This window comes from Rhamphochromis longiceps, linkage group LG6, assembly GCF_057381845.1.
Source record: "Rhamphochromis longiceps isolate RC_006_pf linkage group LG6, R_longiceps_female_GT1.1, whole genome shotgun sequence".
In the NCBI taxonomy this organism is placed as follows: domain Eukaryota; kingdom Metazoa; phylum Chordata; class Actinopteri; order Cichliformes; family Cichlidae; genus Rhamphochromis; species Rhamphochromis longiceps.
In genome coordinates, this window is record NC_140562.1 from 37,696,197 (window position 1) to 37,768,285 (window position 72,089).

At 41.9% G+C, this 72,089-nt stretch overlaps 1 protein-coding gene across 1 annotated transcript; it reads left to right on the forward strand.

The window, feature by feature from the left end:
- The first annotated feature begins 731 nt into the window (after positions 1 to 731).
- bcl11ab (BCL11 transcription factor A b) lies at positions 732 to 33,847 on the forward strand. The gene is made up of 3 exons (XM_085410598.1): positions 732 to 1,022; positions 3,641 to 4,033; positions 28,521 to 33,847. Exons 1-3 carry the CDS (start codon positions 968 to 970, stop codon positions 30,506 to 30,508), a joined length of 2,436 nt encoding a protein of 811 aa, XP_085266724.1. The 5' UTR covers positions 732 to 967; the 3' UTR covers positions 30,509 to 33,847.
- The last annotated feature ends 38,242 nt before the right edge of the window (positions 33,848 to 72,089 follow it).

Sequence of the window (72,089 nt, forward strand, 5' to 3'; positions counted from 1 at the left end):
GAAACAAAACGAGTACATTATATCTAAATATATTCTTATATTTAAGTATATTATATAAAACTATTTATGAATCTCATTTCACATTATTTTAATTGCAGGTAGTTAACTTTAGGTTTCCCTGTATACAAGGCAAAAGCCCAGAGAGAATGGCCGGTCTATCACCACTTCTCAAGAAAGCAAACAACAAATTCAGCAACAACAACAAAAAACAGAGTTTAGTTCATCCTGTCGGAGAATAACATTTCAATTAGTTTAGCTCAAGAAGGCCGACTGAAATAAAAACACTTTATTCAGTGTTAATGACATTTCCAGTCTGCACTGTAAATTTGCATAAAGACTGCATATTCATAGTGGCTTGAAAAAAACCCCCCAACAACAACTAATAAACACGAGTGCAAGAGCTGGGTTTATCCACCACTACATCCTTGTTACATACGCTCTTTGGTTCACGCGCTTTTTACTGCTTTCCTTGTAAAACAGTGTCTCTCTTTCTCTCCCTCGCTCTCCCTCTTAGCCCAGCCCCCTTGATCCCCTTCGTCCATTGGTGTCTTCGGGGTCTCCCTTTTTTCTCTTCTCTTCCATAGGTAGTCCATAATGAGTGTCCATTGGCTTTTATTATGACTTGTCCCCCTCCCACTGGCCGCCTTCGCCCTGCCCATGTTTTGTATGTCTCAGTTCGTCCAGCGCCTGACGTTCAAGTTCGCAGAACGTCACGTCCGCACTTGAACTTGCAGCGCAGGGGGCTTCACTATACCCCCATCACTCTCTCTTTGCAAAAAAGTCATGAAGAGCTCCGCACAGCCCGCACCGCACTACTCCTCACCCTCTGTATGATCAGCAGCTCATTGCTTTTTTTTTTCCCTTGTTGGCTGTCAGACGCATCAATGAAGATATTTCATTTGGAGTTTACCTTGTAGGAAAGGATTTCCCAATGTGAACTCAGCTGAAAATCCGTCACTAAACCAACATGTCTCGCCGCAAGCAAGGCAAACCCCAGCACTTGAGCAAACGGGAGTTTTCGCGTAAGTGGAGATACATTGCATTTCGACTTAATTTCATTGGTTTTTCCTCTCGGTGACCCATCTTTTTCTGTATACGGCAACTTTCTTTTAATACTTAGGATACGTCCACCGCTGTCCTGACTAAAATTACAAATCGCAAACATATCCAAGACTACAGGTTATCTTTATAATCATCACGAGGTCTTCTATAGGAAGTTTTGGAGCAGCGTGACAGGGAAGCTCAACTTGTGTTGGTTAACGCGTTGTATAACACAGCCTTCAAGGTTTCTTTCGCCATTAAAGGGCATGCATGAGCTTTATGGCCAGAGACCTTTGCCTATATGAAGGCGGCACAGAGTTACAACTGCTGCCATTCACTTAAGTTTCCATGTGCACCTTTTGAAGCCACAGCACTACTACAGTGCAGGTCCTTTTTAACTGTAAAAATGCATTTACAAAGGTCCTAGTTGGTTTGGACACAGGGAAGTGGTGTTTACACACACACACACACACACACACACAGACACACACACACACACTTGTCCGAAGCGCAAAGACCTCGTGTGCGTTACCTACAAGGAATGCAGTTTCTTTGCAACAATTTTTTCACCGCTGGCGTTTAAACACGGCATATCCAATCCATTTGTATCCATAAATTGCATAAATACGCAGAAATCTCCGTGCGCGACACTGTTTTGAGATGAAGGAAGAGAAAAGAAGTACAGTCGTTTTACGCGCGTGTAAAACTGCAGGGCATTGATTTTGATTGAATGTCACATTCTTCGCACAGTTTAGACCAATTGTTGTTTGCCGAAGAATTATTTCGCTCCATTCGTCGGTTAAGAGCTTTATCAGTATATTGCTTTATCAATGCACTCTTCGCGCGTCAGTAAATGCGGAGACGTTTCCAGACTAGATAGGCTGTTTAAGTGTAAGTTAGAGATCGAAATGAACAACCTGTGCTTTTCTTTTATCTTTATTCTTGTATATATTTCTGCATGCTCTTCTTATTGCCGCTGAAACAAATTATGCTCTGGCAACATTTATTCTATGATTTGTCGGAAAGCTGTCAGATGGGTTGCCAGTGGGGGGCGCAATTTGATTGTAGTCCTACAGGCCACTCGTGAACTTGAACTTGATCCACTTTATCCTGTCCTGCTTGACCAAGCTCATGCACAGGATCGGTTCAGCAGCAGTAGGTTATTACATATTTTATGTTCTCTTGAATGTATTCATATTTTTTCTAAAGGTACACTAAAGGTACAATATTCCCCACATTCAAAGAGGATCCAGAAATAAAGTGTTTACAAAGAAACAGTTACAGACCTTAAATTATGAAGAAAAAATGACCAAAGAGTATAAATATGCTTTTGTTTAATGACATGAAGATTTGGCTTTTGACCAGTATAATTCTGTTATTGGTTATGACCCAAATCTGTTTAATTTACTTTGGAATATTAATTGTTTTTTTTTAATTATTGCAAAATAAATAAGACTGCATGAAAACACTGCAAAATTCTGTTCTAGTGCTAATTGTCAGCTTTTGTGTTGCAAAAAGGCACCATTAGAAATTTAAGTAGGCACTTCCTTTTAATTTTTGCATTTATTTTAAAATGAAAATAATCCCTTTGGTGTTTTCAACGAGGGACTGTAGAATACAATGAATGATCTGCCGGTATTACAGGGAGTCATAATACTCTAAAACAGTAAAAAAAGACCTAATGATTTTTCTGATAGTGGAAGAGACCTGCTGCTGTAACCCAGTGGGAAACCTTCGCCTAAACTACTTTAAATTCTAGCACAGTGTGATATCAGAAAAAAAAAACACATTATATTTTAGCTTTCAAAGTTATTCACATCACTCTTGCTTGACATCAGAATGAGATTATTTGGTTTGAAGAAAATCTTTCCACCTAAACCAATCTCATACACCTTGTATGTGTCCATGGCATAAGCTGGTTAAGATAAGTAAAATAGGGGTGAATTCCCTCATCTTTAATGCAACTCAACATACAAGTAACAGGGCCTATCTTGCATAGTCCCTCACCACCTTCTCATCTGACCTGATATAGAATTAAAGCTTGAACCGGCGGCAAGAATTCATCACATCTTATCTCAACATCCCAGTCGGGGCGCCAAGTGTCGTTTACCATGTGGCTAGATGACTTCTTTTAAAATGCTCTCTCTGCTCACTCTCTCTCTCTCTCTCTTTCTCTCGCTCTACTTCAGGGACCTACTCCACATCCAACCCCTCAATGTCTAACCTTGGTTCACGAGATCCCAGCACTTTTAACGAAATGGGGTCCAATCATCTTGAACTCAAATTAGAATCTATTTTTTGATTCTCAGAGGTGTTAGGTTCATTAAAAAAGCGAGATTGGCAGCACAATAAAGAGGGTCAAGCAACTTAATCGTTTGACTGCTGCCTGCGAGCTGAACATGTCAGTCCTTATCGAAGCTGTCTGTGTGCTCTTTCTTCCTTTCTGCCTTCTTTCTTTCCTAAAAATCCCATCTGCACATATACTCCTCGGCCTTATTCCTTTACAAGAAAATATAATAACAGTGTATGTAAACTCAGAAAAATATCAATTCTCGCTTCACTACATGTCACAACTGTCTTTCTTCTTTTCCTTATCCAGCTGAGCCGCTCTCAGGTGTTTTACCAGAAGAAGACTCTCAGGACTCCCCCAGCCTGGGAGTGGCTCAGGGCGAGCCCCTAAAAGGGGACCAGGACCTGCTGACCTGCGGCCAGTGCCACTCTCGCTTCCCCTTAGCTGACATCCTGCTTTTCATTGAACACAAACGGAGGCAGTGCCACGGTAGCCTCTGTGTGGACAAACCTCTGGACAGGCCACCATCCTCCCCACTCGCCTCTCCTCTTTCCACATCCTCATCACACTCGCGGACCCAACATCAGCACCAAAGGAGGGTGCGTCAACCTGTCGAGGTGGCTGTTCAGGTGTCACCGCAGGATGAGGATTGTTTATCTGCACCCTTGCAAGGAATAATCCCTAAGCAGGAGAATATGACAGGTAAACACACTGGAAGCTTAACATGGCTGCCATGCAAGAGTAAACAGATGAGCAGGAGAAATTTGCATTCAAGTGTGAATAGAGTCTTGAAGCTCTAGATTGTGTGGAGTGGGTCACACTTTTAAGGTTCATAGGCAGTTTATCACAGAAGACAACAAATACTCGCTGAAATTTCCCTTCTAGTAGTGAGGATGTGTCCAATCAACGTAACCTGACGGCGAAATGTCTGCTGCTACATTTAGGAGTTGCGAATTTCCCTCAGTAGAGTCATGAATACACATGAAGATTAATAAGGATATTGATAAAAGGCACCGAAAAAGACGCATGGAGACAGACAAAGAAACAGATTATAAAAAGACAGAGAAAGAAGAGATCAGTTTCTTTTGGTTTGTTGCTGCATCACAGATGTGCTCAGATCCTTTGGACTTCACATTCTCTCTCATGTGGTCGCGAGAGATGTATCTCTATCCCTGCCTGGCTTATTACACTGCCATATCTCTTGTACCCTCAAATATGCGCCTGCTGAAGCTCACTGTGATTCTAAAATTAAAGAGATAGGAAAGAATGTAATTACGTTGATCTGTCAAGGAAGAACTGTTTATTTGAGGAACACTACAGCCACTAATTGTCAGTGTTTTTCTTGATTTGAGTAATTAAGGACTTCTTAAGGCAGCTAGTTGGTTTGTTGGTTGTCCACTGGGGCTAAATGAGGCTGTTGTGAAAACATGAGTTGCTGTGCAAACAAGCATGGGTCCCTTATGACTGGTTTTATAGAGTGGAGTTTGATTTTGACCAGCCCATTTTGATGTTTATTCATTTCCTTTAACAGATCTGATAGCATGTGCCAGACTGTGCTGATTGCCTGGGCAGTTGTGATTGAATTTGAAGCCAATTCAGGCTGAATGCATAGAGGGTAGTTTTCAATAATGAGCACTACTGTGCTGTATTAGTCAGCGCTTCAGCTTTGCAGATGGCATTGTAAAGGGCTACTGTTACTTGTTGTCAATGTTTTAGCACTCTGCCATACAGAATAACCACTGTTCATTAGTGTGCGGTTTGTTGAAAATCTTTCTCACAAACTGGGATGGACGCACACATGCTCAAAAAACACACATTCTTCTGACATGCCTCTTGGCCTTGTCAGCTGTTCGAACACGCCTTTCCTTGCTCACTTGGATCATCGTGCAATGGAGTTCACATGATATCATGAGGTCACTAACACTGTGCGAAGAGCTTTATTTATAGGTCTCATTTCTTTGGACATTGTGTAACAGTCAGGATTTCCTTGGGTTAATAATGAATAGGTTAAATTGACTGTATGTGGTGCAAGATTGCATCCTGTTGTGACGCCTCACCTCACCTTTTGTTATCATCCTGTTATAAAATCTGAGGTCAAAATTAACAGTCTGTGCTGCAGAGTCTGTGCAGGACATCATATCAGTTATATATGCATTGCATATAAGATGGCCTCGTCCCACCGCTTTTTTTTTTTGTCCAAGATTGATGGATACAGACTGGCAGTGCCAGCGCGCCACCCCATACGCCATATGCTAGCTGCCATGTTCTCTTACCCTGCTCAGTTAGAGGCTGACACTGAGCTGAGGCATCTCAATATATACTGTTCCTATGCCTCAAGCCCAGTCCAATCCAGGCGAGTGTATGATGAATTACACCCTTAAAGATTTCCCTGCATCTTGCTCCCCTGCATCATTCAAATGAAAGTGACCCTTCCAATCTCCACCCCACTCCTGAAATATCACTTGACACGGACGGATTTCCATATGGACAGCAGTTTGCGAAGGCAGCGGCTCTGGCTAGGTTAAGGAAAGTTGCTGCTTGACTAAAGGGAGCTGACACCCAGAATGGCTGAACTTGTAGGTGGGGGGATATGAGAAGGGTGAGGGCTGAGGAATTAGGGGCAGTACGTAATAGACCGATAGCTCGAGATGAAGCTGTGCCCCTCAGTCTGTCTCTACAGGACAGCTGAGGCCGTCTGGGAGTCTCATGACTGCAGCTGGGGTTTGGGTCTGCAGTCTGGGGCTCTGAGCTGTTAGACGAGGGCAGAGCAGCCTGCGTACCGTCATTTGCATGATAAACAATTAAAGATATGCATAGAGACATCGTAGCTTGTCTACAGACCACGGTTGTCCCAGAAATAGAGCAGATGATGGCTTCTCAAGCAAATGTGATTGCAGCGTATAAAGCTTCTTTTATTTCCCAGCATAAAATTGCTATTAAAGAGACAAACTGGTAAAGTGGATTCAAAGTTTTCATTTACATTAATTATTTCATGGAGTAAACGCAATTGTTATTAGCACAATAAATAAATTAGAGTCTAGTCTTTATAAATTAGATACACAACCACAGTGCATATTGTCTTCTTCTTGACCTATTTACAAGAAATTACAAGAAAAGATTGCATGAATTTTGTACCACATTTTTTGAGGTATTATTACTACATTGTTCTGCCCTGTATTTATCCATCCCAGCATTAGCACCCTTTTGAATTCTCACCAGTGTAGCCACGTGTGTTAATGAGGCCACTGCAACTGTGGAAATCGACCACCATCTCACACTTCAGCTTCTTTCCAGCGCCCTGCCTCCATTGTAACCTGGACTCTGAATCGATACTGAGTCAATTACGGCAGCCACCTTTCACCCTTTTTTCTCTATGAGGAAGAAAACATTCAAACAACAGAGAAGCATTTCTTGCAACACCTCTGTGGCTGTGGAGCATTTTCTTGCAGCAGCTTGCCTGTCCTGTTTCTCCCCGTGTGTTGTGGAGACAAAGGTATTTAGCAGGCTCCATATTGGCATTGTGCCACCTTTCTCCAATATCCCCTCCTTCACCAAGCAAATACATATACACACAGGGTGCCTGTCATGCAGAACTGGGGGGCTGGGCAGTGCGTGGAGATTGTGCATTAGTGGCGGCGGTGGGGGGTGGGGGTGGGGGGCTCCTTGGTAGCGATATCTTTTCCTGTGTCCAGTGTGCATATGCGTCAGCAGACATATGGGTCACTGTGCAAGTTTATATCCGGTGCTTTTGTTTGGGTGATCACTTTAATTGATACTGAAAAGGCAAAGATGCGTGCTGCTGCAATGATTGGACAGCAGCTAATATTTTAACATAAGGACTCCATTGTCTGTAAAAAGTGACTCTAATTTGATCCTACAGTCGCTTTGGGCTGTGATAAAATCAGTCCTATTTTTGGCAGTGGGCTCCACTACGTTTTAATGAAGGTGAACAGGAGTGGTTTTTAGGATGAATTTTTCATGGAGGACATTTTTGTATGCTGAAGCCAAGCTCTAAACACCCACAAATGTTGTCAGTGGAAATTCGTCAGCCTTTGTTGTTGGATTAAATGTTAGTGGTTCTGGCTGTATTCAAGTCTACTGAGTGTTTACATCTTGAGTGCGGATGCTGTGAAACTAATGTACGTGTAAATGTGTACATTTATGTGTGTATAAGTGTGGTTTTGACCACTTAAAATGTTTATAGGTTTCCGTGTGTGTGTAAAAGTGTGTGTGTCTTGCTGTTTGTAGCTTTACTACCCTGGGCGTGCAGGCTGAACATGAAAGAGTCTTTGACTTGGCAAGCCTTGCCTGAGGACACCCCTCTGAGGACTATGCCAGGCCAGACTTGGCACACAGCAGTGGGCCTGAGGGACAGGCCGGGCCTAAATGTGTGTGTCTAAGAGGGAGTTAGAGGAGGTGTGTCTGTTTTGTGGGTTTAGGAGGCAAAACGTATGGTGAGGTGGTGGCTATGACTGACAGTGGGAGTGTGTGAAGTTAAGAGCAGGTATGCAGTAGATTGTGCGTGCTGTCCTCAGGGCCTCCTGGCTTGGACTTCCTGTGCCTCTGTTTGTCTTCTAACAACTCCGGCATCACAGCCTCGGGCCATTCAGGTGGAGGCTAGCTGAAATATGCACACACACACACACACCTACACACACAAACATGCATGTGAACATTCAAAAATAGGCTCCCACAAATGCATGCACGCACCCACAGATGCACACACACCTGTTCTATGAACACAACAGTGCACACGCCTCCTTTAAAGATGCACACATATGCTACAGTGCACACATACAGTGTAAACCCCCTCCTGTGAACCTGTGTTTTGTCTGTAATAAATGTGTTACGGTAGAGGCCCCATGATGTGTTGTGAGTTGATGAGATCTGTCAGAAACATATGATCCTTATTTTACCCCCCTCCCCTCTGTCCCTCCCACTCTCTTCCGCTTAGCCTTTCCTCTCTGTCCCTATCTCTTTCTCTCCCTCCCTCGCTCACAGCCTCTCTCCACACATCGCTCCAGTAGTTTGTCTTGGGGGAGTGGAAACTGAAAGTTTTGGCTACATTAGTGTGTCTGCACCTCTTAAAGCCTTCCAACGTCCACTCTAGAGCTCATTCTCACTCTCGCAGATTTGGCTGCAGAGTGAGGCAGACATAAACACTCACACATACACTGCCTCCATCCATCCCCTTTACCCACTGTCAAACAAAGCTATACAACAGAAACATTCTTGTTTGTCTACAGCCACGTCATGCTGGATGAGAAAGTATCCTCAGAAATAAGCATGTCTTGCTGCTGTCCTGTCAATACTGTGGCAGGCAGTCACATCACGGGGTCAGAGGGCATCTGACAGCATCAGGGCCTGTCATGCCAGCCGCCGGCTTCACCACCTGCAGGTTAATGACTTTATTTTTAGACAGAACAGAAACAGAGAAGAAAAAGTGTCTTTGATACAGCTGTTGCTCAGGAAGTGGCAGATGAGAGCAGAGAGGAGAGAAGTAGTATTTTAGGAAGTAGGCAGGTTAGTTTGAGGTGAGAATGGGAGCAGATTTGACAAAGTAATTTTCCCTTTGATATTTTCCTAAAAAAATACCCATTTTGTCATAATCCTGTAAGTCTTTATTTAGGTCACTGAAACCGAACCAGATTTGGAAATTTTGTATCTCTAAGAGTAACACACTATCACAGCTTCTATCTCTATGCAGAATGTCATCTCAACCTCTGATATTCCTTTTGTGACTGTAGCATTTAAGGGTGTAGTGCTGTTGGATGGTTGCTTTGTCTTTCTCCAACTGAAGGTGATAATTCTGAGGCCATGGGAGAGCCACAGTGACAAGGACATTGTGTTAGTCTGATCCCACTGATCCTGGTCACTATCTAGTTTCTTCCTCCACAGTCTGGCTCACTACAGGTTTCAGTGACAGTACTGACTTGTCAGAACTGTGAGTCTGTTGGTGTGTGTGTATCTATTTGTACATTTGAACTTGGTTGGATGGTTGCGGACACCTCAGTCTTGCCCACCTCATCTCAACCACAAAGTTACAGGACACAGGGCCTTTCTGTCTGATGCTGCACTCGTGAAAATTCCCAACCTTTATTCTTGGTATATTCCTTGGTGGGTGCTCAGAAATGCATTGCCTCCTAATAGCTCAAATTAACCATACATTTCATCTTAGATTCAAATCCCAGATCTTTTAAACATTCAGAAGATAGTTAATTCATTTACTTTTGAGAGTATCTTGATTTAGTCATTAGATTAAATTTAGGCTGTAAGGTGGTATCGGCACACTGCAGTTTGCTTTGCACACAAGCATACGAGCACAAGCTTGCACACAAATGAGAGTGATGCACACAAGGTGATCACTTATGCACGGATGCATGCATGCACACACATACTTCCACAACTGACCCGCAGCCATCATTCCACACAGACACACGCATGTACGCACACTCATAAATGCACACTCCTGTCCCAGGCACCCTTTACTTTTGCAGGCTGAATCTCACTGATAACATGCTGGCGCCCTCATTTAAATTTGAAGCGCTTCTTTAATCTTCAAAGGCCTGATTGCTTTATGAATATGCATGGACTGAGCTGACTCTCAGTTCATTACCTTGTTGTAAATTCTAATGACCATTAGGGCCCTGCACGGTAATTGCCAATTGTTTTGCATTTTTGATTAGCCCATTACCGAAGCACATTCTGAACATGTCTGCCCTGCCTGCCTGCCAGGCCACAGCAAGAATCGGAGGGAGGGGGAGAGAGAGATGAGAAAATATACGGTAAGAAGAGAGTGCAAGGGAACCTAGTGCGAAGGGTGGTGAAACACGGTTTAGGCAGCGTAAATTTTGAGGCTTGGCTCAAAGTGTTGTTTCGGGGGGAAAGTGGGGTGAGCTAGAAGGGGGCAAAAAAAAAAAGAAAAAGAAATGTAAAAGCTGTAGAATTGGATGTTCCCTAAGCAAGCTCCATTGTGCTTGTTTCTGCAGAGCTTGAGTGCAAGAGTGTGTACCTCACTGCATTTATGTCAGCATGCGTATTTGTTGACTCTGTGTGTGGATGTCAACTTTACTATGTGTATGTACCCAAGTTTGCGTGCAGCTGGATAGGGAGGGGTGCTGTGTTGGGAGCGGAGAGATTCTGATAGTGCATCCCAATGCACGTTGTGTCTGGGACTCATGAAAGATTGATGGTTCCTAGCAGAATGGCATCAGCCTGCTACAACTTGATAACATCTAATGGATAATTTAGCACTCTAAAACCTTCAGGCCAGTCCACCTCTCTAGAAGGCTAAAGAGGACAGCAGCTGCTGGGCTTTCGGGGCCGCTGCTGTGACTGTTTGTTGGAAAAATAAATGAGAACAAACAGAAAGATGTGTAAGAGAGGGAGTAAACGAGGCAGGAAGACAGAAATAAAATGCAGAAGTGTTTCTGTGACCACGATTTGAATATCTCAACTGTGTTGATTGCCCAGCTCCGGTCACAGCAGCTTAAAAAAATAAAATAAAATAAAATAATGCATCTTAACTTGAAAATATTTCTAACACAGTCCTCACTAGCACTTCAGGAGCTAAACTAATCCAAATATCTAATTTAGAGCTTGTAGAGGTGGTTTACTGGACATGAAGCAAAAAAAAAAAAAAAAAATCAAATTAAAGTAATTATAACCTTATTTTCCTTTTTCGCTCCTTGCTGCTACAGTTTCACAATTGTTGCTTCCAACTGTATTTATAGCAAAAAAAGCAGAGAATATAATTACAAATGGAAAAGTCATGTCACTGCATTTTTCTGTATGACAGACCACCCAGATATTTTGATCCATAAAATATTGCTTGTGTGAAGAGGGATACTTTCATTCAGTTATGATTCTTCTTCTCTCTCCCCTCGCTCTCTTTTTCTCCCTCTCATGTACCATTCATAATCTCCATAGTGTTTACACAGAGCTTCGAGGCCTACTGTCAGTCTCTTATTCCCAGACTATTAAGCTGTTGACAGTTTGGTTAATCGTCCCACAGTTTGACTTAAGGGGAATCAGAGAGAGGTCAGCAATGTCTGTCTCCAAGGTGTGTTGAGAAAGTGGCTTACATGTGTGCGCTCTGTGGCATGCCTTTTATTGGGAGTTTGTCTCATTTTGGATGGGTGGGTGAGCAAGCTGTCAGTTTGTCTTTGCCGTGGTTGTGGAGGAGCCCCAAACACATTACAGAAATGATCAAGATCTGGATCAGCTATAGCAAGTTCCTAGTTAGAGTTAATAGGCTGCCTGGATGGTTTATATGCAGCATACGGATGTTCATAGTCTCATTCACATGTGAGAGAGAGACATAACAGCATCAGCAGGAGCAGCAGCAAGGCCCAGTATGTCCAAAGGAGGCTTGGGCAGACAGCATGATAGATGGCTTTGTTAAAGGGTCCCAGGGTGTCCCCTGAACTTGAAGCACTCTGTTTATCTTGAATAGGAGACGCACATAGTATTGGGGGGCAGTGAGCAGGAGAGGGAGAAAGAGAATGATATAGCTTTCAGGGGAACGAAGAGGGGAGATTGCGGGCCGGGCTAGTGTCTGAGCAGGCCTGCATGGGGGTTGGGGAGGTTAAGGGGGGGTCGTGAGCAGGCACGGCTGCTGGAGAGACAGAGAGGAGGGAGGAGGGGTGGAGGGGAGGGGGGGGGAGCTTTCCTAGTAGCTGTCCATTAACAGATGAACTTGGCAATGGTCCAGGCCTCAAAGGTCTTGGGAGACAGACACACATGCACATATATTCACACATACACACACATAGACAGATGTACACTTTCCTGGTACCTGCTCACTGTGGATGGAATGCCACCATGGTTCTTTTTTGTCCAGAGGCGAAACAGGACACGTCTCTGGTTCACCTATGTCAGAACCAGTTCAGACCGGTTAGTCAGCCAGGCCGAAGGAGGCAGACGGACGGGCCTTGTTGCTCAGCCCTCCTCTTCTCTCTCTTTCCTCGTCCTCCTCCTCTGTTTTCCAGGCTTTAGTGGAAGGAACAGAGAGAACCTCTAACCTGAGGGCACAGGACAATGCAGAGGAGAGAAAAAAGAAGCGGGGGAGCGTGGGAACAAAGCGAGAGACGAATGGATCCGGTCGCAAACAGGGTGGGAAGAGGAGAGAAAAGTGTTTGGTTGTTGTTGGTGCTCTCCTCTTGATGGGGCAACATTAGCTTAACACCACTGCTGCTATTGTGTACTGAAAACATGACGGCAAACACGAGATTGGGGGAAAGAATTTGATGTGGAAAATGCACATAATGGACTGTTGTGCTGTGTGGGCGAAAAACCGCCTGTGTCAGTTGCAGCCATATTCCATATAGCATACTGTATGTGTCGGTGTTGATGAACGTGTTTGTCTGTGTGAGCTGTAAAAAATGTGGACGCAACTTCTCTCCTAATTATGACTCGGATGTGTCCCTCGAGTTTTGAGAGCAAGCTGTTCGCGATTCTACTTCAAATGTTCTCAGCTCACACACAAACCTTCCCTCAGCGTGGCAGATCAGAAGGCTCTGTCACATCACGAACATCTAAGGAATTCTCGGATGCCACATTTTTGTCACTTTATGATTGCAGGTTTTGAAAAAAACAGAGCCTCCCTCTTTAGAATATTTATGATTTTAATAAAATTGCTTCTGTGATTGACAAGATGTTTACATTTTTGGCCGCTCGCATACTCATAATTTTAAGTGAAAAGTGGGGTTATGACTCAAGCAGAAGTGCGTAATGCTAAGGTGAGAAAACTGACTTTTTTAAAAGGTGTGATACTTGTGTGAAAGGTTGGTTGTGAAGACGTGGGGATGTTTAAGAAAAGGAGTGGATTAGGTGTCACCTTTTCAGCTAGCCTTGCAGGTGTCTGCCACTCTTTTTTTTTTTTTACCTGATGCCTGACTTTCTCTCCCTCACTTCTTCTTCTCTTCTTCTGTTCTCGCTCAGAGCCTTTTGTTATTTGATTATGACAAATGGACACCAGGGAAAATCTTTAAAGTTCAAGTGCAGATTTTCTTATCTTATCTTAATTGCAGTAATCTCTTTGATTTTTCCCCCCAAGTTTAGAAACAGTTGATGACTATAAATGCAATGATTTTATAAACAAGTTCACATTCGAATCCAAAAATAGACAAGTGTGATGTTTTAATATAAGGACAATAGATGTGATTATACGTACCCATCACATGCATGCTGCAGGAAAAATGTGGATAATATATATTTGCATGACTGTGAGTGTATGCACTTAATTGTCTACATGTAAATGTGTGCAATCCTATTTGCATGTATTTCACACATGCCCACATTAGTTTGTTATTTATAAAGAAGGTTCTTCTTTTTATCTTCCCCCTTTACTTTCAGCCTTCAAGCTATTGCTCTATTTCTTAGAAACATGTTTTCTTTCCCAAAAATCTTGTGTGGCTACTTTGGTGCTGAGGCCAAAAAAATATCTTGCTTTTATATGTGTGCGTGTGTGTGTGTGTGTGTGTGTGTGTGTGTGTGTATGTGTGGGAGAGAGAGATGATGGCTGTTTTTATAATGCCCCCTGCAAATTTGCATATGTATATGTGCAGATTGTATGAGAAGAGCTCTCACACTTAGAGCAGTTGGATGGGGAGGGTGATGGGGGCTGCTGCAAGGGTTGTGTGTATGGTTTATGTGTGTGTGTGTATGTGTGTGTGTGTGTGTGTGTGTGTTAAAGGGGAGTCTTATTGGCGCTTTCACCCCCTCAGACAAAGCCGGCCACTACTCCCAGATGGTAGCCTGCTCTCTTCGGCCATGTGTCTGGTATTTGTATGTGTGTGTATTTGTGTGTGTATGTGTGTGTGGACACAGACATCCAGAAAGACTGAGTGATGGAGAAATTTGTGAGTGTTTGTGTGCATGAGATTCAAGCAGATGCTGAGAGATGGCCATAACTTGAGTAAGCATACATAAAGACATCTAAAGACTGTGAGGCTTTAATTCATCCTTTGGATGGGTGTGGATGATGTGCATCTTGTTTGAAATGCATTGGAATACATAATTCAAGATAGATGGACAAGAAAACAGAAACGGATAATTTGAAGACTCAGGGATGGACAAAATGGGACAAAAAGATGGGATGGAGGAGGAGAGACAAAGATTGGTCATTTTTAAAGGTGATGACCTAGAGATGTCAATGGGCACCTCTCTAATGGGGTCAGCCTTGAAGACTAGGCGTCAGGATTATGTTTACCTCAACTGTCTGCTGGGAAGCAAGACAATGAGTCAGGACCTACGAGTGTCTCTCATATGTCATGTAAAAAGTATTCAACTTGGCAAATAATTCTAACGGTATAGGAGTCCAGATATTCAATATGAAATCCTGCTTAAGGGTTCTGTCTAAATCCTGGTGTCTCCCTGGGGGTGTATGTTAAAGCAAGCCTTCAGCCCTGTTAAGAAGGGGCTATCTATTGCTTGGACAGACTCCAGCTTCTCTGACCTTGATGTTTGTTTTCCTTGTATCCCCAGACATAAACATGCTTCTCGCATCCAGACACACAGACAGTCAGGAAGTTATCCTCGCTGATGTTTTTCTCTTGCATCTGGCTCCTATGTGAACACAGGACAGAAGTAGTGGGTTTGAAAATTTGTGTGCACGAGAACAAAGTCAGGCGAACACAAATGTTGTGTGAATTTTTCAGTGTGCATTTTTTTACACCCTCCACCACACACACAAACACACACACACGCCTCCGACTCAGGCCCTTCTCTTCTCTGAGACCTGTCAAACTGGTTCTCTTTCATTAAAGCAAAGCCCTTCTCCGTTTTCTTGACCAGGTAGTATTTTGTTATCAGACAAGAAACTAGATTCCCTTATGACAACCTTTTGCCCCACAGCTCAAAGTGCCAAGATAACTATTCCCTTTTTATACCTTTATTGAGGCAAGCCCTTCTCTGCTGGTGAACGGTCTGGCAGTGCTTTCTGTGCTGGACATGCCCTGTTCTCCCCAGGCTCTGGTACTGCATTGGTCTGCCAAGTTGCAGGGCCAGATTGCCTGTAATAGGCCTGCCATTTCCCTCTCATCATCTGTCAGCACTCTGGATCTAACTGCAGGGTCCAAAGAGGGCTACCACTCTCCAATTAAAAAGGTTAATTTGCCCTCGCCGATCTCTTCCGCCTCCCCCCCACAGCTTTACTATGTCTTCATTAACACTCATTTGTGTCGGTGTAGCTTTCTTTTCTCTTTCTCTCTCATTTTACTTGGTTTCTGTAAATACTGCTTTAAGTTGAAAAGGTAAGACTGAATGTCCATTAACATATTTTTTGAGCCAGCATATGAATTAAATTGCTGTCAGTGGTTTCAAAGTGCTTTTGTAGCCTTGGCCAAGCAAATAATGTTAAATTCAGCAATCAGTCTTGAGCGCACAACTTCCTGCTTAATGTCACTTTGATTAACTGAGCAGTCTCAGTAGAGGATGCATGGGCTTAAAGAAAATATATTTACAGCTTTCTTGGAGAAACTAAGATGAGAAGATAATTGCAAATCTTGCTCATATCTATCTATCTATCTATCTATCTATCTATCTATCTATCTATCTATCTATCTATCTATCTATCTATCTATCTATCTATCTATCTATCTATCTATCTATCTATCTATCTATCTATCTATCTATCTATCTATCTATCTATCTATCTATCTATCTATCTATCTATCTATCTATCTATCTATCTCTGTTCAGAAGAGAGAGTCCTAAGAACAGCAAAGATACTGCGCAGGACCATAAAGCTCCCAGGCAGCTGGAAGAGCCCAGCTTGAAGGATAAACTGGGGCGTGTACTTGTTTTGAAAAGTTTCCTCAAACTCAATCAAGCTTAACAAATACCAAAAACATCCTAAGCTTTACAGTAATTCTAGGAAGTCCATGAGATGACGGTGAAAATAAACACATGCCTGTCCAGTCAAATGAGGAGAAAGATTGACAGCTCTTTCCGTCTATATGGAGGCCATACTTCATTGTTATTATCCTCACACAGTGATGTCAGTCTCTTAAGCCTAAGTCAAACCTGAGTGGATGAGCAATGTGCAAGTGAGACTGAGAGCCACCTCATTTAAACAGATGGAGAGGAGTACTCCATCTCCAGTATGCTTGGTACTTTGGTATTTTCTTTTTTCCTCTCAGTTACCTCTTTCTCCCTGATCTTCGTAGTTCTCTTCAATGTTGCAATCTTTTTATCTTGGAGGGAACTCCTCCTCATCCTCTCCCTCCCTCCCTCCTTCCCTCCCTCTCTCTCTCTGTTTTTTTTTTTTTTGCCTTAAGCTTCAGCAGCGGTGTCACATGGCAAGATATACATGTGGACATGTCGCTTTGTGATCCCAAAGCTCAGGAAGGAAGCTGCCTCTAACCGCTGCCTGTGCTGCTGCATTCTGTCAGTTAGCACTGCCGTCAAAGCTCCATCCTCGCGTCCGGCCAGCACAGCTAATAAAATATTTGGTTTGTGGATCTTTTTGAGCAGGATATTGAGATAACTGAAATATAGATAACGCTGGATTTGGATTTGCACATTTCTCTTCATTTGTCATAACTCCTTTAGCCATGATTTTAATTATTTTAGACATTGGACAACTTTTGCCGTAAGTTATTCAGAAGCCTTTCTCCTTACATAATACAGCTATGGTAAAAAAATAAATAAAAAAAATTAGCTAAGCTAAGTTACAAAAATATGATTTTTTTTATTCTCACAGAATATAACACACGTTTGATGAGAAGCAAATTTAAATTAACGAAAAATTCAGCCTTGTCTGTACAGTTATTTTACCTAAATAAATCGGTTGTAGCAGCTGTGTCATCATCTGCTGTTGAGTATGAAAGCTGTTAAGTATAAATGAAATTGGGGGGTCATTCCTGGTAGTTTAAGTGATTAACATAAGCTAATGACTTTGGAAGGATGAACAGGAGGTGAAGATAAAGGGGGGGGGGATGTTGTCTGGCTCCCTCACCCACCATTAAAGGCCTGCCCCTGGACTGAAAGAGTGGGCCAGTTTCCCATGCACGGGCAGCACACGCAGGCCCTCTTTGGTTACACAAAATGTCTGCCTGTATGGCTACGGAGAGAGATATTATTAGCGTTATTTTGCCGGAGTTATATGAGAGCATGGTGCTTTTAGGACCCCTTGTTTGAGTGGCTGACAGACACTTGAGTTTGTGCTGCAGATTAAATGAAATTTTAGCAGCTTTTTCTTGGGACTAGGCCATAAAACCACACAAAGGAAGCAGCTGCCACTAATGTAATCTAGAATGGGGTGCTGCAGTGTAAAGCTGTCCACCACTCTTTTGTTTTTCCATTCTTCTCTTCTTTGCAGCTCTTTATGCCTTTCTTGACACCCTTCAACTACACCCCTTCCTCTCCTGATAATATCCTTGTTCTCTCATTGCCTTTAATTCCTCTTTTCATCAGCTACCCCTCCATGTACTGTAGAGGTGATGAAACTGGGGGAGAGCAATAAAGGGCATGTGTTTTATGAGCAAACATATCTTTTTATGTCTTTATATATCTATACAGCGGTGTCAAAGGTACATGAGATAGCATTTGGGTCATCTGCAAAGCATTCTCAGCCACCTTGGCTTTATTTTCTATAGGCCTACACTATATCAGCTAGAAATGTATGGAATGAGGAGCTATGCAGGTTAACCTTCTGCAAACAAAGTTAATTTTTCAGAATGAAACACAACCAGTCTGCTGACCCTTGTGTCAGTTGTCATGATTTCTCAAAATGACAAGGTGGATCTCGGGAATCTGAGAATTGAGAAAAAAATTCTGCGATTGTATGAGTAGCATGCGGAAGAAGCTGTGGAAGGAAGACTTGTTTGAAGTTGACGTTTGTATCAGCATAGCAAATTTTTTAACTGGCCGGCGATGCTTTACTCAAGTAGTAACTTCTGTAAATGAAGTTTTATAGTCTGTTAGAGAAGCAATGGCACAAACATCTGGCCCATAAATCTCAGGTGGTGCTGCAGAGTGCAGTCTGAGGAGCCAGTTCTATCTATCCCCTGATCAGCCATTAATCCAAATGTCTGCATTTTCACATGCATTTATATAATGTTTACAAGAAGTCTTTCTATTGTAGGCATTGCACTGTGAAGTGCTTCTGTACTGTCTAATACATGTGAAAATAACCTGAAAGCACAGTTCAATGCATTGCTTCTGCAGTGTGCATACAGCAAGTATATGAGTTTGTATATTTCCTATGTTTTTTTTTGAATATGTCTTGCCACTGCCTGTTGAGGAATGTCTCAGCTCATTGGCCCTTTCTGTAAAGAAATAATGGCTTTGAGGTGGACTCAACCAGCCTGCCTCCCTGCCAGCTAGCTGTACATGCATGTGTCCTGTTCTGCAGCTGTTTGTGAATAAATCCTTCTGTCACTAAATGCACACAGGCTTTCTTCACCTGTCCTGCTTATCAAATCTTTTTGAGAAGTAAAAGCTCATTTTGGTATTTTTCGAAGACATCTTTTACTAGATTTAAAGTAAAATACGATTGCTTATTTGGAGATTATTCTTGCTGAAATTTGGACTTGTTACTACTATTATCTCTCTGATGTGCTCAGTCTGCCTTGGATTATTTTATCTTGGTTACCTTTGGTTTTACGCAGCCTTTGTAAAAACAGTAAATTAATGTTTTGCACACTTGCCCACCAACACAACATGTTTACTTAAAGCTGATGACTTCATAGAAACAGTTCTTTTCCCCCTTTTGCCACCCTCCCTTTTTGCTCCTCTGCTTTGCTCTCCCTCTTTCCATCCTCAGGGTAGGTTGCTATAGTCCCCCTTATAAACATAGTAATCTATAGGAGCCCTAGACCCAGACAGATTTTTGGCATGGCTGTACAGGTAGCATTCCAGCACGGTTTGAGATCTTACGGCCCTAGCCTCGTTAAAAGCCTGATTTATGCTTTACAGCTGGGCACAAAGGAACCTACAGGTTGGCTACCTTAATTAATATCACGCTCACTACAGCTTGGACCTATGCAAGGATCTGACACACCTCCGGGGAGAATATGCAGAAAGATCCACGTGATGGTAGATGGTGTGAGTGTGCACGTAACTGAAAAGACAGCTGAAAAAACAAAAACAAATACAAAAAACTTGTACCTGTGTTAAGCATGCTTTTAAAAGCACATGCAGTGCAGCCAAACTGAAGCCATCACTGATATATATGCTAAATTGGTCTTCAATAGCAATATTGGTTATGGGTGTTGGCGTTCTGATCTGTAAGTCCCATTCTGTACTGTTTGGCCCATTATCTTCCATTCTTTGCTATAGTGGCTGATCAGACCACATGTCTTCAATTAGTAGGCAGGAATCTGGTACGGCGAGACTCGAAGATGAAGAATTGTGTGAAGCATGGCCTGCTATTGCCAAGCATATGGCCCATCCATCTTACAGACTGTTATCGATGGTAAACGTTACATGTACATGAACTGAATGCCTTAAACCTGCTCAGTCTTCTCTCCTCCAAGTTGTGTTGCTGAGAAAAAATATAATTTAGCATGAAGTGCAATCAAACTTCAAATCACTGATTTGGCAAATTATTTTAAGGCATTAGACCAAATAACAATGAATAAATAAAAAACAAATCAACAAATGTTATGTGACTTTTTGGCATTAACCTCTTGTAACACTTCATATTACAACTTGGTAATAACATGGTAATAACATGGTAACCATGTACAAATAAAGCTGCAATAACTACAGTGAGAGCAATCCTGCTGTAAAGGTCTAGAAAAGGAGCCCAAAAAGAAATATATATAGGTCACTTTGGATCTCTGACCACTTCTTCGCTCTCTTATGTCTCTCCCTGCTTCTGTAGTAAGGGGCTGAATTTAGGGCTGAACAGGAGGCCATTTTGCAATTTTAATCAAGATTTGGAAAGCGCCTGGGCAGAGCAATGGCCCAACACAGTTTTCTCCTTGATGAATTAATAATGTAATGGGGAATGGAGGCTTGGAAGAATGGATGGTGGTTGGTTGGGGCACTGAGGTCTCACTGTTAGGGCCTGTGTCCTTATTATGGGATCAGAGAACTTCATGTCCTAAGCTTCAATTCCAGTGTGCTCTTCTTGGTAAAATAAGTGCTAAGATTAAAAAAGAAAATCACAGAATATAATGATCAAATAATTCTGTAACTTAAACTGTGTCTTTTTCCTAAGGAAAATGGATTTGTGAGCTAGATCTGACCCTGAGACACCCCTTGATCTAAAGAGTCTGGCTATTGATGCTTCCTTAACCACTCGACCACCGTGTGCACAGTCACACACACCAGATGGGACGCGTGTTAAACCCTCAGCCTCCACAGCTCCAGGCCACGGGACACTCCAACACACTGGCCCTCTTGTTTTAAAGTGCCATGTCCCTCCACAATGCCTTGAGGCTCCTATGCATAACGAGCTGCTATGCTTGGCCCAAGCTCACATGCCCTGGTCCTCTCACCCTGAGGTGGTAGGACAGGGTGAAAAATAACTGCATGTTTAAAACAGCCCTTGTTCACTGATATCCAAATGATGACCCATGCCTGAGAGCTTCTGGGGCTACTGTGAGTGTGTTTATGAACAAACAACTCAGGTCAACATCAGGCAAAACTTTGTGTTTTCTAAAAGCTGTCCACTTTTGCACAAGGCAAAGAAAATATAGTACTGGTATAGATTACCGTTGATCCAAGTGCATCTGAAGCCTAAAACCACCACAAAGACCATCAAACAAATGCACCTTCAGTGCTGATTTTTTTTTTTACAGAAGTATTAGTGCAAAGAGTTTATCCTTCTCATTTGTGTCAAGTAAAAGTAACAGAGAGTCAAAAAAATTTGCACACGCTGGCCGAACGGATACATTTTGAGATATACCTGGCACAAAATACATGCGAGAAGAAAATGAGAAGTATTTTGAGACACAGGTGTTTATAAGTGAAGAGTCCCTTGGGGTTTAAGAAAAGAAGGATTTAGAGAAAATTTTTTTGCTTGTGTGTGAGTTACAGTATCTGTGTGTGATATAGGCCAAAGGTAAAAGCTAATAGATGCATTGAAAGGGGCAAGGGAGAAGCTATGGGTGGGTTACAGAGTGTGTGTGATTGCGAGAGAAAGACCTGCTCTGACCTCTTTCAGTGCTGTCATCAGAGCGTGTTAAGAAAATAACGTGATGGAAAGAGGAGCATGCAGGCTGCATCAGGGACAAAAAGGGAATGACTTCAACCTTAGACAGGCTTAAGTGTTTACTCAGTCCAGACAGATACACTGTGTGTATGTGTGTTACAGTGTGTGAAGCTGTTTTTATCTGTTTGGATGTCCAGAGATGCACAGACTACAGGTCCGTGCCTGTAGATGAGAGAAAGTCTCTTTATCTTCTCTTCTTCTTAAACTTAGACCAACTTCGTGTTTATTTTTCATCTGCTTTGTGTTTTACCCCGACTTTTAATTTATTATTTATGTTTGGCTGTTTGTGCAAGTCCATCTAGGAGTACATGGTAGTGAATGCAGATCTTGCCTCATACATCCACACATTTCACTTAACCTAGTCCCTATTCCAGAGGAATAGAGGCAAACGATAAAATACCATGAAATTCAACATGAGTGTTTATTGCAAGAGAGCATCCTGTTCTTAAAGCTACTATGGATTTCAGTATCTTTATAGGTAGATAGGAGACTGCTTAACTGGCTTTAAACAATTTCTATTTCATAAACGATACAAGGATGTTGCAGCCTGGCTCATTCTGTGCTCTGCCCAGAAGCAAATGAAGCAAAAGCACATAAAGACACAAATATGAGGCTTTATTTAAAGTAAGACAGTTTTTCAGGTCTGCACTTTGTGTTTCCAAATTTTAAACTGCCTTCTTATTGCTCAGAGTAGTCAATAGCTCTGTTTATCAGAGCTTTTCTGTAAGCTCTTTGGTAACGTGACTTCAGTATGCATACATTAGATCTTCAGAATTGCTTCCATGTGGCATTTGTGATGTTTTGTCCATCTTCCTACATGTCTGTGAAGACATGTAGTGGGGGGGAGGTCAGACACAGGGGCCTGTATGCTCCGGTGAAGCCGTATCGCGTCCTGGCAAATGGTATGCAGGCTCATAACGCGCTCCACTCATCCAATAGCCGGAGACGAAACAGTTTTGACAGTGTTGAATGCCCTGCCCCGGGGGCCTTATCATCCTTTGCTGCTTGCCTGCCTCCTTCCCCTGTTTCTCTTCTCCTGATGCTATCTATCTAGAGATTTATGCAGAAATGTGCAGCTAGTCGACCTCACTGGTCCCCTTCCATCCTTTCTGCAGGGACGGCAGCCTGTCATAAGCTGAGCTTTGCAGAGATAGTGAAGCTCAGGCTCTGGCCTCATGTTATACGAAGGCTATCTTGACATTGCACTTGAAACACACATGATGCTTGTAAGAAATGACAGAGATGCGCTCATGTGAATGTTGAAGGTTGTATAACCCAAAAATGTTCGTGTATTTACAATAATCTTTTGTATTCCACTGATTTCTAATATATTGTGTTATGCTCTTTGTTAGCCTATTTTATTCTGCTATCCTCCCCCTAAGCTGCAATTTATTGAGACATATCTTTTCTTTGACAGAACACTTTTCACATTTCCCCTCTGAAGTGCTCAGAGACTTCTCACCCATCTGGGATATTGCCCGAGTCCAAAAATACTCCTGCTTGATTAAGTCTTCTTATGTACCTGGATATGTGTGCTTAAACTGACACTTGGCAGTTTGCAGTTTCTTTGATTCCCGTCCTTTATTTAATACCTTCTCCACTGAGCATTGGCTTTTGTTGACGGTGGTTTGATCCTGTGAAACGGATCCCAACTCAATAAATAATCTCTGCGGATGCTTACATAAGCGACGGTCCATTTAATTAGACTGGTTAAGCTTAGAAGCCCAGAGGTCTTTTCACTGTACTATTAGAGCTAGGATGAGAAACAATAGTGCGCGGCCTCCCACTGTCACTGGTAAGCAGAGAGCAAATAATGATCTGCATCAGAGACACGGCTGGCCCTGCCTATTATAAGGTCTGCCGGACCCGAGCCGCACCCAAACACGAAGCTGTCCAGCTGCGCTTAGTCGGAGTGGATGAATGGATGGAGAGAATGATAGATGGAGTGAAAGAGAGATGGATGAATGGGTAGATGGATGGTCAGTTCAAACACAGTTCAACTGAGAAAAGATCAAAAAGACTAAGGTTATGCTGGGGAAACAGACAGCGTAGAGTGATGCAAATTTAAAATTATTCTGGCAAGTGTGTTGAATGCAAATACACAGACATGAATGCATGGATACTACAGGAAACAGTCATGTAGTCATTCTAACAGTGAGTGTGCGTGCTGATTACAAAAAGAAAGTACGAAATTATACGAGAACACACATTTGTCTACTGTGTATGGCGCATTCATTCATTGGCCTCTGTGTGGGTGCCATCTGTGGTTTCTTAGTGGCTCAGAAAAAACTCCCGAGCTCAACTGTTGCTCTTATCACCTTTCATGAGAAGGAGAAAGGAAAGGTAAGAAGTGTAAAAGTCTGATTGGGAACAAAGCTACAGCCAGCAGCTTACTTTATACTGGCACAGGCCTTCAAAGACCACCATGCATCTTTATCTGGAGATCTGCACCCCCTCCCCTGTCTTGCTCATGCCAGCTGCTTTTCTTCTCCTAGTCTACCTCTGTCTTTCCCCGTTCCTTTCTGTTTTAGCTCTCCATTCTCCCCCCCCCCCCCCCCCCCCCCCCCTCATTGTGTGTCTCCTTTTCACTTTCCCTACATTTGTGCCTTATGTAGTGAGTAGTGGTCAGCTTCCCCATACTGTATAATGTGTGACTCCAACACCAGTCAGTGTTGGCTGGTTTTCTGTTTAGTAAACTGTATTTCCTGCATCCGGCTTTGTCTCAGGAACAAGTGTTTGTCAAACAAGCCTTTTGTCTGTGGCCAGTGGCTTAGCGCACCATAACGAGCCTGGCTGGGACAAAGAGCTGGGTGTATGTGGCTGTGGCAGAGAAACACAGACAAACAGATCGAGACGTAGAAGTAAGAAAGAAGGTCAAGGCCAGTCCATTTGCTCTATCAGGTTTCAGACACACACACAAAGAAAAAAAAGCAGAGACAGAGAAAAAACGTTAAGGTGATAACATGTATGAGGCATATGACAGATCCTTCTCTTAGTCTCTAAAGCTGCTAATGAAAAATTACAGTTCTGTTGTTAACTGAGCTGAAAGTCATGTAAACCAAGAAGGCCCCTATTGTGAGCTTCTGTTACTCCCCCATCTTTTTCCTCAACCTCTCCTTTCCTGCTTCACCCTTCACCCCTGTCCAGTCCCTGACTGTGAATACCCTAATGACATAAACAGAGTGGTAATCACATTAACAGGAGTTACGGCCGAGGCACTCTTAAGAGGCACTGTATTGACAACCCTCTGTCTTCCCGAGGCACTCACTCCAACACCTATAAACACTTATGAATATTGGCAAAGACCTTCTATTAGCATAATCACTTTTCAGGTGTGTGTGAGTGCTCTCTCGAGCCATAGCGACTGATAACTTTGAGAAATGGCAGTGACACACTGTGTCCCTCGTGTCTTCTGTCTCTGTGGCTTCCTCCTCCTTTGGAAGCCAAGCAAGCTAATCCTGTTAGCCCATTCCTCCATTAGCTAAATGACCAATATCAGTGAAAGCTGCATGGTCACACCAGGACAGGCTCAGCCCACTATCGCAACTGGTCAAGGACAAAAATAAAAATAAAAATGGAGGGCATGGTAAGTCTGCTAACTTTTTATTGTATGGCTAAATAGTTGTAAACAATACATCTGTGAGTGGTGGGTGAGGAAGAGAAAGCTGTTGACATTTTTGTGTCAGTGCATCTTTAACTTGCCAGCACTTGGTCAATGGGTTGTCTTTGTGTCTGTTACTTGATTTTTTTTTGTGGTTTTGCCAGTGTTTGGGCTTATGGGACAACGTGGAACAGGGTGGTATAGCTACTCTTTGTGTAAGTACATGTTGTTGAGAGAGTGCAAGTAAGACTAATTATGGGAAATGGGCCATTAACGATAGAGGAATATGCACAAGCAATGTGTTCCTCAGTTGCCTAGAATTTCAGGATTCTGTATGACTTTGGTCAAAATTGTTGGCTACGATGTTTTGTGAGTGTTGCTGCGAGGCTACCTTATCTTCTCTTTGACTTATCATAATTTCTCTTCTGTCCTTGCAACAGGCCTACCCCTAGATCAAATCATTTCTCTCTGATATCAGTGCAATGTCCATTAATATCACAATAATAGCCTCCCGCTGCTTTGTGTTGCAATGCTTCGAAAGGCTTTGAAGGAATTGTTAACCTCCCATTTCATTCCTTTGACTGTGTATCTTCTACTTTCTATTTTTCTTTTCTCTGTCATCCTTCTAACTTTTTGCTCCCAAACCACCTGCCCTTTCTCACTTCTTCTATATTCTTTCTGTCTCCTCTTTCCTTCACAGTCTCTTCTTTCAGCCTCTGCCATGAAATGGCAGCTAAGGGGTTGTCAGTGTGGTTTCTCCTCTCTGCTGATCCTATTTCAAAGGGACGTGTAGATTCAGCATTAGCTCCAGCTCTCTTGCTCTTCTGCTCTCCAGCCCTAACTCATCACAGACTTAAAGTTACTAGAAGAAGAGAAACGGACTGAGAAAGCGAGGGAGAGCTTTCCTTTATTCTATTAGAGGACAGACTCATTTATAAGATCATCCTTCCTCCCTCGCACAGTTTCGTGCTTCTCCATACAAGCAGAAAAAGGAAAAAAAAAACCCTTCAAGGCCATCAAACGCCTCGTCAGAATGTCTTTTATCCTTTTGAAAAGCTGTCCTTCCATCCCTTTGAGGACAGCTATTAAGGACAATAGTGGGCTTATTTAGATATCTCCTCTGCCATTGTTGTAAATCTGGGCATGTGTTGGTCTGGCTTGTTGATGCCCATCAATGTGTCCACTGCTCGGATGGGAATAACAATTATCATCACTGCTTGTGGCATGAACACAGTTTGTCAAATGTCTATAGATGGAGTAGTGATTGCATAGCACAAGACATGCTGGTTTTGATGCATAAGAAAATGAATTGAGTACTGGCTTTGAAGTGCATTCTTGTGGCTCTTGTGTCCTTCAGAAATATGGTGGGTTGTCATTAGGAATGTCTCCTTCACGCCACACTTCTCTCCTTTGCTCCCTTCCTTCCCCCTGCCTCCTTCCATGATCCTTTAGTGCTCACTTTCCTCTAAAAACATGGACGTCTCACATTCCAGCCAGCCCGTCCTTTTTTCTTGTCCTTCACAATAACAAAAAAAATTAATCTATTTTCCCCCCTCATGCATATATACTGTGTGCTCGCACATTAAGACGGGGATGAGGAAGCGTGTAGACTGAATCAAAGCAAAGTGAACGGGAGAGGCCAGGTTATTGCAACTGTTTTACAAGTGACACGGGGCTTTCTACTTAAAGCCATAAAAACACACACATAATAAGGAAACATACATATAGCAGTTAATGTAATGGGCACATTTTATTTGTGCTTATGAGAGAGGGAGAAAAAAATGTGTATGGGCAAATGGCTTTTTTATGATGGAAAAATTCCATAGTGGGTCAAAGCCCCTTGCAGGTGGCAGCAATTAACTGTAATTTTTGCAGATTGTAATGATCCATAATTTACCAGTATACCCCCTTCCAACTCTTTTCAGTCAAGAGAAAAAGGTTTGTGTGGAGGTTTGATTGGGTGCACATTTTAGCTGTGTCCTGGTCTTTAAGTGAGATTGTTCGGAGGGGGCCACATTGACTCTGGACACATAAGATAGAGATACAAACCAAAAAACACCAATCCGTTCCCTATGTTGCTCATCCACCACATCCCTCCTCTTTCTTTTAGACTGTCACTATATTTTTCTGGCCCCTCTCACCCTTTTTCTTCAACAGTAGAAGGCTTAAAACATGCAAAACTGTCCATCCACCATCTTAGGGATCACCCATAGTTTCAATCAGGCACACATAGCCTATCATCCTCTCTCCCGCTCCCTTGTTTTCCCTCTTCAAACACAGTATGGCCATGGTTTGGGTTCAGCATTGGCAAATGACTTCAGAAAAATGCCCTCAAGTGAAAGAAGAAAAAAGGGAAGAAATGATAAGAAACCCCAAAGATGAAAGAGGGAGCACATTTGCAAGTGGCGGATGCTTCTTATTTTGCATATCTCTCACTTCTTCTTTCTCCTTCTTCTCCTTTTCTATTCACCTGAGAGGATTTAAATAAATCCATAAAGCATGAAATATCAGAAATAGAAAAGTAATGCATGAAATGCATTTTCATTGGAGCCTCCCCACCCACACACAAACACACATACCCAATTTTCCTCTTCGCTTCTTTTTTTCCTGTGAATGTGTGTTTTTTGTGATAAACGCTGGTACAATTTATTAACATGTGACCTCTTATTTGTATTCAGTGTTAATATGCAGCATCAGATACATGTCCCACTTTAGCCCTGCTAATTCTGTAAACAAGGCTTTGGAGGGGAGATGAGTGTTTTTAACGAGATTAGGCGTGCATTGTCAGGCAAATCTCAGGTCAGTGTGCAAGTGCTATTGAAAGTCAATTATTGTTTTAAATATTCCTATGCCTTCTTCCCGTGTAATTTGTGTGTTTGTTGCCTGTCTCTTGTAATTGTGTTTTATCTTTTGTTCTGTTAAGTGTTAAATCTAAATTCACACACACACCTACACACACACACACACACACACACACACACACACACACACACACACACACACACACACACACACACACACACACACATACACACACACACACACACACACACACACAGTTTTCACATTTTATAGCTGTGATATTGAGCAATAACAATTTTACTAAGATGAATAATTTGCTCTGTTTAAATAGAGTGCAATTGTAAATTTTTTTTTTAAAATGTTATTCAATACCTTCATCTAATCATAATAGTTCTGGTCAGAAGTGATCGCAGATATTTTATAGGCTGTTGTCAAATTAGTCTATATTCTCTTGGTTTTTGATAATTACTTTACCTATTTTAAAACCCTACTTGCATTATTTAAGCATCATGTTTCCTTTTATAATAATATATGGTGTTAATAAAATTACTAATGTTCTTTTTATAGTTTGAATCTCCCAGTTTACATTTATTTTCTCTCTGTGTGTTTCTTTTTGTCAGATAAAGATGAGCCCAGCAGTTACACCTGCACCACATGCAAACAGCCTTTCACCAGTGCCTGGTTCCTGCTCCAGCATGCCCAGAACACCCATGGCTTCCGTATCTATCTGGAGAGCGAGCCCGGCAGCCCCCTCACCCCTCGTGTGGCTGCAGCTCCCGGAATGGGGGGTGACTGTAATTCCTCCCAGCCCCCTCTTCATGCTGTACACTTGGCTGATGGCAGCCCTTACAGCCTCCTGAGAATGCCGGGTTCTGGGTCTGGTCGGGATTCAGCGTCCACGCCTCGTGAGGGCCGCTATCCCCGAACGCCACCGCTATTCAGCCCACCACCGCGCCATCACCTCAGCCCTGATGACTTAGCCTTGGCAACACACCATCCCAGTGCTTTTGACCGGGTGATGAGGCTGAACTCTGTGCCATTAGAAGCCCCTCAGACCATGGACTTTTCTAGACGTCTACGTGAGCTGGCCGGAAATGCCACAGGAGGTTCTCCGCCTCTTTCCCCTAACAGACCCAACCCTATGCAACGGCTGCTGCAGCCTTTCCAGCCAGGTTCTAAGCCTCCATTTTCAGCAACACCTCCCCTCTCCACCTCTCAGTCACCTTCTGGCTCACGTTCCACACCTAATCCTGTAACAAATGCAGTCCAATCGACCACCCCTCTCAAAGCAAAATCTTGTGAGTTCTGCGGGAAGACCTTCAAATTCCAGAGCAACCTTATTGTTCACCGGCGTAGCCATACAGGGGAAAAGCCATTTAAGTGTCACCTCTGTAACCATGCCTGCACACAGGCTAGCAAACTAAAACGTCACATGAAGACACATTGTCAGAGTAAGTCTTCACTGCTTAATGCCAAGTCAGATGATGGTCTTTCAACTGCTAGCTCACCTGAACCTGGTACGAGTGAGCTGATGGGCAGTGCCACAGATGCACTCAAGTCAGTGGTGGCAAAGTTCAAAAGTGAGAACAATGGCCTTCTGCCTGAAAATGGAGAGGAGGAGGAGGAAGAGGAAGATGATGAGGAAGAGGAAGAAGAAGAAGAAGAAGAAGAGGAGGAGGAGGAAGAAGAGGAGGAGGGGGAGGAGGAGGAAATTGAGAGAAAGCCTGGAGTAGAAGAAGAGGGAAGGAATGACTACCGATTTAGCTTGAGGCTTGAAGGGGCTCGCCATCACCAGAACAGCGAGGCTCTGCACCCACATCGCCGGAGCTTATCCAGGGAGCCTATTGATGAAAACTCAGCCATGGAGTCAGACCGGGCAGATGATGGAACCACTACTACTATCAATGGCTTGAGACCTCTATCTAATGACAACCTGTCCAGGAAGCTGTTGGGTGGAGGGGTCAGTCCTGGTTCCCTCAGTCCCCTGTCCAAGCGCATCAAGGTAGAGAAAGACCTTGACCCTCCCACTCCCACAATCCCAAACACAGAGAACGTCTACTCTCAGTGGCTTGCTGGCTACGCTGCCTCCCGGCAACTCAAGGACCCCTTCATCAGCTTCACAGGTGGGGACTCCAGACAATCACCCTTTGCCTCTTCATCTGAGCACTCTTCAGAAAACGGCAGCTTGCGCTTCTCTACTCCACCCGGTGAACTCGATGGGGAACGTGCCGCATCAGTACGGAGCGGCACCGGCAGCGGGGCCAGCACTCCCCACGGTGTCAGCGGCAATGGCAGGCCGAGCTCGAAGGATGGTCGCCGCAGTGACACCTGTGAATATTGTGGCAAGGTGTTTAAGAACTGCAGCAACTTGACTGTGCACCGACGCAGTCATACTGGAGAGCGGCCCTACAAATGCGAGCTGTGCAGCTATGCATGCGCTCAGAGCTCAAAGCTCACCCGTCACATGAAGACCCATGGACAGATGGGCAAGGACGTGTACAAATGTGAAATCTGCCACATGCCTTTTAGTGTATACAGCACTCTGGAGAAACACATGAAAAAGTGGCACAGCGACCGCCCTCTGGCTAATGACATTAAGACTGAGTAGGCAAAGAGCAGCATGCTGGTTGCTCTCTCTCAGCTCCTCTGGCTAAAAAGCAACCCTGGCTAACTAGCCAATAAGTAAGGGGAAAGGACAACAGGGTTAGACACCAGTACACAGTACAGCCCTGTTTTCATCCCGACTGGAAGAAGCTAGATGCATGATCCATTACCGGGGCAATACTATTGCATCACACTTAAAACTTTTTGAGCCTTTCTATTGTGCAATAATTTACACGTTTTGTATTTTTTGTAACTGGACAGCATGCTCTGTGTGTTTTGGCTACCTAGAGAGAAAATTGTCCTCAGCTGGTGGGTTTGGTTGTACATGTGTTGCTGTTTATACTTTTGATTTCTTCAACATAAAAAAAAAAGACTTATTAAAACCCATGCTGCATACAGTACATACTGTTTTACATATCATGTACAGTTTTGAGTTCAAACATAGTGGGCAGTGTCATATAATCAAAACATCAAGACAAGCAGGGTCACACTTAAAAACTGATCTTTGTGAAAGATTTTCCATGCAACATTTAGATATGATAAATATATATAGAGAGAATTAGGCCGCCTATGAAATGCTAGGCACTGGCGCCATTAAATATTTCTTTTACAAACAGCAGTGAAATTAACAATATGGTGTGAAATGACAACAACGAGTGCCTTGGATATTTTACCTGCATTAGTTAATCCTCCTTTTTGCTATAAGCTCGGAGTTTCAGCTATAAAAGATTACACAACATTTTGTGCACATATGAAATAAGCAGGTCCTTGCATCAAGCACCTGTACGACCCTTGTGTTTTTTTTGACTTAGTGGAGCATAGAGAACCAGCTAAAACAAAAAGAAAAAAAGAAAAAAAACATTACGTGTATCTCTGGTGAATCATTTATCTGCTTGCCTCCTGTAGATTTTTTTTTCGAGATTACAGTTCTGTTTACGGGCATGTTACATGCTTGAGTTTGGTGTAGAGTTTTGGTATAGGTGAATATGTTTTTTGGTACCGTACTGAGGGGGTACTCTGGCGAGTTGTTTTACCAACATAAAGCTCTTAATTTTTCAGAGTTTATTTTCTTTGATAATTAAACAATTTGCAGGTGTTTTTTGCAAGTAACACAGAGTAATGTTTCTTTGGTGTCCGCCAACAGCCACTTGAAGACCCCAGTGTGGGATTTAGTTGTTGTAAGCCAGACAGATTTTTTCAGGTGAGGGTTGGGTGGGTGTAAGAGCATAAGGGTGGATGATGTTCAGGGTAGTAAGTGGGGAGTGGGTTTACCAGGTGTCTCTACAATTCAAAAATCTATGTCGCTGTAGTGTTATTTCCCGTCACCGCATTAGATCTTAGAAACTGTTTAGCGATCCAAATTTTTTTTAACAAGTCACACTGAAATCCAAAATGTGATTCTAAATCAAAGGACAAGAATATTGAAAAAAATCAGCAAATTTTCCCTCGCAGACAAGGTTTTAAGTTTTCACATTTAGTTTTCTTTTCGTTTGTCTAGACCTACGCGTGGTAGCCATGTGTGTGTTTTTTTTTTTTTTTTTTTTAATTTTTAGTTTTCACTCCCTGTCATTGTTGATGATATAGCACTTGTCACTCTGCCTTGGATTCTGTATCTGTCTCTCTAATCGGAGGTACAGTCGGTTGAGTATAAAATGAGTACCGGATTTCAGGTCTGGTACTGCCTACGTGCACTGTTCAATTTTCCCAGTTTACAGTCGGACGCTCAAGGGAAAACTAGCTCTTATGCTGACAGATTAGTGTGGTGTCATTGCTTTGCATTAAAAGAAAAAAAGAAGAAAAAGAACGTTGAACTAGAAACTGTTGCCAGCCATGTCTCCTTCTGAGAACTAAACATTGGTTTGGATCTTGGAAGTAATAATGCAGGAACTGCCATAGAAACATCCTGCTTCATACTACAAACTATAGAAATATACTGCTCAGTACAGAAAAATAAAAATTCTACAAATTTGATTTAAACAGATAAGTAAAATGTGCTGTTGATTTTTTTTTTTTTTAAAAAAAGGTAAAACATCAATATCTTTAGGGGAGAACCTTATTTAAATTTTGTTTGTTTACTGTTGTTTCTCTTTTCTGTCCTGGAGACACCAGGACTTGATCACTATGTAATGAACTGTAATGTCTCTCATGTTTTTTGCCTTTACTATACACAAGTCTTCAGGTTGAACAAAAATTTGCATTGGGGAGAGATTTATGATATATAAATATATAGAGAGAACTTAAAATACTTAGGAAATTGCACACTCATGTAAGTTCCTATGTTCAAAACACATTTATGGTCTACTTTTTTTCCTGTATTTAGAATGGTATTTGAAATTAATGTTCACTTAGTGTAGGCACTTATAGTATTTATGTTGGAGCCTGTATTTTTAACTGTTTTGCCTGTACTCTTTAAAGGTTTCAATGTACCCTTTTTCTGTAGTGAAAAAAAAAATCCCAACAAGCTGCCACCGTATATTTTCTTAATTTGGCAGGATAATATAGTGTGAATAATTTGTATGCTTGAAAATAAGTATTTCTGAAAAATAAAATGTTGTGGTGTTCCCCAAGGGTGAGAGGTCATATGATGGCCTTTTCAGGCAGTCCCGCTGGAGTGACCACAATGAGGTAAAAACAGGTGGTTGTACATATCTTTTTAGTTTGTTTTATATATTTTTCTCTCCTGCCATTTTATATGCAGTAATACAAGCTATTGTTGGGTTTTCTTGGTAGAAAAGTTTTTACTGTCTTTGATCATGTACCACCTAAAAACATTCCAGCTGTTTTGCTTTTTTTAAAGGACATTTTGTCATATGCAATCAATTCAACATTAATCTGAAAGATTTTTTTTTATTTTTTTTGCTACAGATTGTTTTTTTTTCATTGCCAAAAGATCCACGGTGCTTTATAATTTAAATATGGTACATCTCATATGCAAGGCATATTCTAAATAACTGAACTCATGCGAAGAAAAGTTTGGTACATGTTATCCATGCTGACGGTACTAAGGTACATATAGGTTTTCAACCTTATTTCATCCTGTGTATTTACTCTCAAGCTGTTTGTTCTAACCTGAACTTGAAGTTGACCTTTGGCATTGGTTGACATTATTTATTATGACTACAAACACGCATGTTCCATTCAGAACACAGTCACTGCAAAACAAATCTGTTCAGTTTTCTCTCTCCTGATGAAGTGTGATGGCTTAATTTCTATGATGACCAAAGGTCATTGACCAACATTTACAAGTTCTTGCTTGAATTAAAGAATTTATTGTTGTTGTTTTTTTTTTCAGTTATGGAGATGCCACTCTATTTTCAGCCGTTGTCTGCATTATTCTCTTCACTCAGCCATTTTGTCTTGAAAAATAATAAAAAGTATTACATACATATTTGAATTTGGTGCTTTTATTAATTTTTTTTGTCATAGTATGCACAGTCACAATACTGTATAAGACAATTAATAGTGTTACATAAACATTTTAATACATTCCACAGATATGTTTGCATGGGTCAGCTTGGATCACATGTCATCAGGGTGGAAGTTTACAATCATATCTGTGGGCAGTGGCCTTGTTAGGTCAGCTAAAGATCTGTGTTATATCTCCAGCAAACTTCTATTCACCCTACCCCCCTAGTTTCCCCACCCACACCTCTAGCAATAGCTTTCTTTCTGTCTCTTTTTGCCCTTCTTGCCTTTGGTCTTCACTTTTATCGTCCTTTATCTGACTTTATATATGTGCCTGTGTCCAAATCTCTTTTTTCTTTTTCAGACCACTCCTTTCCCTGTTTCCTCCTAACCCTGCTGAAGCACTGGAGGGCAATGTGACAGACTAATCGCTTTCCTGGTGCTGTTTGCCTAGCAGGGCCAGATTAAAGTTCACAGATAGAGAGAGGTTCCTGCTTAGGCCAGGTGTTGACAGTTGAGATAAAGCAGAGTTGCAAGGAAGTGAGGCTGGTTGGGTGGGTGTTGGGAGAGAGGAACCCTGTGTGTGTTCTTGCACATATACACACTTCTAATCTTTAGCAGGGGGGTTACTCCCGCCCACTAATCTAAGATCACCCAAGTTCAATGTCAGGAGTACAACAATGCTTTGGTCCACAAATCCTGCCACCAATCAACCCATGCATAGCAGACATACTTTTCCCATAGCAGACTCTTGGCCCTTGCCTGCAATTCCCTGCCTTCCTCCTCCTCCTCCTCCTCCTCCATACATAAACATATATCCTTAACTCCTTAATTTAACAGTCGCTGCACTCTGACTGCAAAGTTTTTTGTCTTGTTTTTTGTGAGTTTTACATGTTAAAAAATGCTTATAATCTTAGACTAGTTTTGTTCATAAAATTTGGGAAAATAATGTCAGAGAAAATAAAGAATATATTATACTAATCTTACAAGAATTCTCAGTTGGAGGGCAAGAAATGTATTCGTTTATTATGTTAATTAAAAGACTTCACAAAAAGTGCCGTGAAGATGAAGATTACTACCTTCCTCTTTTACTTTTCCTATAATTTATCTTTCTCATTCGCACGTGTTTGATGCTGTAAAGGCCTCCCAGCATAGCTCTGGAGAGCGCGTCCAGCAAATAGCAGGGACGCTAAATCAACTCTGTAATCCTCCCAATATGCTGCTTCTCCCTGCCCAATGCTCCCTCTCTGTCTGTTCCTCTACCTTGCTCCTTTTCTTTATTGCTTCTTTTTCCTTCTTGTGTCAGCTGTCACTGGATTGTGCTTATTTATCTCTCCCAACCCCCCGTTATTCATTCCCTATATTATATAGATTCTCTCATGCTTTATTTTTGTTCTTGCCTCTGATTCAGCCTAATTTTTTCTTGGGTCTGAGCCTAACTCACGAGTGTCAGTAGAAAAGGCTGAAGAGCAGAGATGGCGAAGCAGACTGCAGCTGTGCTGGGGTGCAGCGAAGAGGGGCCTCGTCCGGACTTCTTGGAACAATATAAAAGCACTAATCACCCAGGACAGCTGACACCCAGTGCCTCACACATATACACACCGTTTCATAGACACACTCACACATGCACAAAGATCTGAGGATTGCCATTATAGGGTGGAAGGAGAGAGCTCTGCCCAGACAAGACTTGCAGGTCTGGCCTGGCTGGAAAACAAAGTCTGTGTTTTGTCTATGGGCAGCAATGCTTCAGGGCTGAAAGTGATTTCTCATAAACACGGACATATGTATGTACAGTGTGACTATGCACGCAGATGCTTATATCTGCTACACAGCAGTCACGTATAGAACACACGCATGAAAATTTAAAAGGCAGTTAAGTACAGAGGGGTATAAAGGAAAATTTACCCCCATGCATGTTTGTACGCAGACAGACAATCAAACACACATGCTTACTCGGGAACACAAACCACATAATGGATTGGGTGCTTGCACGCTCACAAACACACACACAGACACACACACGTGCGCACACAAAAGTGTCTTCGGGAATGTGACCTTTTCCCAAAAGCCTCCCTTTCCTGCCTCAGCTCCCCTCCCCCTCTGGCTGTGTGAAGACTGAAGGGGTCAAGGGTCAGGTTTTGGGGGGCTGGAGATTAGGTTTCACATGACTGAGCACCTTTGTTGGGGCAGGCCGGCAGAAAGGAAACGTCCAGGAGGGTAGCTGTGTCTGTCTGAGGAGAGCGAGAGATAGAGTGAGGGGGGGAAGGGAGAAAAGAGGGACAGACGGATGGATGTGTGGATGAAGTTGAAGTTTGGTCAGCGACGGCTGAAGTCAAAATGCAAGACTGAAGAGGAAGTTTTTGAGAAGGGCACAGGAGAGGAACAAGAGATGAGAATGAGAAAATGTGAGAACATAAAAGAAAAACCAGAAAAACCTAACCCACATTCCTCACTCGATAGCTCTGCTTGCCTTTCTCCGTGCACTTCTCCCTCTCCTCCCTCTGTCTCCTTCTTGCTATGACCATGTGGCCTCTGTGTCGGGCTGCGGCCAGCCAGTGTCCTCAATGCCTGCTGGCTTTGCCGATCTCTCCATGACCACACAGCGAGAAGAAAGCCCCAGCCAAAATAGTAAACTGGATCACAGCAGAATCAACCCCCTCCTTTGCCTTCTCCTCCTCCTCTTTCTCCTTCGCAACATCTGAGTTGTAGTCTGCCCGCTAGACAATATATGGCGTAACTGGCAGTGAAAATCTTGGCGGAGACCTGGATTACCTCGTTTGTGAAGTATTGCTTTAAATGTCTCTGTGTGTAATTTTTTTTCCTTTTTCCTACTTCTCAGACCTAGAGAGAAATATTTTAACGACGTGCAACATTTTCAACTAAATGACTCACAGAGGTGGGACTGGTACTGCTGATGGCTTCCAGATAAGGTGAAAACTTTGACCTCACAGCGAAAAAAAAAAAAAAGGACAGGGGGTGAAGCAAAGAATTTCTTGAATACAGCACTGGCCATAATTGGGTGGCCTCTTTTGGTTTCTTGGTGCACAATCAAATATGGGTCTTAGGATAGATGTTGTAATTCTGCATATTAATTATATCCCAATGCCGTATGTGTCTGTACTGCTTTACAGGGAGGCACTATATATGTAAGAGTCACTGCTATTGCATTGTATCAGTATGTGGTTGTTCTACCTTTCTTTGAAGACTACACGATTGGCTCATTCCAAAGCTAGTGTGGTCAGACTGGAAGAGAGATTGTGGACGATGGAGCAGAAAAGGGCAGTAGATCTGAGACACTGACTGATCTGACCTTGAACCTCTGTAAATTGAGCTTAGAGTGACACAATGTTTAACGGTTAAACACCTGCATCTTTGCTGTCGTGGCCAAATAAAATGTGTTTATATGTGTACTTGTGTGTGTTACGTGTATTACACTGGGGTGGTGTGCATGATATATATGTCCAGTTTAGTGCATGCTTATATTTTCATATTTGTGTTTAGGTGCTTGTGTGCTCTCCAGGTGCAACAGTACTGGCAGAATTTATATGGCCAGTAAAACAGGGTCATGCTATCCATACCCTCTTGCCTTGTGTGTGCTTTTCATTTCACCTGCATGTGTGTCTGCATGTGTGCGCTGTATGCTGTGTGTGCAACTGGAGACAGCAGGGCGCCTGTTTACTGTCCTGTGAATAAAGAGCCAAAGTTCATCCTGCTGGCCTCTTCATGTCCCTATATTGCATATTTCAGTGCCTGTTAAAGCTGGACAGTAATTTATAGCTGCTAAACTATGTCACCCATCGAAGCAAATCTCCGAGTTATTAATTCTGACTTATATTTAACTACCAAGATAATCTTTACATTGTATTTTTAAATGTGAAATGAGAACACTGAAATCATGGTCATACATGTCCAGTAAATATAAGGTTACAGCCAGATGACTGTACAGAAGCATGTTTTATGAAATAAAATAAACCAGTATTTGCCAAAATGACATTCCCAGCAGTTTGGCATAAACAAATAGACAAAACATATGATTGCAATATAATTGCAAAAATCACACATTTTTGGTAGATAATGTAAAAATTCTCAATAGGTGTAAGTTAAGGTTGTGAAGAAAGAAGATGAAGTTGTGACCTTAGTAGCCCGATACTACGAAGTATTACATGTACATTGATTAACATCTCTTTGCTTTCATCTGCTGACAAAGGTCAGGTAGCCAATAAATGAAGAAGCATAGCGCTTGCTTGTCTGCGATTTTGGTTGGGTGACAATCATGGTGATAGTGTAGGGCCAAGTGAGACACATAGGCCTAGAGATGGTCCACAACCATCTGGAAATCACTGGCCATGATGGAAAAATCTATATCCCCTAACTGGAGGGCAAGTATCTGGTGGAGATTGATTGCAGTTGCTGGGAAATCAAGTATTAATACTCCAGTCATATGGGCCTAGAGACCAGTCAGTGAGCCTCTGGCAACAATTAGTTGTTAAAGAAAAATTTAGATTCCCTGAAGTTTTGAAAAACTTCCTCGTGATTTCTTTTGGTTGCTAAGAGTGTGTCATGGTCACCTATAGACTGAATTATGATGGTGAATCTAAGAAAGGTGTGACAGAAATTGGATATGGAAACCTTCCCTTCAAAGCAACAGTTGCAGGCAAGCCAACGTCTTCCAAGGAGGTTCAGGTGCTCACAGCAATCTGCTAGCAACCAAAGCTTTGGGGGAGGTTTTTGGTGCTGCACCCCCTTTGTAGCCAATTTCATCTTGTGACAGCCAACAACCTCCAAGAAACAGGAACCAAAAATTGAGGGTTGCAATACTGAGACTCACATCATATTGGCAAAATAAAGGTCTAATAAATACTGGGAGAATGACATATAGTTCTTTTGTGTTTAGATGTTTATTTTCTTTCTGATTTTTCTGACTGTTTATGTATGAACGTGTATATACTGCGATACTCCGGCACTAACCCTCCCTTCAGGGGCCAGCAGAGCTCTCTGAGCCACTCCAGCTGCTGCTGCAGAGGTGATAGAGGCTAAAACCATTGAGGTGGAGGGGTGAAGGGCTTTGGAAGTTTCTGGAAGTTTCTGAGAATTGCTGTGCCACTCTTGGTTCACTCCTGGTTCATTCCTGAGGCCCAGGGGTTAAAGAGAGTGGGATGAGGGGGAGGGCAGAGGGACTGCAGGGCCACAGTCACACGCTTGACCTGGCAGACCTTGACCTTACTCCAACCTATACATACTTACTTTTGCCTGCAGTATTTACAGTTTTGCGAACGAACCACATGAACTGTATTTGAATGTTTTGGAAGCCCTTTTTTAATTTATCTCAGAGTAATGTAAAGTAGTTAGTGTGTGTCACAGAGAATCATAAAGATTTCGTTTATGTTAATGGATATTATTAGTTAGGCTCTTTTTTTATTGTCATTTCTCGTGTGGCACTCTCACTGTCAGATCTACAGATTTGTCACTGTTTAGGTAGTTTGTGCATTTAATTCTTCACAGTTTTTCATAATTTGCCATTCGCCATGATGGACTTTGCAAGTGTCCAGGCTCTTCCACTTGGGTTACACTAGTGTAGTTGACACTCTTGAACCAAGCTGCCTCTAATATTCTGTCCTTCATGGGGCCAACCGGTAGTCTTTAGTGGGGACACATTCATTGTGGGCCTCCTTTCCTACAAAGCGCTTGTCAGTCATTGTGTTGAACTTGTGTTGTTTCTATGCGGCGCTTGGTAGCACAGCTGTCGTCAAAAGACCCAAGGCTACTCTATCCTGAGCTGAAAGAAACAAACAAACAAAGCCGTAAAACAAGAAAATGAAAGACAAAAAAGGGTCACAAATAATGAGTGTACAAAAACCATCTTGTCAAATTGCACCTTGGGAGTCTGTCTTCAAGAAGAGTGAGGGGTAAGAAGCTTCTCAGCAGACCTGGGGCACAAAGGGACTTGGCCCCTCCTGTGTTACTGTTAGCCAGGCCCTTTAGATGAACTTGTCTCCTTTCAGCTGGCGCTCTCATGCCCAGGTGTGTCCTTGTGTGTGTGCATGTGTTAGTATCCACAGCACTGACATCTCTTTGGCCCCAAGTGCTCTATTGAAAATAAGACGGAGAGCGAAGCAAATGAAAAGAGATAAAGTGCAAAACAAGGATGAGAGGAAGAATAAAAGAAGAGTGGCTTCCTTGCTTTTCAGGGCAAGGACAATGTTCAACCCTTTCTCCCACGCTCTGGACAACACTCTCTCCTTCACCGCAGTCTACTTAATGTCAAAGACAATCAATTTATATATTAATTTATTGAAAAGCCATCAGGAATTTGTTCAAAGGAAAGAGATTCACCTTTGTGAATGTGTGAATTGAAAAAGGAATCCAAGGTAAACCACTTCTAATAAAGTAAATATGTTTTGCAGATAACCCTTTTTGATATTTAAATTGCATTATCCAAGAACATAAAGATTTGATCCGATGTGACAAATTGAATGCCTAAATTCAATATTCATGACTATTTTGTCCATACTTTCCCAATATTGCAATCACTTTGGGTAGCTAGCCAGCCAACCAAGCAGCCATCCAGACAGGCCAGTGATGGGCTCCATGCCAAGGCCAATTGAGAGGTGCTACTGTGGTGGAGAGCCAGAGGGGAGATGGTCATCCATTATTCATCACTAAGCCAAATAATCCCCAACAGAATTGGTCTGGTCTTGTCTGGCCCAACGGTTAGGGAATGGATGGGATGGTCCGGGGGGCAAGAGGGAGGGTTTCTGGGGCTGGGGGATGGCAGTCTTTTTTTTGCATGAGGTTTAGTAGGATCTTTTCGGGGGGCCGAAAGGGGTAGCGAGCTCTCTGTAAGGGGTGGGAGGGGGTTCTTTGAGGATTAGATGCAAATATGTCTTTGATAGCTTTCACAGTCTGGGAGTCCCATTCTGTTTATGGATATTCATATTAAGTCTAATCTTTGGAAACAATCCCTGACATGGATAAGTAAGAGGCTGCTGGGATGAGGATGGCGCACAGAAGCAGCAGGGGGTTCTGGGGGATGGAATGGATCTGAATGGGGTGTCCCCTGACCCAGATCAGGGGCAGGACCAGTAGAAACCCTCATGGTGTGTGGGACCTAGCACCAAGTGAAGGATGACCCCCCCTTGTCCCACCCACCGAAAGCACTGATGTGTAAAAATGCAAACACCAGCACACTTAAACACACACAAACATACAAATTCTTGTACAGACACACAAAGTATAGACACAGACAAAGCAATAGCACTTCATCTGTGGTGTCACAGACAAACAGTAAATTCAGACACAATACAGACTTCCCCTTCACTTTCTCACTCTCTTTTCTCTCTTTATGACTTGTGTATTTTTTCAAGGCATTGGTCCCAGTTACTGTTTTGTCTTTATGTCCTTCCCTGCAGGCATGCACAGTTCACAATGAAGAAGAAGATGATTCTTCTCAAGCTGTCAGCAACTAGCAGCTGTGTCTCTTTGAGCTTTTACAAACCTCTGCAACAGTGTTGAGTTATTCACCTAAGAAAACATGTCTTGTGGACAAATACTTTTCATCAACAGCCATGACATTTTGCCCCAGGAGTTTCTTTTAACACAAGTACTTAGTTGTTTTCCTCCTTAAAGAAGAACAGGTGTATGTACACTCATGTACATGTACACACACTCATATCAGAGTGTGCTTTTTTCTTGCTCTTTAAAATTTTCAAAAAATGATGACAGCTGAGAGCCTACTACTAAAAACGGTGAATAACAGAGAAAAAGTACAAATACAATGTATCAAACCAAGAACATCAGCATGAGTTTATAACTAGTCCCGGTTCATCAGACGCTGTATCGACTTTCAGACTGGCTTGACTGTCATAAAATCCAAAACACCTGTGGCCCAAGGTTTGTATTTCTGAACAAAACATTGGAAAGTTATGATGGAGCAAATCACGACATGAGCACCATCGATAGTAAAAAAGAGCAAACTCAGGGGTATAACAAAAAAGTTTGTCTGTTAGTGTTAAGTGTGGCATTTTGTACAATTTATACAGTGGACCAGACATGGAAGGTCCTCTGCCTCGCACCAGGTCAGGGATCACAGAGTGAGGTGAAGGACCCAAGGGGAGGAGGGGAGGTTTTATGCTCCTCCTCCACCCCAGCTGGGACTGCAGTCTCGCCTCTCCTTACAATATTCCTTCCCCCATCTCCTCTTTCCCCCCCCCCTATACAACCTAACCCTGGTCCTGGTGTGCTATAGGGCTTTGGGTCAGGGGGTTCATAAAGGATATAGAGGGTTTCCCTCTCTATCTGTGTGCGCACAATCTTGTGTAAGTGTGTATGCATGTGTGCGGTGTGCCTCTGTGCGTCTCTGTGTGCGTACTGGGGGAGGGGGTGGGTATTAGGGGCTGTGTCTCACGGGCATCAAGGGAAAAGGAAGAGAGCCAGACAGCAGATCATTTCACTACACATCCAAACATGTACAGGCACATGCATGCAGGCATGTGTGCACTGCGTTATTTTACGCTACTTTGCTCTCAGTTAAGTGCTTTTGTCTTCATTGATATTTTATAGATGACATTCAGCTCAAAAAACCTTTAGTCAGGAAACACATACACATACTTTGATGAAAAGTGATGTTGCAAAACTTTAAGTAAAATACCATAAGTCACATGACAGTTAATATGATGACATCGTAGACAGGGATTGTGTTGTTGCTATTCCTGCACAACTGCACATTTCTGAATGCTGGTCAGTGTAGCTATTAACATCATGATGAGACAAAACATTGGTCACAATGGGCTATGTTTTCCATTTGAATGCGTTCACTCTGTTCTTTCACTGAGGTTGGTAGGGTAGGAGTGGGCTAGGGTAATGGGGGGGGGGGGGGGTATGTATGTATGTGTGTGAATGTAATGTTGGTGGTGGCAGGAGGCTCAGCTGATGCTGACCAGTGCACATGCACATTTCTTCAACCAAAGTGACATCATTATATGTGTACTGGATTATAATTTTGAATGTATTGTAAGTGTGTGTGCAGCATTTATGAATTACAGCAAGTTCACGAAAATGAATGGAAATAGCTGTCGTGTGTGTGTGTGTGTGTGTGTGTGTGTGTGTGTGTGTGTGTGTGTGTGTGTGTGTGTGTGTGTGTAAAAGAGGGGTTTGGGGATTCTGGGACCCCTTTTCCCAGACATGCACTGACCTTTCCAACCAGACGGGGATAAAGGGACAAGGAGGGAGGGCTGAGGACACAAGGACACTGGAGTGTGTGTGTGCATGCAAGCTTATTTGTGTGTGTGTACATGGCATGTGTGTGTGTATGTGTCAGGGTGTGTGTGTGTGTTAGTTGTTATCACGGACATCTGAACCAGCCAGTTCACCCTGTCCTGCTGAGTTTGGCCTGGTACAACCAACTCCCCACCCCCAAACATCCACTAACCACAATCCCCCATTCCCTCCATCTCTCTTTCTCCCCTCATCCCTCTCTCCTCTCATCTTTTGTCGGTTTCTGTCATTGTGCTACCCCCTCAGCGCTCTCTGTATGCAAAAAAGTTGCTGAGGGCTCGCCTGCTCTGGACCCTCGCAAATCAATTTGTCTGTGGGAGAGGTGAGGGCAAGGAGGTGGGATGGAAAAATGCGCTGCTCGGAGGACAACTAGGTGTAAAGCCTGAGGAATGCAAGTCTCACTTCTTCAACAATGGCAATATCTCCTATTCTTTGCCATATTGGTAGCAAATGAAGAGGTTGTCATGGAAGCCAATTAGTAGTGGGGTTACTTGTGGGTCTTTAATAGTTAATCAAACTGAAATTGTTTGCAAACTATAGACAGCGCAGTACAAAAAGGTTTTATTACATAAACATTAACTGAAAAATTGAGGTTTAATTTGCAAAGTCCAGTGCTTTTCTGGCTGTTGAGCAGGGTTTTGTTGGTTGGGACTTAAAATGAAAGTTGTAAGTAATGTCTCTGCTCAGTTTTTCAGATTGACACTTGGTTAAATCCACTTCAGTGTTATTTTGTCAGCATATAGCTGCCAATATGCATTTTTAAAAACTCACAGCTTATGCTCACTTATTGCCTATGGATGTTGCTATTTTGGCACTTTGGTCAATAATGATGAATAGAAATGGGGTTCACATCTTTCAGTTTAGGTCTAGCCAACAAAATTTAACATATAACAGCAAGGAATCTTGGCGTTGTATAGCCTTTCTCTTAAATCTTTATTCTGTTTAAATGCAGAATAAAAACAAAAGATTAACTATAATAACGGTAAAACTGTTTTTTTATACTGAATAAAAAGGGAAAATTTATTGAGTTTTGACATTTTTTCTGTTGTTTGACAAATGGCTTACGGACATATATCTAATTACCACTGTGTCAGTCAGGAACAAAAAAAAAAGCATGTAAATCCAGACTGACCCTGCTGCACTGAGAGAAGGATCAGGCATTGATTGCAGTTGTCCCTCTCTCCCACTCTCACCCTGGATGCAGACAGGACTCATCCCAAAGCACAGAGGCTTGAGAGGGCCTTTGCTTGACTGCAACAACGATGATCAATACCTGTCACTTCGGTCTCGTCTGGCCCTGCTCCCCTGCCCCCCACCACACAGTGAGGCAGTCTATGAGCCAAAGACTTTCACACACACACACACACATCAAAACGTGGTGAAGCACCATGTGTGAGAGTACACATAACAAAAGTTTATAAAATATCTGCATGCACACTAAAAGTATATGAGCATGCAAACATAAACAGGCAGATTTATATGCAGAACAGATACATAACATGTGCTGTAAGATGACACCCACACACACACACACACACACACACACACACACACACACACACACACACACACACACACACACACACACACACACACACACACTGTGACAGGGAGGTCAGACAGGGCATTCAGACCCAGACACCAGTCTCTTCTCTGGGGTCAAATCACAAGGCCAAGGTCTACTCTCTAACCTCAGTGGCCCTTCAGACGAACACAGAGACACAGACATACACATTTCCACAATAAACCCGGCTGACCAGCCAACAGAGAGGGGGGAGAGGGAGGAGGGGTAAGGGGGAGTGAAAGAATGGGGTGATGGGGGATGGCTAAAGGAGCAACTGATGGTTCTGGACAAATGCACTGATGGAAAAATGCAAGTTAAAATTTGCGTGTGCAAATGTGCATTAACATAGTAATTCACTTTAGAAACAGGACTTTATTCTAATTATTATTATTTTGTGCAAATTAAAAAATGTCACATTTATTAACCAGAAAATGAAATGCACCTAGTTGCTCTATGTCTGAGACTGTTGAAGGGTAGAAATAAAAATAAAATGTATTGTGCTGGCTGTTACCGTAGAGATGGGAGTACAGACTTGGTTTGCTTGTTCTCAATTCTCTCTCTTCTCGTTCTGTCCTCCCCGTCTCCTTACTCAAGAGACCCTTGCTCTGCCCAGCCGGAGAGATAAGGAAGTGGAAGGGCCAAGTTTACTACTGCAGATAAGCTGTAATTGCAGGGTAATAAAATGACTTAAAAAAAATGAAAGGAAGAAATGATGTAGGAGAGGAAGAAAGAACGGACACAAAGGGGTGAATTGAGCACACAGAGAAATGATTGATGTAAGCCGTGGCACTGCCTTCGCTGACAGTTATCAGCGAGGGCAACCTTTTGCTCATTACAGTCATCTACTTGCAGCCTGGGACCAGTGGCTGCACTCAAACAATAACCGCCAGCCTTGACCCTTTCTGATAAACAGCAACTGCAAACTAACTTGCTGAACAATCACTTCTGTGTTATGGGACACTACTGAGTTGGTGCTTCTGTAAATGCAGGTAATTTAAAATGGTTTTAGACTCATAAAACCAGCTGTTCAAGTTTTGTACATTTTTTGTTGGGGCTATAAAACTACGACGACATTCACATAATCAGCATAATCACCAATCACAATCATCATATGTTACCCTGCTGCTACAAGCAACAGTTTTATGTAATGTTTTGTCAGAATTCAGTTATGACTAACTGTATTAACTGTTAGTCGTGATCTGCAGGTTTTCAAGAAATATTTTTTTAGATGGTCAGTTGTCAGTTGGTCATCAAGGCATGATAAAGATGAGAGATGCTAAAAGCACAGATTTGTCAGGTAGTGCTAAAATAACACAGGTAGTTGAAATGGTGGAGCAACTGAATAAACAAAGCAACTGTAGAAACTTTACTTGTGATAGATGAGGAGGCAAAGGAGGCAGAGGAGACAAAGACGGGAGGTGTAAAAACCAAGAATGAAGGAAGAGTTAACCTGGCATTTTGATGATAAGAGCTTCAAGTAAGTAAACCTCTTTTGAGGTATTATAAGCAACAATTATCTGACATTATTTTTGCTAGCTCAGTATTTCAAAGAGGTATTCTATAACAAAGGCGATAAGTCTATATGGAATAAGTTGTTCATTTACTTTCAGTCTGTCCCCACCTAATTTTAGTTTTAGGAAATTTTAAGATTTAAACTACAGTCCAGTGGACTCCAGCTTTAGAATTTCATAATGCCTCAAATCCATTATAAAACTCATCCAAAAGACAAAAACTCCTCCAAGGATTTTTATAGATATTGTCCTTTGGAAGAGATTTGAAGTTTCCACAAGCAAAAAAGTGCTGCTGGACTCAAAAAACTGATGTGACTATTTTTCACAGTAATGAAATAACTGGTTTGATTAAAAAAGAAGGTGTAGAATGAATAACATATCTCATTACAAAGTCATTTCATTTCTGAGGTTGTACTGGTAAAGGGGACTTTCATATAATGCGTGTGACAGGCAGATCTACCGTTGGTGTGACCACCAGCCCTTACTTCCTTCCTCTCTGCTGGCCTGGGGAAGAGTGTATGTCCTGTTGCTTTGTTCCTCTGAGGGTTGTGTATGCAGGTGTGCATGTGTGCACACATCTGTATGGTAGATGTTTTTCGGTCACACTCCACAGATCGTAGGAGGTCAGGTGAGATTGAATCTGGTTCTTGATTCCTGGAAAAATGGAGAGCTGCAACATGTCACACAAATGCCGTGACACACAAACGCCAAGCACAGAGTAACATGCGCAGATCTCACACACATACTTATTTTTTTCAACTGTCTGTCCCCCCCCCCCCCCCCCCCCCCCCCTTTCAGTCAACATTTCCTCTTCTTTGTTTATTTGCCAATTACAAAGGGTCCGATTCAGATTTAAATTCTGGCATTTACTGGTTGCTTAAATTTAATTTTAAAGTACTTGTGAAGCTTCTTCTGTTTCAGAGTTTCTTTTGTTCAATGAACTGTTGGTTTTGCAGAGGAAAAAACATAATGTATAGTATCCAGATAATTTTATTTGCCAGGATCAAATGGTCCTTTTAACCTTATGTTTGTGCTGACCAGCACATCACATCACAAATTGGAGCACATCACATTTTCAGGCTAACTTTTTAAACTAGTCTTATGCTATCTACCCACCTCCCTCTTCTGTGCACAGTCTTATCTGAGAGGCCATTATACCGGCTTCTCCATATACTACTATCTTCACCGACAGTGATAAGATACCTGGGAATGAGGTAGACCAGAAAAGGGTTCAGGCAGGCTATCTGTCTCTCTGTCTGTCTCTTTCTAACTCTCTCTCTCTCTCTTACACACACACACACACACACACACACACACACACACACACACACACACACACACACACACACACACACACAGACATAGAAGGCTATAAACAGGTTGTCTGCATAGTATCATAGACAAGGCTTTGCTGTGATGCACCGGAGGAGCCGCAGTCTCCTGCTCTCTTAGCTCTGTGTAAATACACTGCTCATTGTTTATATAGCGCGGTGTGGCTTCAGGTTCCAGGGACCATCACTCTGGGTCTGGGTCAGATCGCCAGAAAGACACACACTCACACACACACACACACAAACTTGTAGAAGTATGAGTGCACATGTGGCTGCTCACATACACACATATTCCCCCTAATGCAAACCAGACTCCCTCTCTCCCTCTCTTCTTAGAGAGAGAGAGGGAGCGGGAGTAGGGAGACCGCACAGCGTTGGAGCTTGGCCAAATGGACCAGCGGAGCTTGTTTGGAAAGCTTTCAGTCAGAAAGCCACTTTTTGGCAGGGCCCCTGTGAGTGCTGCTGAGCCCTCTGAAGCGGGCTGGAGCTGCTAAAATAAATAATGGTTAGAGCTGAGGGGGTAAGAGTGGCGTTGGAGGGTAGGGGGGTACAGGGGTAGCAAGACGAAAAAGGTGGGGTGGGGGGTGGAAGACGGAGAGAGGGACTAGGGTGAGGGGAGGATGGGTGTGGTTTTAAAGACCGCTCCTGTAATTATATCTGTCAGTCGACACCAAGGCACTTGGACTGCCAATTCTCATGTTTCCCCTTACTCTCTGCTGCCATCACGTAGAAAAAGAGACAAACTAGAGGGGACAGAAAGACAGAAAGATTTCTGTGTCTGTCTGAATTTGTCCTGCTGCATACACATTTTTATGTGAGCATCAGCATGTGTCTGCGAACAGTCCTGCTAGCTCCCTGGGTGGTGTGTGAGCATGAGTGCATTGATGTGTGTGTGTGTGTGTTGGTGGACCTGCAGGGAAACAAACCTGGTCATTCTGGGAGAGGGAGATAAGGAGGTGTTTCACACGAGAGTATGTTGGTCTTTCAGCGGGGAGCAAAAAAGCGGCCCCTCTGTACTCTGGCTTGCAAAAAAATAGCCAAGAAAAGCTTTTCACACATTAGCTGAGTAGAGCATGAGCACAAAGTATGTCGAAGAGCGTTAAAATGGACTGAGCATTATTCATTTTCAAATGTAATGATCATGGCTAGCTAATCTGTTGATTTTTGTGGTGCTATGTATGACGTGTGACTTCTAATCTAAGCTATCAACTAATTTTAATTTTATTTGCAAAAGCAATTAATTGTTGCAGTTTTAAAAGTCAATTATTTACCATTTTTTTCATAGTTTTGTATGTTAGCAAACTTTTACCTGGCAAGAAGTGCACACTGATCACCACAAAATAGTTTTCTAAAAACGTAGTAAATATATGTAGTTAAACTGTGATTCATTCCTATAAGATTACGTGAAACTACTTTTTAATGTACTTGTAAGACTGTATGAGTTTGTGCATCCATTCCCACTATACTGACACAATAGGAAGCATGGAAACAACAGGAAAACCTTCCATTATGTTAATACGGGAGTGTTGAGGCAATATTCCAAGGGTTATAAACAATATTAAAATAATTGAAGTCTCATTTATTTAACAAGTGAATCCAAATAGGAGAAACTGGGGGCTATTAGTACACTGATCCAAAGTGATTACAGCCAGTTTTAGAATTTACTGATACCTTCATTACAAGCCAATAAGCTAATCGTGCCCTCGTTATGTGAACGTCTTGATAGTGTGACCAGTTACCATGAATAGTTTTTATGGCTGTAACAACATTTAAGTTATATAACGCTGCTGTTGTAGAAAGGGTCACTGCTGAACCAGAAGGCCAGACTGTAAACCTTTATGCAAGTTTACAAAGGGCATTTTGAAATGTAGTTATCTAGTACTAGATTGTTTCCTCTTTTAAATACGTCTGACTGACTAGCAAATTGCTTGTTTTTTAAAAACCTGTCTAACTCTCCGCTTGTGAAGTTTACACCCTGCGACTTCTTTTTTATCAGTGTGCCATGTTGTAATTAACGTCTTTACAACTGAGAGCAATGGTGATGACCAAACTGCAAAAAGAAGATCCAAGTTGTATAGAATCATATAGAAGGTCACAGGTTACTAATAGACCTGTCTTTTCTTCAACAGACATTTTGACTTGTCATAATAGAAAAAGCACAGGTGTTACTCATAGCAGTAATCACAGCTGTTCAACTGAAGCATCCCTGTCAGCCTCAGCAGTGTGATGGTGAGCCAGCATGAGAGCTGAAATAGAAAAAGCGAAATGTAATTCAGTCATCACTGAATTTTAGCGCTCTCTAACTCAGCTTATCTGATTTATTTTTTTAAGATGGCTCATTAATATTGCTAATAGCTACTGAGCTACTGAAATACATCTTTTCTGAAAAAAAGAAAACTTGTTATGAACTTCAATTTACATACTAATACAAGCACGTGGGGTTTCCCTTGTTCTTTCTTCATTTCTAATGCTCTCTCCTTCACTGCTTTGCAGCGATCTGCCTCGCTCTCTGATCTCGACCAGGATTACGTCCAAGGAGCTCACCCCTACCACACACAATTACCGCACTGGGCTAAACATACCGCCCACAAGGTACAGTATCCATCAAAGGCCTTCCATACTCTCCCCAACGCTCGTTCCCTGTGATGCCTTTCTCTCTCCATTATTACTATATCTCATTCACACACTCTGCCTGTCTGCCTCTTCCACTAGAGTCAGGTGATATGAGATAAGAGCTTCCATTTCATGAGATAGGAAAGACAATAAAATGGCATCATTGTCAGTGAGGAAATGCATGTTGAATTTATATGTGTTGTTTCTCCAAAACAAATATAATAAATGTGCAAAAAGTTGACAAGACAGAGTCAGATAGAGGCAGCAGACAGCCAGCAACGGTGGTCCAAACCAGCTCAGAGTGTGTGAAAGGTGTTGATTTAGCTGTAGGAAGGAGGATTAAATGGCTCATTGGTGGAGCTAGGAGGGGAGAAGGTGCGAAGCGATCGGCCCTCCCTCTCTCCTGGTTTCTCTTTCTCTCCCTCCCTCGTTCTCCCTCCCTCTGCCAGGAGAAAAGGCCATTGGGGCTGAACAAACAAATCACATGGCCATGAAACACTACTCACCACTGCTGCTCTGGGACTTCATTCAGACAGCATTTTACTGGTCTCTGCAGTGTGCTCGTACACACATCCAAAAAGACGAACATACACGCGCATGCATGCAAACACACACTCTTCTGACTCCCCCCATCAACATGACAGTGGTTTTACAAGTCCCCATAGTGTGAGGTCTCTTATTCCCCAAGTAGCACTAGAACAACATCAGCAGTAAAAGCAGAGGGAAAAGCGGAAGGAAGGACAATTCAACTACTGAACTGCTGGTGCTCAGCATTGCAGGGAGAGTTGTCAATAAAGCTCATAAAAAAGGTTGTGAAAGTTGTAACTGTGTTTTGTAATGGGAAGTTGGTGTCAACTCCCTTTAAAGTTATGGCCCATTTAAGGAGAAGTGTGCTTAAATGTGACAAGGATGCACCTTGCAGGAGATCTAAAATTGATGGGGAAAACTGAAAATGGTCGTTAGTTTTGGAGCTGCAGTCGTGTTTGTGCGCGTGTGGTTTTGGAGGGTGTGTGGCATGACAACCTGCCGGTAACAGAAACCTTAGGCTGGCATTTTCTTTTTAAAAATGAAACTTTCACTTTCATGTTCGCTCCCTCGCCCCTCGGTTAGCCACTAAATGTCACTCTCCCCTCTTTAAAACAAACAAAGCCAGTTGAGTCTAGCATTAGCTGCTATTTGAAATGGCTCAGAGCCTTTAGAAGGAGCCCCTACAATCCTTTAAAAAGTGTATCATGCACAAAATGCACACCAACACCCCATTAGTTTTAAAAATCAGATGGAAAATATCAGAGAAAATCTCTGACTTGACTGGATAATCACAGCCGCTGGATATTAAAGGCCTGCCATGGTATTATGGAGGGATGTGGGAGAGGCTGAGGGAGACACAGATAGTGGTAGACCAAGAGAGAGCAACAGTGGGAGAGAGAGACAGGGAGCAAAGGCCATAGACTTTGGTTTTGAGCTACATTAAATACCATCTACCTCCAAACCACGCATGACATGGAGCTATCGCCAAAGATACGTCTTCAGTGTCAAACTGTCATAACATAATCACAAGCCGCTTAACTGAGCTCTACTGCCATTTTTTAAGAAAATGCAAAAAGCAACTGATCAGTTGATCTTTGGAGCTGTGGAAAGCTTAAAGCATGCTATTTTATAACAATTATTTTTTAAGTTGATGTGATTTTTCTATTAGCTCCTTTTTAGCTCCTGTCCACTTGAACATAGGTTTAGGGCTGCCACAGTGCACCGTAATGATGCTCTGCAACTTTACGGTGCCTCTGCAGTTTGCATATTCTGCTCCTAAAAACATTTTTCAAAGGCTAAAAGATCCTTTCATCACTCAAGCTTACTGTATCTCACAGAAGACAGCCAATAAAAACAATCTGTGTGGTCAGTTCGTTGATTCATGAGTTCAGTGAATGCAGTAAGCAACATATTAAAACATTTTTAGACCTTATAAGTTGTGGATAGCTGCTGGGTGCCAAAGATTGGAAGAGTAAATTCAATCATTTCATGAAGTTTATAAAAAGTTAGATGGTAAAAATGAATGAATTTAAAAAAAAATGCAAAGGTTTTCCATGATAAAGTTAAATTAAACACTGATAAAAGCTACTTGCCTCATAGTGTGTAACACACATTGATCTAACTTACATAAGCAGGATGAAGCCAAAATTTACAATGTTGCTGCAACATTGTGCCATTTTCTCTTTCATCCTCATGAATAGTGTTTTATCATATGAATGGTGACTTTGTCTTATTGGAGAAACTCATTTATCTAGAGAAATGGCCTAACTATTGGCTTGCAGTCTGCAATATAGTATTTGACTGATGACAAGATATTAAGACAGATTAAGCATAATTTTCAAGAGAGGAATATTAATGTGTTTTTTCCACTTTGCAATGCCATGAATTATGCATAATTTCAGTCCAACATTATAATTGTATCGATAGTTATAGATTAATAAGTTATGCAAATTTGCCACAATAGAAACAGTGCCTACATAACCTTACATGAGCTTCACAAACATATACATCATAGGTCCTCTCCCATCCTTAAACAAGTAACATCATAACCCTTCCACATTAAGATTTGTAATTCATCTTAGTCTCTATATTATTTTACCTTTCTGCCCAGAAAATTGTACAACAAACAAATAATGAATTGGAAGTAATTAGAATTGCTAATTTCATCTAGGGTCAAATTTTCTATCAGTTTATCTTTACAGGTGAAAATTTGGCACAGAATAATTAGTGCTGATTCTGAAAACGAAATCTAGACAGTATGAAATTAACTTCAATTAGCCTTACATTACTTGTTAAGGACAGTATTACTCAGCCTGTGAGAGCAACTGCTGCTTGTCAAGTCTGAGAAAATAACCCAGATGAAGTCATAGTGATGTCATCTCGATTATCTCAGATACAAGACATGAGACCGGAGCTTGAATGAAATGGGTGTTGAAAGATGAGTTGCATTGTGGGAAGTGTAGGTTTTATTACTGGGTGAATTACATGAAAATTGGTGTAGAGGTGGAGAATTCAATTTTGGTAATGATATGAGTCACTTTCTTTAAAACTGCAAGATATAGCATTGGCCTTGGTAAAGGAATGCCTTTGTATTTTATTTACCACTCACATTATTATACTTATTATTAATGTAGGCATCCTTCCTTATGCATAAAAACATAAAATAACATCTAGTCTATGATTAATTATCTTCTGCATGCCTAATGTGGAAAATACATGGGCAGAACTTATATTATGGTGACAGGGAGTTCTGCCTTAATGCTACAAAAATGAATTTTGCACCGCTGTTCTCTCAGGGTTCAAGGTGTTTGTCAAATCTCTGTCTCTACTGGGACACAGTCTGACATCTGTAATGCATTTTTCTGTTCTTTTTGCATGATTAAGCAAACTTGGCATGCAGGTGCTACCCAATGGACTGCACCAGTACAATATTCCCAGAACAAATTAAAGTAGCTGTCGTATGGATCACTCTCTCGCTCTCTCTTTCTCTCGCTCTCTCTCAAACACACACAAACACATGGACACGTGGACTCAAAGACACGCATGCACGCACACGCACACACACACAGACACGCACACACACACACAGGCAGACAAACAAACACACACAGAAGAAAACAAAACCAACCCAAAACAAGCACAGCCGATCTCAAATCACAGGAGAATGGCAGATATCAAACAACTGAGATTCATGAAACAGCTAATCTCTCAAACTTGAATGCTTGCGTCTAGAGAGAGCCTTAGTTTCACAGAATAATGTCTGCTGTGATGTTGGTACATCTGTGCCATGGGCCCACTTACTACAGTAACAGCAAAACTGAGGCGGTGCAGCAAATCCTCTACCCAAATCCACTGCCTCCTGCTCTAAGAGTAATGATCAAGGGGCCTCAAGTGACATCACTAATGCACTAACTAGTTTCAGTCCTCGGCAGTCTCATCACTTATTCAGATGGACCCAGAGAGAGAGAAAGAGACAGATATAGAGAGAAGGAGAGAGAGGTGACAAGCACTTCACACTCTCAATTACGCAGTGGAGCTCATCACTTGGCAATCTGTCCCAATCGCTTTAATTGGCTTGTAATATTGCCTCTGATCTTGTCGCCCAATTAACAGGCCTGTCTGGCAGTAAGACTGGGAAGCCAGCGAGCATGCGATGCCTGCGGATCTGTGCCATATGGAACAGAACCACTGATTGGCCACTGATAAGGCATTGCTTCGCCCCTCTCACACCAAGCCATTGTTTGACAGGGGTGGGTGTATATGCCTGTGTGCGAGGGGGCAAATTATGGCAGTAATTTAATACGGATAAGGATGATTCCTTTGTGACGAGGGCACTTGCCAGAAGCATTATTTGTAAGTTGATCTAAGAGAACAGATTATTATTACAAACAGTCACACGTTATATAAACGTATGTAGCTTGATGGTTTCAAAACTGTTGAAGAACACCACAGTTAAAGATGCAGTTTTAAAGCTTGATCTGTGGTGACAAGAAGATTAACAACAGGTTTCTCCATCCTCTTATGAGCACAGTTTTTGTCTTTTTGTCTGCTTAAAGTTCTTTGCTTTGAACTAATTTTCTCAATGATATGAATATTTCAACAGACTATATTTTCTTTTTAATATATAAGCACATTACATATGCCGACTGCTTTAAATTGACAAATTTAACTGAAACAACTGTTAGAGGGGAAGAACGAGTAATTGTTAGACCTCATAGGTAATGTATTTTTATAGTTTCTAATTAGTCATCAGATAACGATTAGTTAAAAAAAAGCCTGAGCCTATAGCAGTGTCACTTAATTCAGGCTTAACCACAAAAGGAAAGTTTTAAGCCTCCTCTTAAAAATAGAACATTTGTTTTTCATAAAAATCTGTCTCCCAAATCTCATCTGGGAGCAGTTTCCAGAAGTGATTAAATTACATTAATTCAATTTAATTGAATATAATTAAAAAATAAGGAACTAATCAGAAACTACTTGATAAGTGATGAATGTTAGCAAGTACCTTTTAGATGATTTCAACGGTCCATAAATGAGAAGAAAACCTTTTTAAACTCTGACCTCTTTCTTGTTGAGAATCTAAAATAATCCAGTAGAGAGAGATTGAGAGGGTCAGAGGTTCAGATGATAAAAGTGAGTTAACTAGCAAGTTAGTAAAGAAATCATTCGCCCTGTCATTGCTCACGTTCACTCGGGTTAGTATTAAATGCCTTACAGTAATGTGGCTAAAACCATTTTTCATTCAGAGATATAAAGTGGTAGCAGCAGAATGCAATCTCTCACACGGCATAATCTCTATCAGCTACATCCATCTTACCCTGAGGACTTGGTGACATAATATTCTGCAAAGATCATGCAAGTTAAATCACTGTGGTGCCTTTGATTTCACAGTCCAAGGTGTTTAACTTTCAACTACACTGCCAGCTTAGCAGAGCACAAGCTACAGAGGCTTGGCCCTGGCTAGTGCCCCAGTGCCAGGGTAGTATCCCTGAACACTGAGCACTTGGCAAGAAACACACTTGACAACAGTACATGGCATGAAACCCAGCCTGGTTTTGCAAAGCTTCACATAAGAAGAGGACATGGGAGAGAAAGGGGAGGAGAGAAAAAGAAACAAGAGAGGAAAGATGAGATTCAAAGGGGAAAAAAAAATCTATGGAAGTGATAAAAAGGAAAGAAAGACAAATCAGACGAGGAAAAAAGAGACAAGGAGGGAGAAGATGAGCCTGCATGGCCTTGTCTCTGTGTCCATTGCTGCTATTTTCCCATTAACAGGGCCCCACATCTGTTTCTCTCATTCCAGCCACACTTTAAGGTCCCTGAAGGTGCAGTTAAATTAGAGCCAGCACGAGTTTATAAATGTAAAATCCTCCAATAATCTGGAGCTGACATGACCCCTAATCTTCTTGCTCTAGTCAGCAGGATGAAGAGTACTAACTAAGGCTCTGACAGCACCAACATGTGTTTTAGTCACAATACTTTAAAGAGGAACATGCAGACATGAGGGGTTTTATGGAGGAACAAGCTCTTATTTGTGCACCTTCAGCATGGTTGAGACACGTGGATGGGTGGGTCAGGTATTTATTTGTGGTGTTTCATTGCTGTTAAATAGTGTAAAACAATAATTTGTCTCCAGGTTACAGTAAGAACAGCATTTTATTTTTTATGTTCCTCGCTGCTTTTTTTGCAATATATAAATCAATTGTGGATATTAAAATCTTTCAAGATCATGGCTAAACCCAGTGGGGATAGAAACAGTGTATTAAGGACAGATAGAATAAAAAAGACAGAAAACCCACATCTTTCAGTTCCAAAGGAGGGGGTTTCACTAAACTAGCCTGTCTAATGCAATTAATCTAATTGGATCCAGCGTAAAGTGACAAATTACTACCTTTCACTCTAGGGAGTAAGAGGGAAGCTCTGGAGAAGGATGTAGGCAAGCATACCTTTGTAGTTAATGTTATATCTTCTAATTCCATCTTAAACCTTATGTCAACCTAAATTGCTGAAAAAAAACAACTGCCTATCAGATTGAAACAATTTGTCTTTATTCATTATGACCTGTTCAAACATCTGTTAATTTTGGTATCGACTTGGTGTTGGGCAACAAATAAGAGCAGAAGCTAATATTTTTGCGTGAAATTTGTGTTTTGAGGAAAATCAATTGATACAATAAGTTATTCTTGGGAAAGGCTAAATATCAAGCATTAGTTGTATTTGATTTGTATTCACTGACTGATCATTACATAAATTCATTTTGCCTCACTCAACCTTGCAGTCGCAGTATCGATATCAGAAGGTCTGCCCTATTTGCCTGGATCTGCATGCATTTACACTTGACATTTGAGTTTTTGATTTAATCTGAGAACATATGCACATGAACTCTGCATATTTCAGTGAAATTGTGTTAATGCGTGCCCTTTTCTATAACCTTGATTACTTGCTTTGGTATCAAAAACCTTTTTGTGGACATTGATTTCTGCCTGGGGCCATACTACTGAACCTGGAGCAGCATATCTCAGCGGATATAATGAACTTAAAGAAAGCTAGCTATTACTGGCACCTCTGACATTTTGACATTATCAAATGCCTTGGTTAAAACGCACATATGGAACAAAAATACAGGGTGATATACATATAATTTGCATTGCATTTCCATAAGTGATGAGAAGTTGAGCATCATTCCTCTTGGTTTGCCGATGTTAATGTGGAACATCAAGTAAAAGTTTGAATTGGTTTTAACCTTGCCTTTGTCTAGTCCTCCTAAAGTATTTATGTAAAGTAGGGACCATGTTTTTTTTAGTTTTTTTTAAGGAGACATTTGCTATCGGCTGTGAAATTCCGCATTTGCGCAATTCCACTTACCCATGGTAACTATGCACCTCGACAAATAATTGCTCTAAATTGTGACCTGTGAACTGCAGATCCTGTGAAAAAACAGAGGTGGGAACTCTACCGTTTCTCTCCCAGGGCAGGTACTAACGTGCCCCAAATGAAAACTACAGTGATCCAAAAATGCATCTCATGCTGGTCCACTTGAATCACTCATCTTAGTTTTCCCTTCGCTGCTTTTTCTCTTTAGCCCTTTCGCTTTTTCTCTATACTTCTTTCTTCATCCTTCTCCTCTTTCTCTGTCAAAGTCCATCCCCCCCCCCCTCTGTCACCTTCACTCCAAGCTCTGTCCTCCTCCCTTTTTTTCTCTTTCTGTCTGGAGAGGAAACGGTGGCCATTAAACGTGTCTGCTGGGGTCTGGGGGTCTGGAGAACAACCGTCACATTGTGTGACCCCGCCTTGGACCCCAGACGGACTAATGAATAAGGGTAACCCCCCCACCCCCCTACCTCTTTCTCCATCCTCACCCCTCCACCCACTCTCCCCTTCATGCCAGACCCCTGGTAGGTAATTCCCCCACTTCTTTCACAGGGTCCCAGACATCTCCCGCGGCCTTTGACTGAGGGCTTATCTTTTCAGAGGGAAATGTGTGTCATTTGGGGTTTAAGGAAAAAGCAAAACAAAAACACTGTCACTACTATACAGTTCAAACCCCTCCCCAAACCCTCAGCCCTGCGTTTCTTTCCCTCCACTTGCAAAACTTGCAAGGTCTGGAAGGAGGCTTAAGGAAATAGTGTGAGACATCTACAGTGTCTTCAATTATCTTAAGCAATATGTAAATAGGTGAAGAGACAGTACTGAGATTATATAGAACTGGCAAAGTCTGATGAGGTGAACAAATGGCTCGGTGGAAAACAGGATTATTCCAACACTGAGGGACTAATATATTACTGAGATGGATTCAAAACCTGTTTGTTCTCTAAAACTACTGTACAGCCAAGCAAAACACATTGGAAATAAAATAAGCTCATTGTATTAGGAATATATAGCAAACACTTCTAAAAAGTCTGTTAAAACCATTATCTATTTTCCGAAGATTACAATTGTTATTGTGTCATTTTTAATGCTCTACATCTCATCATTTGTGCACTGACAAAATCCACAGCCCCGAAAAAAGAAAATGGACTGTCTTTTTGTTCCGAGACACCTACACTAGCAGCAGTCCCTTCAGTAATCACATGAATAACACAAAGCACTGGTGCTCCTCTGAAAAGCAACCATGTATCCCTAGGAGATTTAACAATGGTGACATGTGTAAGCTCAACGCATACAAAATATTGCTCCACTGCTCTATCTCTTTCTCTGTTCTCCTACCCCTTTTCTTCTTCCTCTTCTGTCATGTTTGTTCTACGCAGCGCCTGCCCACAGCACATCTTAACATCATTTCACAATACTCAGCAATTCAGAGTCGTCTCATTATTAGTATTTCTTTAGTAGCTTTGTAGCTAAAGTACTTGCACTTACGGCTAATGTATTCTGCACACTAAGACTGACTGCAGCTATCAAAGGACTTGCCTGAACAGCAGTAATAACTGGAAAATTATTTCTGATAGCCTGAAACAATCTTCCAAATCATCACAGAACTTTATTAAAATAATATCAAATCAAATTAGCCAGCGTCCCCCTGTAATGAATTAAGTAAAGGGTTATGCCAGCATTAATCCCATCATGCTTGGAGGCATGGGGGCGGTGGGAGCGTTTAATAAACCAGTCAGCCCCTTCAAGCAGTGGGGCTAGCTTTGGATCTACCATCCACCCTGATGCCTGCACTGAAGGGGGAAACACATCAAAAGACTTCCTCACTCTTCTCTCCCCTTCCTTTCTTTCTCTTTTTTCCTCATTTCCCCTCCAACTATCTCCATCCCTGCCTGTGTCTTTCTAAATAATCTGACGCTTTTTTTCCTCTTCCAATGCTCCGTTGTGCCGGTGGCTGAGATTATTCATAAGGGGGTGAATCTTGGTGGAATCTCAGAAGGCTGGTGATAAGTGGTGGAGCCCACTGGGACATCTTGGCCTGTCCTCCCAGTGCAGTCTTTTCTTCCAAGCCGCCACAGAGAGAGAGGAGTGAGACTAAATCAAATAGGTCACTCTTCAGGCATGCAAAGACAGAGGTATTTTGGATATAACTGTGGCCAGATATAACTGAATAGCTCAGAAGAGAATATACTGTGACTGTTGCTTGTACTCAAGTTTCTATTTGCCGCCTCAAATAGCTTTTTAGGCTACAAGTCACTTTCACCCATTCACACACATGTTCATCCCTACGGTGATGGACACACTGTGGGCAATTTAGGGTTCAGTATTTTGCCCAAAGACATTTGGGCAATGCTCAAATGTAGCCATTGCCCAAGAAATGTCAATTAATTATCGAATTATGGAACATTTTGTATTTGAAGATTGTCTTTTGAAAGTTGTTATCAAGTTGTTAAAGTCTGACTAGGAGACAATGCTGAAAAAAATAATAGTCAGATAATCCAAAAGGTTTTAAAAATGTAACTTTACATCCCAGTTTTCAGGTTTCACTTCCATTCTAGTTTACTCTATTGGCCTTTCAAGATTATTGTAGCTTTCTAAAAGCAACTATTCTGCCATTAAAATATATTTATATATATTTGTTAGGTTACAATAAAACATCAGTACTAAGTGGAACCAAAATGTCCATCCTTCTATCCGTGCATTTTTCTTTCTTATTCCCAAGGCTGGGTCTCAGGAGCAGCAGCCTAACCAGAGTAGCCCACACCTATCTTTTCCAAGCCACCTCCTCCAGCTCATCTGGGGAAACAACAAAGCGCTCTGAGGCCAGCCGAGAGATTTAATCTCTCTCTCTAATGTGTCCTGGTTTAACTCTGGTACCTCAGGAACAGAACATACCTGGAACACCTCACCCAAGAGGTGCCCAAAAGCATCCTAATCAGTTCCCCAAACCACCTCAACTGACTCCTTTAAGTGGAGGAGCAGCACAGCTACTGACTGAATGACTGAACTTCTCACCCTATGAATAAAGCTGAACTAAGACACCCTTTGGAGAAAATGCATATCCACCGCTTGTATCTGTGATCTTATTCTTTCAGTTATTGCCCAAAGCTCATGGCCATAGGTGAAGGTATGGGCATAGATCAACACCTAAATCAACAGCTTTGCTTTTGCGGTCATCTCTCTCTTCACCACAACAGACAAGCACAGAGTGGACAAAAATATAAAATGTGTCATAAGCTGCCTTCATTTCAAATAAGACTGGTATCTCTTGAGAAAATCTTGTATTTCTTTGTCTGTCTTGCATCTCTTGGGATGTTCAGATTTATAAGAGATTTCTGTTTGATAACCAGCAAACTCCTTACTAGGATGAATGGTAAGCAGTAAAGAACACTGAACTAAATCAGATTTTGGGAAAAGCTAAGAAACAGTTCAGTGTGCCTCTCTGGTAGAAGATCCAAAAGTGCAGAGATCTTCTTGGTACCTTGAGTGCCTCTGACCAATTTCACAAGCCCGCTGTTCAGTCTGGTGTGCAATCAAATAATTGTACCAGACAAAGACTTCTTACTCGTACGCTAAATTTCTTTAAGCAAGGCGGAATAAATATAATTCCTGCTTGCTGAAGTCGGTATGTGATCCACCAAATTGTCCCACTGGAAGTTAGCCTGGGTAACTGTGTGTTGTTTGTCAAACTTGTAAAGTGTTTAACTTTGGTCTTGACTTCTTAACAGAAATGTCTGAAAAATCTGGCTCATTAACATACTTCTACCTTCTCTGACACTTTGTGGATGTTTCATATGTAATGAAAAAGTGACTGACTGTAAATACTGAAATGTCACTTTTTAACTCTACTACACTGTTTATACTTGTGTGACACACATAGTACCATGGTGGTACTTTGATTAATAGGGCCACTACCAGCAAAAAAACCAGTATGCCCTAGCTCTGGTAATTTCACCCACATTCATTCCTGAACTTACTATCTGCTCTATCTCTCTGTCTCTGAACCACTCACCCAAAACCATCACCGCTCTTTATGAAAGTTTTTGGACAGGATTCATGGGTCCTGTTGTTGCACAGCAGCAGAGGTCTGAGGGTGGGTCACCGTGTGCCATGCAGGCGGAGGTGAGATAGCATCTTCAGACGGTAGACGAAGTGAAGTTAGCTAATGTTTGTAGAGCACCGTCCTTGAGGCAGTGCAAAAGGCCCACAGACTAGCCAAATTTTTAAGGGCTATTCATATTCTTTGCCTGCCTGAGAATATGTCAAGACATGCCTTGATATCGCTGCATCTTGGGAATTAGTCAGTGCATAGCTTCTGTGTGCGTATGTCTTTGTGTATGCTTTGATAGGCATCATCGATAACCTTAACCCTCCTCTCCCCTTCCCCCCAACACAGCTCTGTTTCCATGTGGCTTCAATGTGTGAGAAAGTACGGGTGAGAGAGGGAGGGGTCACCGCGCTGTTTCCCCTCAGGAGCATTTGTCCTGTGCCATCTGGCACCTCATACGCATGGGCACAGGAGCAGGAGGAGACATGTGTATGTGTGTGTTTGTGTGTGTGTGACTTGCTATCTTGATATTTTCATTACGTTAAGTATCCTAACTTCACTTTGTACAACCAATCTCAACACATCACCATCAAGAACTTATATTCTCCTTTATTTATACTTATTTATTGTCCTTTTAACCTATGAAAAAAAACCCTCCTAACTTTGATGGTAAAGTTATAAATGCATGAAGAGATCAATAGACGACCCCTCCTTACATTTTTTCTTCTTTACTAAATGCCTTTACTTTTACACTCTTGCTGTTACTCCATTATTCTGTCCTCATTTCCCACTTCTTGCATGCCACCATCTTACCCCTTTCCTTTCACATTACAGCCTTTTTTCTCCTCTGCATGTGATGCATAGCAACAGCTCGGCCGGCTGATGAGGGCCAGTAAGCGATAGCACCCAACCTTGACACCCCCAGCTGCAGTCCTCACATGCATGCACACACACAGAGGAGGGGAAAGGACTGGGGGCATTGCACTATGTAAAATAATCACAATGAATTTACATTCATTGTGCCATGGATTTGTTGCTATAATAAGGCTGGAGAAATCATGAATATTCACACACACTTTAAGCAATTATGATAATCGGCATTATTTTTTGCCTCACTGCTATCTGTCAGAGGAGGCGGCAGCAGAGGCGAGAAAAGTAGGTTGGGATAGTCTGCAGTTTTACACTCCTAAAATTATATTGCATTTTTCTTTTTCTGCTCATCCATTTCTTTTTCCTTCTTTGTCCTCCTTGCACTGCTTCTCGGTATCTTTCCTTCTCTATTCTTTTTGTATCCTCCTTTTCACCTCATTTTTTACTCTCTTCTTCTACGCTTGTTCTGTGCTAAAGTCCATTGTGTTGTACGAAGAGGAGGGGTAGGATCTCAGAGTGAGGATGGCCCCTGGGTGCTACAGAGCTGGCAGCAGAGTTGGTCTAATCTTCCGGGTCAGGCCTGGCGCTTTCATCTTCTCTCACTTGGAGCCCCTTGTGTTTGATGTGAACTTAGCCCAGGAATAACTGTTCCTTTCTTCTCAGCTAACCTGGCCCTGGAGTAGGGGAAAGCACTTTGTTGTTATCCTAGGAGCCAAACAATGCTGGAAGGAGTGCAGAAAACCTTAATGAAAGGCTTTTGATCCACACTGATATTAAAGCGAGAATCTTGAGAGACTGTGAGCGAGCAAAATAAAGAAAGTGCAGAAATCGCAGAAATCAGAATGTAAATTACATCAGTATGGCTAGATGGAATTTTTCTTTAATTCACATCCTTTGAAATTAATTATTTTAAATTTGCCTGCATTTGTTTCATGTTTGAGGGGACAAGAATAAAGGTGCAAGCTATATTATTTGCTGAAGTTAAATTAGCACAAGAAGCCTTGCAGGGTTTTAATGATTAATTTTCTCAGGTCTGCAGCAAGCAAACAATTTCTCTGCTTCTTGCTGTATCTGTGCCACATATGCCAAGACCAAAAGTGCTTTTTACTTTGTGTGTGTATATGCGTGCACATCATCATGGTTCACCAGTGAACCTCACAACGAATGTTCCCTTGAACCCATCAGGTGACCTAAGCCCTTGACGCTGTGACCTTTCTCTCATGGGCTGCAGGCCTAGGGACTGCTAAAAGTGCTTCTGGGCTAATTTAGTGCTCTCTGTTGAGCTACTAAACAGAAACAACATTTCCCTAAAACTGGATCAACAGCAGTTTCACTTTTACTACAACATCATTTTTTCCACCTTTATCCTTCTTGAAAGAGTCAAAGTTAAACCTTTTCAACCTACAATTTGAAAATGAAGTTGAACCCAAAGGCCAAAAAAACAAGTCACAAACAAACCTTTCTTTTAGGAGGAAGGATATACACTTTGGTATTCGACATGCTTGCTGCCATGGTGATAGCCCAAACCTCTGTGCAACAGCAGCACATTAACCCCTCTTGACCCTCTATTCTCACCTGTGATAAAAGAGGAGGAAGAGAAGGAGGAGGTGCCCCCCTTTCCACCGCGCCGCACTTTCGAGTACCCGGGCACCAGCAGGCCCTTGAGAGCCCACAGTCATTAGGAGTACTTTATTCTTGGAGAGGTAGGGAAAAAGAGAGAAGAGGAAAAAAGAGAGGAGGAAGAGAAGCATTGAGTCTGAAAGATAATATATGGTCAAGGCTGGAGACTTGTGGGCACTGGATGAAGAGAGGGTCGAGAAAGAAGCAATGCTTTTATTGAGAAACACCAAGCAAGCCAGCTGCTGTTGGGTTTTTGTTTGTCTTTCATTCTAAGTAAAGAAAGGTAGGGGAAAGAGCTATGGATAACTGGTCCTGGGCACTGACTTACATGCAGGACCGTGGACACAGGGTATAGTTTCAAATCCTTAGTTCCTCATCTCTCTTTAGCTAGCTCGTTTTGTCTGTTGAAAGTACAAAAAAAAAAAACCCGTTCTCTTTCCTTGTGCGCTTGTAGTTTGAATGAATGTGAAGAAAAGATGAGACTACAAGGAACGCGTGTATGATTTGATAAATATTTCTGCTGCCTTTGCATTCATACAATCGTCTAACACGCACATAAGAGGGTAGCGTGCTGCAGCACTCTTCTGACAAAAAGGACTGGCTCCCTTCCATTGACTAACAGCATTGAGGGGCTAACCTTAACTTTCACTGAGAGCTAATCCCTCTGATAATCAATAATAAAGACTAGCTTTCATCTCAGCTGGCGTCTTGATAAAGTTGAGAGGCAATGAATGATTGAATTGTGGGAATGCGTTCGATGAGGCCCGGAAAAGTAATTGAGGAAAAAAATTAAATAAATAAATGCATCTCCCCAAAAATAACTGGGTAAAGCTTATGCACATCTGATGATATGATGAAAATAAATGAATAATGCATTGGCTATCAATGAGGGAGCAGAAGACGCATTGCTTCAGGCCATGGTTAAGCCTCTATTCATAAAGAGGAGACAGACACAAAGGCCCAAGGACTGTGGGAGTCCACCATCAGGGAGGGAGGAATGAGGACACACATTTTAAAAGCAGAAGTGTTTTTTCCTCCATGCAATGTCTCTTATTCTGTCATATTTCTTTTAATTAGATGTATTGCAAATATTATTTGTTTATGTTTGGATTAGCTTTAAGAAACCAGGATGTGGGAGTGAAGCCTCAGGATTATGGAGGCAAACACATGTTCAGGGCACCCCTTCATTGTCGTTCTCATCCCTTATCTGCAATTTCCAAACGTTCCTTTCACCTTGGCTGGATATTTTAATCGCCTTGTCCTTTGAAACAAGCATTTATAAAACTATATCTTTAACATATACCACTGTATTTTGCTGTTTATTTATTACATATGAATTGCTACTACGTTTAATATATCTGCTGTCAGGATAACTGTGCACCCAGTGCAGTATAAATTCCTTAAAATGCACAAACACACATAAAAATGCTGCACACTAAGAAGGATAAGTTGAAAGCATCACAGATTATTAAGGATGGAGAGAAGAATAACACTGTGCTTGAAACATGCAGAGAAAGAAGAATAGGAGGCTCTGTTCCTTTTTTTCCCCTCTCTAGAAGCATTTGAGCTGTCTGCAAATAAAGATGTCTGGGCCTGGTTATTGATCGAGTATTTGGGGAACAAAGAGTTAATCCTCAAGAAGGCCCATGGTGTGTGTTCTTATTAAAGTTCAAAATGTCTTTTTGTCTGTGTTTCTCTCGCTTCCTTCTTTTTTGTCATATTTAACCCTGAAGGTGGACTACACAGTTTAGCAGACTGTATCACCCAAGGTTGATTTGCAGAGGTAGGAAGTAGTAAAGTATAAGCAATTTGTTACCATACTTTCATTATACTGACATCTTTTATTTATTCTTATCCCCTGGATTTTATAACTAATGTTTCTACGTTCTGCTCGTTACATTTTTAAAACAGGTTTTTTACAAAATAAGATTTGAACCTACATAGAGGGAATAATAGCATAAAAGATAATCCTATTGGCATAACCATCACCAGTGCACGAAGAAAGATATAATTAAAAATGATGCATAAAATGCATAAATTATAGGACTATAGTCAGTAGGAAGCTCGAACTGTGATTTTACTGCAGATGCCCATACCTTAACAAGCCTGAACAATTTTTAAGTGGAAGGTAGTTTTAAATGCAATGTTTCCAACAGTTCAACAAATATCAGCAGCCAGATAAATAGCACAAATATCTGTTCAGTTACACATGCTATGTTTCTGCTAGCTAACGGTACAGCTGCTGTATTTCTCTGGGGGAGAAAGGGAGTGGGAGTGATTCCTTCACTCAGAGATGGAGAAAGATGTAAGAAAGACAGACCAGCAGAGGAAGAAAAGCATTTTTCAAAGGTAAAGACTGCTCAGTGGCATTTGATTAACTGTAAAGTTAAAGCTTACATATTCACATACTAACTGTGTGTTATTCAAAGGTACTAGGCAGTTTACTGCTGGCTACACTGATTAGTTTGCAGTACTCTGGTGGAGTTATACACTGAGCTGGACTAGAGGAGAGCATTTGTAGTGGTCAATATTAGCTTAAATCAAGGATAACAGGTCAGCTGATCTACTAGAGCTCACAAGAGAAATTATTGTGACTTTTCTAAGTGATTCTTTTCCTCATTTTCTTGTTGCATCACTACAACTGATCACGGGATTCCCATGTCTGCCTAATCCAACTTTAACCCCTAACTATGCATTTTTTTCTGTTTTAGAGCTTTTTCCCCCACTTTACTTGGGTAAAGAAATTAAATCTGTACTTTTACCAGAGTGTGTTCACCACAGATATCTGTATTTCTACAGTTATCTTTTGATAATGATGTTTTTACTGTTTAAGGTGCAGCTTTTTGGTACTGTGAGCACATAAAGTCCAGAAAAGTCAAAACTAAAAATTGCCCAGAATGACTTTGAGCACCCCTATTTCAGCTCATTTTCATTGTGACATCCATTACCTGAAAAAAAAAAAACACATAAATGTAACACTGCATATGACAATATTTTCTATCAGTGCAAAAAACAAACAAACACACACAAAAAAAGCAAGCTTGTCACCAACTAAAATTATATTTTGGGGAACTTAGTAATTATATTGCTGTGTCACCAAATTTCTTTTAAAAAATATGTTAAAATGGGTCCCTGGCTGGTTTGAATCCAGTGAATCTTTGATGGTTAAAATGGGGCAGCTGGATACATAGGAAACCCTTCATAAAAATTTAAGCCTTTATCAGGTCAGTCAAGCTTTAAAACCTAAAGGAAGTTCACAATAAAGAAAAAAAATGCATAAAGTTCAAACAGCTGAAGTTGGTCAAATGTTTTGTTTGATTTTCCTGCCTAGTAAATTGCCTTATTTTTTTTTACAGGCTTTCTGTTTTTAGTTTCTAATCATAACCTCAGTTAACCCTGATGATTTCATTACATTAGAAAGCCCTGTCGAGAGCCACAATAGAAATTAAACATCTGTTTTCATGGGCAGAGTACAACTCCTTGAGATGAGTGAATAAATTGGATGTGTAAAATTGGTAAAGTGCCCATTTAACTCTGCTAAAGTGTTATCAGGTGGATTTTGTAGTTTACAGTGGCATTGTGTTGTGTTAGCAATCAGCCAAATTAACTGAACATTTCATTTATAACAGAAAATGTGGCCAAAGAAATATAAACCAATAGCACTGTGCCAGTAATCTCAACAATGAATTTGTCAGAAGTTCACATGAAACACATACAGAAAAGCATTTCCATAATACTTTATGTATTATGAAATGTTGAAGAATGCAACAAGACCTGAAGGCCAAGGCTTGAGCCTGTGTCTGTTTCTTGTCAAATCTGATCTGCTGGTAGGAGGGTCTGGGGTACCGTGGCATTTTGTCTTCTGAGGGGTTTTGTTTACATGACTGAAGAACCCTGCTCATTCTCATCAGCCCACAGCAACTAAAGACCAGAGCTTCATTTGCTGAGGAGTGAAGCAAGACGTAAGATGGAAGTTTAGATTTGGCACCTTTTTTTTTTCAAATACACTTTTTCACTTAAATGAAACTAGTGGATAAGTGACCAACACAGCAGGTTCTGTGAGACAAAGGACAATTAGTCATCTGCAACATTGCAGCGTGCTGCCCCTCAACATGTTTTGACATGCCATTACAGGGCCCTGATGGAAAGGTCACTGACATACAGTAACCATTCCACCACTGTTACAACGCGTTACTTCACCCAGGCTCCACGCAAGTCATATGGACCAATGACACAACTCCTGCCAGGGCCCCAATGTCACACATGTCCCAACCACTTTACTTCAAACTTCTCCGCCTCTCTTCACCCCTCCCTGCCCATACCCCCCCATACCCCTCGTTCCCTCCTCCTTTCATGCATAGCCTCTCTGTTCCTTTCAACATCCACCCCACTCCTCCACCTCCCAGTTTCTTACTTTTCTAACCCACATGTCTGTGTCTGTTCGTCTGCCTTTCTTCATGTCTGTTTGTCTCCCTCTTATCATGCCGCGTATCAACCCCGTTGTCTCTCTGTGGCCATCTCGCCCCGTTGTCGCTCCCTGGTGCTTTGTCTCTGTGCAGCATATGCTTAGACTGGCATCCTGTCTCTGAGCCGCTGCGGGTCCTGTCCGCTTCATCTTGTGTGAAGATGGACGTTTGAAGAGTCCTCCAGGCATCTCTCTTTGTCACCAGCGCTTAGCCTCAACACTGCCGCAACTCACCACTAATACCATCAGTGCATCTGGCACGCTGGCCTCTGCTATGTGCTTGTAAGGCTGCAGAAATGAAATGAGTCTGAGGAGATATGTTTTTTCATGGCCACAGAAAAAGGAGCACATGTAAGTTCATGACAGCAGACATCTTTCTAAAGACTGGATGAAACTGAACAGCTATGCACCTGTAGGCCCACTTTGGCTCCTCACCTCATGTTAGCTCTTACCTATTCCCTACTTGTGTATCTGACCAGGGCATGTAGGTTTCCTTCGGACACAATGGCGGTTTTGTTTTGAGGTTGTGCTCTGACAGTTGTCACAGACTGATCCCTTCTAATATGTTAATTGGGTTGACAACCGATGAAGCCGTATTGGAAATTAAGACTCCCTTTTGTCCTATTTTGCTTAACAGCCTTTCAGACGTGCTATCTGAGGCAAAGCTATCCCGCAGATTAGGTGGTTCCTCTGTCAGGCCACAAAAGCCTTCGAATATTTCCCACATATGTTATGCCACATATTCACAATCACCATGTCCCCAGTTTTCTATCAGTTCACTATAAAGACAATGGTATCGGGGGACTGGGCGCTGTGGAGTATGCTAATTTGTGACTAAAAACTATTATACTTGTTATTGTTCATGAAAAACTGATAAGAACTGAAATGCACAGCTTTTATTCAGTATGCTGCTTTAACCTCTCAGTCTGATTTTTACTATCAGTAACAACATTTGAGAATATCATGCAGAGAAGACTGTTCCATCATCGTTTCATCCTTCTGACAAAGTCTTGTGATACTAATCTGCCCACCTAGTTCAGCACTTCTCTTGTCCAAGCTGCTTTTCTCCCGGCTGCCTCTTTAAGCCTTACAGTCGACTTTGCTCACACCTCTTTCTCTGTGAGACTTAGTATGGCACAAATGGACTACAGTCAATTCTCCTTCTGTGTTCCACTTTCAAACAGACAAATTAAGGATTCTGTGTTTTGGGGGCAAATCAACTTTCCTTTGGACCCAGCGAAATGGTTCATCATCCCAGGATCAGCTGGCACAAAGAGAAGGCCATTTTTAGTACCGTAAGCTGATCGTCACTGCCAGGAAAAAGACAATCATAGAACGAGTAAGTCCCTTTGACTTGGATTCAAATAGTAACTCCCAGTCTGCTATTCATCTCAGTAAAAAAAACCTTATTTAGCAGTCAGGCAGTAGATGAATAGGGAACAGAGTGTGTAGTAAAACAGAAATATTATCCTGCTCAGTGCTGAACTTTGGCCAGTTCTGTAATGCCTGTAAATGCATCTCATAGGTAAGGGGATCACAGCCTTGGCCAGAGGCGCAATAAAACACCCCAGTTCTTCTGACACAGAAAGTCTTTGCAGCAACGATTGTTTACCTCTTACTTTTACATATATTATAAGGATTCTACATCTACATTTTAAGATAAATGAAAAATGTAGCATTGACTTAGGTGTAGAGTGACAATATTGAAACTTGAGTTGCTAAGTTTACAGGAGAAGCAATAAATAGTTTTAGAATACACACACAGGCACGTAATTCAAATACATAGGTTTTCTTTTTTCTTTTTTTAGAATGATGAAAAACAAGTGCAGGTGGAATTACTGACACAGATTTAAATGAATCTCATTCTGAAGGCAGAACGGTATGCTAGAGGTCAGCGATGTTGACTCCATCACTGCAAATAAGATATTACATTTGCTCTTTTCATCTTGAGGTCAGGTAACTGCTAACAGCTAATCAGAAATTCTCAATTGCTCTTCGACACCACTTTGACACTTGCTAAGTGTAAGCTATCCTAAAACTTATTTCCAATGTTGCTATGAAGTGTAATTAGCATGAGAAATAAATTGATGCTTTGAATACATGAGGTAGCAAATGAAACAAGAAGTAAAAATTGAATAGTTGCCATTAAAGTAGCATAGAAATTATCTGCTGTTTTGAGCATTAAATAAAATAAGCAAAGTGGCGGTAGCGCATAATCAGCTGGCCCCATTTTGGCAGGATCTTCCAAGTAGGGCAATTGAACAAAGTGCATTGAAATCAGGTCGTACCTGGGGGCCACTGGTAATGAACTTGGCGAGGAGAAGGGGAGCGGAAGAGGAGAGAGGAGGAGGGCCGAGAGTTGCAGTTGAGCTGACCTTAGTTGTAAAGCTGCAGCAAAGGAACATGTGCTCAAAGCTGGCTACGCTAACCCTTTTCAGCTACAGACTGCAAAGTGCTGTAAGTAATGACTGTAAATGATGATCCTTCCTGAAGTTGGCAAGTGAGTAGGGCTTTAAGAGCCATGTTGAAAGGAGGGCTGTCATTGTGACATTTTCTGGGCTTCTGAATAACAGAGAGTGCAGGTGGTCTAGCAAATGTCACCTGTTAATCATACAGAAATTCACACATTTATGATAATCTGCTGTACTTAGCTTTAAATTGTTTGCAGTACTTATGCATTTAATATTAAATGCACGTAATATAATGTTTTCTTGAAGCTGAAGAATCTGGCCTAGTATAGTGAAAAAACCTCGTAAACAATTACTACACAGAAAGTAGCAAATTTGGATTTGCAAATATATAACTATGATACACTTGGTTTAAGATTGATCGTGAATTTGACCAGTATCCCTCATCTCAATCCCTTGTGCATACATAACTGCCTCATCTGCTCTTCTCTCCATTCTCCTCTGCCTGTCCGGGGGCCTAATTTAGCCTTAGTAGGCTCTCCTGGTGCCTAAGAGAATTCTCCTTTATGCAAGCCAGGTAAAATAAGAGCGCAGCACGGATGAGGCCCCTCTCCATCATGGTGGATGGGGGGAGTCACGGGTGACACCCCCTGATCAGGTGTGCATGCGTAATGGCCGTCCCAAAATAATCACTGCTTTGAATAATTTCCCCGCTCTGTCTCTCGCCCCATGATTCTTGCTGCTTCGACTCGTTTTGTGGCGGGCATCCCATAAATCCTTGCGGTAAATGTAAATCAGTGGGCCGGGTGTGTCTGACAGATGGGGGCTGCAAGGAGTCCTGGGAGATCTCTCCTCTCACCTTTCCTTTCAGCTGGAATGGATGAATCACTAGCCTGGCTAGCTAAATAGCATTAGTGTGCGTCCCTCACTTAAGAAGAGTGAAGTAGGGGCTGTGGTTTGAGCCAGTGTTAGAATGTATGTTGGTATCATTTGGATTAAGAGTGATGTAAAAGATGATATGTGTGTCACGAAGACCGGGAGAATACCTGTGAAGAGAAATCTCCCTACCTTTGTTGTTGTTG

Excerpts from the sequence above, each read along its gene's own strand:
- bcl11ab (XM_085410598.1), top strand. The coding sequence starts at position 968 with ATGTCTCGCCGCAAGCAAGGCAAACCCCAGCACTTGAGCAAACGGGAG. Across the intron at positions 1,023-3,640 it reads GAGCAAACGGGAGTTTTCGC|CTGAGCCGCTCTCAGGTGTT; the intron begins GTAAGTGGAGAT and ends TTCCTTATCCAG. Across the intron at positions 4,034-28,520 it reads TAAGCAGGAGAATATGACAG|ATAAAGATGAGCCCAGCAGT; the intron begins GTAAACACACTG and ends TCTTTTTGTCAG.